This window comes from Pelodiscus sinensis, chromosome 18 (genome assembly GCF_052426305.1).
Source record: "Pelodiscus sinensis isolate ZL-2025 chromosome 18, ASM5242630v1, whole genome shotgun sequence".
Lineage (NCBI taxonomy): Eukaryota > Metazoa > Chordata > Testudines > Trionychidae > Pelodiscus > Pelodiscus sinensis.
Genome location: NC_143069.1, coordinates 32,523,485 through 32,588,649, shown reverse-complemented (window position 1 = coordinate 32,588,649; position 65,165 = coordinate 32,523,485). Strand labels below are relative to the sequence as shown.

Here is a 65,165-nt window from a genome sequence, read left to right as displayed (position 1 = left end):
CCCATGCCCATCCCCTCCCCCCAGTCCTCCCAGGTCAGTGTGTGTCCCCCAGACCCCCCCTTACCGTGAACACAGAGGCGTCGCCCCCAATCACCATGACCAGCACAGGGATCTCGATGCTGCCTGTTCCTGTGGGACGGGGGAGGGGGGGTGATGGGTGTGTCCCCGGCAAGACTCAAAGACGATTGTGTGGGCAGAGGCTAATGGGTGGAGCCCCAAGGGACCAAGATGCCTGGGGTCTCCCCCCCCCACCTGGGCCAGAACACCTGGGGTCTCCCCCCTCACTCCTGGGCCAGAACACCTGGGGTCTCCCCCCCACCTGGGCCAGAACACCTGGGGTCTCCCCCCCCACACCTGGGCCGGAACGTCTGGGGTCTCCCCCCCACACCTGGGCCAGAACACCTGGGGTCTCCCCCCTCACTCCTGGGCCAGAACACCTGGGGTCTCCCCCCCACCTGGGCCAGAACACCTGGGGTCTCCCCCCCCACACCTGGGCCAGAACGCCTGGGTTCTCCCCCCCCCCACACACGCCTGGGCCAGAACGCCTGGGGTCTCCCCCCTGACCGGGGTCAGGACACCTGGGTTCTCTCTGGATGGAGAGACCATGACCAGCTCTGGGGAGCTCTGCTGGGGAGGGAAGGGGCAGCCTGTGTGTGTGTGGGGGGGGGCAGACGTATTTAAGTGGGGAGGAAGGGTGACTAAACCTGGTGTGTGTTTGTGTCTGTGTGTCTGTCTGTCCATGGTAACCTGGCAACGGGGAGGGGGACAACTGTGTTGTGATGATCAGGCTAGGAGAAACCGTGGTAACCTGTGTGTGTGTGTGTGTGTGTGTGTGTGTGTGTGTGTGTGTGTGTGACTGTGATAACCGGGTTGGGGGGCTTACCATGTAACTGGGCCGGGGGTAACCATGGTAACCAGGCGGGGGATGTGTGACTGTGGTAATTGGGCTGGAGGATAACTGGTGTATCCAGGCTGGGGGTGGGTGACCGTGGTAACCTGGCTGTGGGTAACCGGGGCCGGGAGAGGGTAACCTGGGTAACCGGGGGTAACCGAGGTATCCAGGCTGGGGCTGTACAACCGGGGTAGCCTGGCTGGGAGTGTATGACTGGCCCAGGGGGTAACCAGACCAGAGGGTCGCCTGGGTAACCGGGCCAGGCAGTAACCGGGGTAACTTGGCTGGCGGGTGTATGACCAGGGTGACAGGGCCAGGGGGTAACCAAGGTAACCAGGCTGGGGCTGTATGACTGGGGTAGCCTGGCTGGGGGTGTATGGCCAGGATGACAGGGCCAGGGGGTAACCAAGGTAACCAGGCTGGGGCTGTACGACTGGGGTAGCCTGGCTGGGGGTGTATGGCCAGGGTGACAGGGCCAGGTGGTAACCAAGGTAACCAGGCTGGGGCTGTATGACTGGGGTAGCCTGGCTGGGGGTGTATGGCCAGGATGACAGGGCCAGGGGGTAACCAAGGTAACCAGGCTGGGGCTGTACGACTGGGGTAGCCTGGCTGGGGGTGTATGACCAGGGTGACAGGGCCAGGTGGTAACCAAGGTAACCAGGCTGGGGCTGTATGACTGGGGTAGCCTGGCTGGGGGTGTATGGCCAGGGTGACAGGGCCAGGGGGTAACCAAGGTAACCAGGCTGGGGCTGTATGATTGGGGTAGCCTGGCTGGGGGTGTATGGCCAGGGTGACAGGGCCAGGGGGTAACCAAGGTAACCAGGCTGGGGCTGTATGGCTGGGGTAGCCTGGCTGGGCGTGTATGGCCAGGGTGACAGGGCCAGGGGGTAACCAAGGTAACCAGGCTGGGGCTGTATGATTGGGGTAGCCTGGCTGGGGGTGTATGGCCAGGGTGACAGGGCCAGGGGGTAACCAAGGTAACCAGGCTGGGGCTGTATGGCTGGGGTAGCCTGGCTGGGGGTGTATGGCTGGGGCTGTATGGCTGGGGGTGTATGGCTGGGGTACTCACCGCCAGCACCCACCCTCTGCTGGGCGATGTGCTTCTCCAGGTGGGCGCGGAAGCGGCTTTCGCCCCCCAGCTGCCCCCGGGAGCCGTCGTCCACCAGGAAGAAGAGCGAGTGGTTACTGTCCAGGGGGCGGGTGGTGCCCACCGGGGGCACCCGCACGTAGCGAGCCGGGAACGAGCCCTGGGGGGCGGAACAGGTGGGAGGGGCTGGTGACCCCAGAGATGCGCCAGCACCCGGCCCAACCCCCCAGAGACTGCCCGGTACCCAGCCCAATCCTCCCCATAAACAGCCCCCACCTCCCAGCCTGCCCCACAGAGACACCCCAGACTGATGCTCCAATAAGGCCCCCAGGGGAGACCTCCGGCTGTCAGGACCCCCCTCCTGGCGGTACCTTGGGGTTGACGAGGGCCTCGCGGTTGGCCACGACGCCCCAGGGCGCGATGCCCATGGCCACCACAGGGGCGCAGGGGCTGGTGCTGGCCGTAGCGTGGTCCCGGACGGCCTCCCCCACGTAGCGCCCAATCCCGGCCTGCAGCCCCCCCGTCATGATCCACGCGCCTGGGGGAGACAGGCTGAGAGGGTAACAACCGTCCCGGTCCCCCCACAAACCCCCTCTTCCCACCCCAGCGTCACACCCAGAGCCTGCTGGGAGACAGATACTCAATGGGGCTCGCCCGCAGGCTTCACCCCTCCCTCCGGTCTGTGGCAGGCCCTTGGGGTGCGCCAAGCGTGGCTCTGTGCATGGGGGTCAGCACAAAGCGGCATCTGTGCGCAGCAGGGTCTTGTGGGACGTGCAGAGGGCAGCGGGCTATGCGCCCGGGGCAGGGTGTGGCCTTTTGCACATCCATGTGCGAGAGAGGGTGCACGGTGGCGTTCGCACGGAGCGTGCTGCCCTTTGCACAGGACAGCCTGCGGCTGACACGGCGCGCACCAGCGGGAGCACGCGGGAGTGCATTGCACGTCCAGCTTTCCACTGTGGGACAGGGGCTCACCTGTGCTTTGTGCTGCTTTCACCAGGCCCTTCCGCAGCACGTCCCGGAGCCAGGCCCGCACTGGGGCCTCCCCATCGCCCCCAACCACCGACACCACCAGGTTCGGCGGGGGGATTTTCCAGTGATCAGTCACCAGGCTGTAGGCGAGCGCAGGGTCCGAGGAGTCCGACAGGCGGATGAACTGGCCAGGGAAGGGGAAAAGTTTAAGCGGTGCCCCTCACTCCCAACCCACAGCCCCCCCCAGCCCTGGCAGTGCCCCTCGCTCCCGACCCACAGCGCCCCCCCAGCCCTGGTGGTGCCCCTCGCTCCCGACCCACAGCCCCCCACAGCCCTGGCGGTGCCCCTCGCTCCCAACCCACAGCCCCCCCCAGCCCTGGTGGTGCCCCTCGCTCCCGACCCACAGCCCCCCCCCAGCCCTGGTGGTGCCCCTCGCTCCCGACCCACAGCCCCCCCCAGCCCTGGTGGTGCCCCTCGCTCCCGACCCACAGCCCCCCCCAGCCCTGGCGGTGCCCCTCGCTCCCGACCCACAGCCCCCCCCAGCCCTGGCGGTGCCCCTCACTCCTGACCCACAGCCCCCTCCAGCCCTGGCGGTGCCCCTCGCTCCCGACCCACAGCCCCCCCCAGCCCTGGCGGTGCCCCTCGCTCCCGACCCACAGCCTCCCCCAGCCCTGGTGGTGCCCCTCACTCTTGACCCACAGCCCCCCCCCCACAGCCCTGGTGGTGCCCTTCACTCCTGACCCACAGCTCCCCACAGCCCTGGCGGTGCCCCTCACTCCCGACCCACAGCTCCCCCCAGCCCTGGTGGTGCCCCTCACTCCCAACCCACAGCCCTGATGGTGCCCCTCGCTCCTGACCCACAGCACCCCCCAGCCCTGACGGTGCTCCTCACTCCCGACCCACAGCTCCCCACAGCCCTGGCGGTGCCCCTCACTCCTGACCCACAGCTCCCCCCAGCCCTGGTGGTGCCCCTCACTCCCGACCCACAGCCTTGATGGTGCCCCTCGCTCCCGACCCACAGCTCCCCACAGCCCTGGCGGTGCCCCTCACTCCCGACCCACAGCTCCCCCCAGCCCTGGTGGTGCCCCTCACTCCCGACCCACAGCCCTGATGGGGCCCCTCGCTCCCGACCCACAGCCCCCCCCAGCCCTGACGGTGACCCTCATTCTTGACCCATGCCCCTCCCCCCAGCCCTGACGGTGCCCCTCACTCCCAACCCTGCCCCCCCCACAGACCTGGCAGTGCCCCTCACTCCCAACCCCCAGCCTCCCCCCAGCCCTGGGAGTGCCCCTCGCTCCCGACCCCCAGCCTCCCCCCAGCCCAGTTGCTGCCCCTCACTCCCGATCCGCAGCCCTTCACCTTGCTGGGTTTGCCACTGGCCCCCACAAAATCCAGCTCCCCGAAGGCGTCCGTGGGCCCCTCCGTGGTGTGCTGGGCCGAGTCCCATTTGCTGACAATAGCAGTTCCAAAGGCATCTTCCACCGCCACGGAGACGTGGTCGGCCCGGGGGCTTCCGCACTGGCACTGAGGGGGGACGCTGGGGAGCAGACAGGGGTCACGGGGGGATTCGGGGGCACTGGAGAGGGAAGAACCGGGGATGCTGGAAGGGGCAGGGACAGGGTGACTGGATACTGGGGAGGACGAGGGGTCACTGTGGGGAAGAGGGGGTCTCAGGGGCTGCACCGGAGGGGACGCTGCAGCATGTAATGAGACACACTCCGCTCTGCACAGGGCAAAAGATACTTGGGGTGCAGGGGGAAGGGCCTGGGCGCTCCCTGGACTCTGGGGAGCAATCTTAAGGCATCCCCGATGCAGGGGAGGGGGAGCTGGACCCCGTTTACCCCGCGTCCCGTGGATCCTCGATGTAGGTTGTGCATGTTTTCTTCCTGAAGCGTTTGGGGATCCAGGCCTGGAGTGAGGGAGGGGGATGGAGAAGCCAGATCAGGGGCTGAGAAAAGGAAATCCCCAGAGCCACCCCCACCCCCACCCCCAGCGAGAGGGGGCTCTCAGAGCCCCCCCATCCCTAAGAATGGCCCAATCCCCCCAACCCCTCACTTCTGGAGAGGGGACCCTCAGCGGCCCCCCTGCCCACTCAGGGCCCTCCTCAGATAGGGGCTACTCAGAGCCCAGCCCCCCAACACCCAGAGCACCCCTCAAGCTTCAGCCCCACCAGTCTGGCGAGGGGGGACATTCAGAGCTCCCCGATCCCCTTATTCTGTCTCTGTCCTCCGGTGGCTCCTTCCAGAGCTTGTTGTCCGGAGGCCCCAGCTTGACCCCGCCCCACAGCGGGTGCCTATCCCAGCCCTGGGGCAGAGGCCCCGTTACCTGATCTTGCTGTTTGGCGCTGGCCATGATGCCCGGCTGAGGCTGTCGGACTCCCAGAGCCCTGTAAACCCGGCGTCTCACCTGGAAAAGGTGAGTCCCACCCTCTTCCTAGCGCCAAGAGGCCCCACCCAACCAGAAACCAGCCTGACTGGATCTGACACACCCACATGCGTGTGTGTGTGTGTGTGTATGTACACGTGTTTGGGTGGGGGGTGGGGGCCCTGTTGCCAGGCCACCCCCGTTGAGTCGGAGTCACCTCGCCTACAGTGGGGTCCGGGACAGCTGTGCGTTCAGCTCCACCGAGGTCAATCCGGAGTCACGCCTGTTTGCACCCAGGCTCCATCTGGCGTCACTCCCGTGTGCGAGGGGGTCAGAGATGGATTCTGCTCTCAGCGCCTGGGGTCAATCCGGAGCCACTGCGATGGGGGCCAGGGCCTGATTCTGAGCTCAGCTCCCTGGTGAGGGGGTGTCAGTCTGGTGCCCCCCCATCTGCACCGGAGCAGGGCTACTCAGGCGTGTTGGGTCATAGGGGAGCAGGGCCCCGCCCTGGGGCAGAGTTCATAGCCCCCACGCCCTGAGCAAACAGCTGGTAGATTGGTGCTGCGCCCTGTAGCCAGTCTGGAAGGAGCGGGGAAGGAAGGAGGGGGCGGGGGGATGTGCCAGGATACAGGGGTCCCAAGTGCTGAACCCCCTGCCCCCCCATGTGAGGGGGTTGCATTCGTGAGTCCCCTTCAAGTCAGGACCAGCGGTGGGGGGGGGGAGGGAAGGGGGGTTTCCACCCCCCACTGCCGTGCACGGGGCATTCAGGGCCCTGCTGGCCCCGGCCCCTGGACGGATGCCGGGGCTGGGAATGTGACACCCGCCTTGGCTGCTGTGAGGCCGGGCAGTGGGCAGCCGGTATTTATAGTGCAGCCCCTGCGGTCGCTGTCCTCTTGCCCCATCAGCACATTCCTGCCCCCAATGCCGCTGCCCCCAGGACAGGGGTCTAGCTAAACCCCAGTATTCAGGTCCTTTCCCCCCCCCCCCCACGCTCACAGAGCCGAGAGAGAACCCAGGCGTCCTGGATCCCAGCTCCCCCCCACCCTGCTCTAACCACTAGACCCCCCCACCCCGAGCCAGCAACAAAACCCAGGTATCCTGGCTCCCAGCCTCCCCCCCCGCTCTAACCACTAGACACCTCCCCCCCCCCACCATGAGTCTGCAGCAGAACCCAGGCGTCCTGGCTCCTAGCTCCCCCCCCACCCTGCTCTAACCACTAGACCCCCCCATCCCAAGCCAGCAACAAAACCCAGGTATCCTGGCTCCCAGCCCCCCCCCCCCCCGCTCTAACCACTAGACACCTCCCCTCCCCCCCCGCCATGAGTCTGCAGCAGAACCCAGGTGTCCTGGCTCCCAGCCCTGCCCCCACTGCAGGACCCATACCCCAAGCTGGGTGAGCCAGCTGCCATTTATAGCCTGCCCTGGCATTTGGGGGGGAGCATTTCGTATAAGGGCAGCGAGGGCCCCACGGGGCTGGGCCAGGCCGCCATTGGCTGGGGAAGCTGGGCAGCTGGGTCTGTCGCTCAGAGGAGCCCAGGGCAGCCGCGGCTCCACCACTGCTCCGCTCAGTCCTGCGCCCTATGGCCCCCCCCACAGCCTGGCTGCTGCTGGGCCTGCTCTGTGCCCTGCATCCCCCTGGGGCTCACGGCGACCATCACCAGGGCGACGTGGAACCTTCCCAGCAGGGGCAGCTGCATCACCACGGCGACCCTCACCACGGCGATGTGGAGCCGCCACATCACCCTGGGGACCACCCTGGCGAGGCTGAGCAGCACCATCATCGCCACGGCGACACAGCGCTCCCCCAGCAGGCCGAGGGGCAGCCATATCCTCACGAGGCCCCTAGGCCTGGCCACCACCATCGCCATGGTGACGTAGAACCGGGGCAGCCACATCACCCTGCAGACCACGATCACCATGGCAATGAGAAGCACCCTGAGGAGGAAGATGCCCATGGGCACCATCGCCATGACGACGAGGAGGAAGAGCCCCAATGGCACCATGACAATGGGGAAGATGCCCACGGGCACCATCGCCATGGCGATGAGGAGGAAGATGCCCTTGGGTCCCATAAAGCTCACGGCCACAGGCAACCCCAGCCCGAGGAGGAGGAGGAAGCTGCGGAGGGCCATCCTGGGCAGAGTGACGAGTCAGACGAGTCCGAGGAGGGGGAAGAGGAGTCCGAGGAGAAGGGCCTGAGGAAGCCCGGCAGGGAGGAGAAAGAGGGCCGGGCCAGGGAGAGGCATGTGGAGGAAGGCCAGATGGCCAAGCAGCGACACGCGAGGGAGGAAGACGAAGGTGAGAATGGGAGGGGGGGGACCAGCCATGAACTGGGGCCCGGCAGGGGGTGGGGTGGTGGGGATTATCCAGGAGGCCCTGGCAGGAGAAGGGGGCACTTGGGGGGCCCAGGCAGTTCATCACCCATTGGCCTGCCTGGGGGGCTTTGCCCGGAGTGAGGGTCAGACGGAGGTCAGGCTGGGCCGTGTGTGCCAGCCCCATGGCCGGCCAGGAGCAGAGTGTGGGGCCCTTTTCTGAGCTGCTGTGCTGTGGGGAGAAAGGTGGCGGGGGGCAGAGAGAGAATCCAGGAGTCCTGGCTCCCAGCCCACCCCCCCACCCCCGACTGGGCTGGGCCACAGGCGTCTGGGTGGCAGCACTGTCTGTCCTTGCAGAAGGGGAGGAGGAGGAAGAGGAGGAAGACGCAGAGGACGGCTACCAGCCGGGCTCCGTGTGCCAATACTGCGCCTTCTGCAAGGTAACCCCAACCCCCCTCGGGTCTGCGTGGCAGGAGGCCCTGGGAACCGGGACACCGGGGTCGCTTCATGGCTTGGGGAGGGGGGAGGCTGGTCTGTGGTTCCTGCCCTACTAACGCCCCCTACGGTTCATTGCAGCACTGCGGGGAGTGTGAGAAGTGCCCCTGCCAGGACAGTGACAGGAGCCAGCACTGCCGCGCCTGCCAGGTAGGGGCTGCGAGCTTCCCCGGCAGTGCCCTGGTCCCATGAGCTTCCCTGCCACAGTGCCCCTGGCTGGGGATGCCAGTGCTGTGAGCTTCCCCCCCACAGTGCCCCTGGCTAGGGATCTCAGTGCTGTGAGCTTCCCCCCCACAGTGCCCCTGGCTGGGGATCTCAGTGCTGTGAGCTTCCCCGCCACAGTGCCCCTGGCTGGGGATCTCAGTGCTGTGAGCTTCCCCGCCACAGTGCCCCTGGCTAGGGATCTCAGTGCTGTGAGCTTCCCCCTCACAGTGCCCCTGGCCAGGGATCTCAGTGCTGTGAGCTTCCCCCCCACAGTGCCCCTGACCAGGGATCTCAGTGCTGTGAGCTTCCCCCCCACAGTGCCCCTGGCCGGGGATCTCAGTGCTGTGAGCTTCCCCCCCACAGTGCCCCTGGCTGGGGATGCCAGTGCTGTGAGCTTCCCCACCATAGTGCCCCTGGCTAGGTATCTCAGTGCTGTGAGCTTCCCCGCCATAGTGCCCCTGGCTAGGGATCTCAGTGCTGTGAGCTTCCCCGCCATAGTGCCCCTGGCTAGGGATCCCAGTGCTGTGAGCTTCCCCTCCACAGTGCCCCTGGCTAGGGATCCCAGTGCTGTGAGCTTCCCCGCCACAGTGCCCCTGGCCAGGGATCTCAGTGCGGTGAGCTTCCCCCCCACAGTGCCCCTGGCTAGGGATCTCAGAGCTGTGAGCTTCCCCTCCACAGTGCCCCTGACTAGGGATCTCAGAGCTGTGAGCTTCCCCCCCACAGTGCCCCTGACTAGGGATCTCAGAGCTGTGAGCTTCCCCGCCATAGTGCCCCTGACTAGGGATCTCAGAGCTGTGAGCTTCCCCCCCACAGTGCCCCTGGCCAGGGATCTCAGTGCTGTGAGCTTCCCCCCCACAGTGCCCCTGGCCAGGGATCTCAGTGCTGTTAGCTTCCCCGCCACAGTGCCCCTGGCCAGGGATCCCAGTGCTGTGAGCTTCCCCCCCACAGTGCCCCTGGCCAGGGATCTCAGTGCTGTTAGCTTCCCCGCCACAGTGCCCCTGGCCAGGGATCTCAGTGCTGTGAGCTTCCCCCCCACAGTGCCCCTGACTAAGGCTCCAGGTGTTGCAAGCTTCCCTGCTGCATTGCCCCTGGCTGGGGATCCTGGTGCTGTGAGCTCCCCACAGTAGTGCCCCCAACACTGAGTTTCCCCGTGGCAGTGCCCTGTGTGCTGTGAGCTTCCTGTGGCAGTGTCCCTGGCTGGGGATCCTGGCTCTGCAATCTTCCTGCAGCAGTGCCCTGGCGCTGCGAGCTTCCCCACAGCAGTGCCCCTGCCATGGGGATCCTCCCTGCAGCAGCAGATCCCCGGCCTGCGAGCTTCCCTGTGGCAGTGCCTCCTGCGCCATGAGCTTCCTCCCAGCAGTGCCCCAGGTGGAGATCCCAGTGCTGCGAGCTTCCCCACAGCAGTGCCCGGATGGTAAATTAACTTCTCTTCCCTCTCCCCTCCCCCCCAGTATTGCCAGTTCTGCTACATGTGCCCCATCCTCTGTGAGACAGCCTGCCAGCCAGGTAAGTGCCCCCCCAAACCCAGCCTGGCGGGACAGGGCCCTGCTGAGGGTGTCGGGGTGCCTGCCTGACCCCCCCCCCCCGCTTCTGTTTTGCAGGGAGCATCATGGATCAGCTCTCGGGGGCCTTGGTCCAGTAAGTGACACCCCCTCATGCCAGTTTGATTTGGGAAAAGGCCTGGGGGGGAGCAGGGCTTGACCCCCCCCTTTTGGTGAGGAAGCACCAGTTTAATCCTTTTAGGGGGGCAGGGATCCCAGTCCCAAGGGAGGGGCTATGTGTGTGTGTGTGGGGGGGGGGGGTCACCAGTTTAACCCTTTCCTCTCCCCCCATCCCCAGGTCAGTCTCATCGATCTTTGATCACGAGGAGCAGTGACCGGCTCCCAGGAAGAACTCGGGGAGACCCTGGCTGACCTCTGCCTCTCATGGGTTAAAAGATGCCAAGCAGCAGGGAATCCGGCCCCTCTCACCAGGCTACTGGGCTCCCTGGTGCCCAGCGGGGATGGCGGGGTAGCTCTTCTCACAAATCAATGTGGGGGGGGGGGGGGAGGAGCCACTGACAATGCAGTCGTCCCCCCAGCCACGCTAGGCCCGGTGTGGAGTCTTTCCCGTTTAGCTCCGCTGTTCAGCTTGCCCCAGGGGTTGGGAGACCCCCCCCCCAGCCGTCCCCTGCCCCCAGTTGTATGTTTTATGTTTCCTGGGAATAAAATTTGCCCCCTTCCCTCCTGAGTTTATTGGGGGGAAGTCAAGGCACGCCCGGGTAGCTGAGCATTGTGGGCATGGGGGGGGGGGGGTTATGTCAGGCGTGGGCTCCCCCCTCAGCACCAGCTGCCTCTGGGGTGGGGCACGGAGCTGGGGCTGAGGCGGGACAGGGGTTAGGACGGGGGAGTGAGAATGCAGCTGCTTTCTCCCCTCTTCCCCCCGCCCTCGGTCAGCCTCCAGCCCCGGACAGACAAAGACGTATTTTTTCATAAACATTTTTCTTTTTTCTTTTTTTTTTAAACGTTTCCAGCCTCCCCCCTCCCTCCCCCAGCCCCCTGGGGAAGTGGGAGGGGCTGGCGCTCACGACCCATCCCAGGCAGCTTTTTTTTTTTTTTTTTTTTTTACATTTTTTTGTAAAGTTTTTCCTCCATTTTTCCCCCTCATGCAAAATCCCCCTTGCCCCCCCCCGAAATAAAAACAGGGCCCCAAAAATAAACTTAAATTAACCTGGTGGGGGGGGGGCCTTAAACGAACGCTCGTTAGACGGCAGCAAAAGTCATTTCCACCAGCAGCCACACCACACGTATGCACAGAAAATACAACTCGTATGGTACAGCACCCGGGCCAGCGCCTCCCGGGCCGGCAGCCCCCCCCATCCTGGGGCTAGTCCAGAGCCCCGGGGCCAGGACCTCCTCTGGGCTAGCCCAGAGCCACTCAGCACCAGGAACCCCCCCGGCCTGCCCTCCCCTGGCTAGCACCTGCAGTGTCCCCCCCCTCCAGCCCCATTCCCTCCGTGGCTGGGGGGGGGGAGAAATGCAAGGGAATCCCCCCCACAGAACAGCCTTTGTCTCAGGCTACTGTCCCACATGGGGTGATGCTACCCCAACCTCCACCCTGGGGAAAGGGGGGGGTGGCCAGGAGGCAGCCCATGGGGCCATGGGGGTGTGTGTGGGGGGTCAAATGGCCCCCTCTTTTAGCAGCAGACAGTTAACCCTTTGAGGGCGAGGGGGGAGGTACAGGATGCCAGGGCAGAGACACCAGGCTTGCGGGGGGGGGCTACAAATTCGGGGGGGGGTGAAGAGATAAAAAGGGGGAGGGAAACAAGGCTGGGGGGAGCCTTTAACCCCATTCACATTCTTGGAGCCCCCCACCCCATGACAGAACAACAACAAAGAAACTCCAAACACACTGGTGGGGGTCATGCCCCGGATCCCCCTTCTCGGGGGAGGGCTCTGTCCCCTGGCCCCTCCTCAGTGTCCACGGGGTGGGGGTGTCACCCCCCCCCACAGCAGCAGCAACGCCCCCTGCAGGCCGGGGCAGGAGTAGTTTTTGGGGGGAGGGGACAGATGCAAGTCCCTTCCCTTGTTGGGGGGGGGGGCAGGCTCCCCCGTCAGCAGCAGCAGTGTCCTCCTTCGGCCTCTGGCACCTGGCAGAGAAGCAGAGAATGAGACTGGATCCCCCCCGAGGCTCCCAGCCCCACCCCCCTCAGGACAGGGCAGCTCCCTCCGCCCCCAGACTTCCAGCAGCCCCCCCCCCCGCACCCCAAAAAAGGGCAGGCCCAAATGGGACAGAACAGCTCCCCCTCCCCCGCACTCACCGGGGCTAGCAGGAATAGGTTCGCACAGAGACCCCATCGCCCCGCTGGCTGGGCAGGGAGTTTCCTGGGGAGGGGGGAAATAAGGGGTCAGAGGTCACACATCCCCACCCCAGAGCTAAATCAGAAATCCTAGGGCAGAACTAAGCCAGTGCTGCAAGCTTCCTCACGACAGTGTCCTCAGCCAGGACACGCCCCGCCCCCCCTCCACCCCATGTGCTGTGAGCTTCCCCACAGCAGTGCCCTCGGTCAGTATACAGCCCTTCCGCCCAACCCTGACAAGCTTGCCCCTGGATGCTGCGAGCTCCCCTGGGGCAGTGCCGCAGCCATACCTTCAGGCTGCACCTTGCGGAGCTGCACGGTGGGAGGGGCGATGGCACCGGAGCGAAAGTTGGGGGGCAGCATCTCAGCCGAGTCGGGGCTCACCCCCCGCAGGTCCTTCTCCCGGAACATCTTCCGCCATGATGGGGAGCGGCTGAAGGTCTTGGTGCTGTCCTGGGGGCCGGGGGTCAGAGGTCACAGAGCTGGGGGAGCCTGGGCGTACCCCACCCCTCTATATGGGCTGGGGGGGTGTCATGGATTATGTGGGGGCTGTTCTGTGGGGTCGGATGTCGGGGGGGGGGAGCTGGGTTGCACCTGGACAGGCTGGGAGGGGACCCAGGAGACAATGCCCAAGGGTTGGGGGGCACATTCGGGGGGCGGGTCTTACCTCATCCAGCCGCCGGTCCGTTCCCATGGCAATAAGATTCGCAAATTCCTTCTCCAGGAGTTGCCGCGCCTGGAGGCCAGAGAGAACCAGCATGTGGGCGGGGGGGACAGGAGTCTCCCCAGTACCCACTGGGTCCCGATTGAACCCAGCTCTTCCCTTCCACACTGGCACCCCCAGCCTCTCTCCCAGAGCCCCCCCCCCCCCCGGTCCTTCCCCTCCCCCACTCCCTGCCCCCGCCTGCGCTGACCTGGGTGTTCTGCGTGGGGATCTGCAGCAGCAGGGCCAGGTCGCTGCAGTCGAAGGTGTCGTCCAGGGCCAGCAGCGCCCCGTGCACCCCGCTCTCCACCAGGTTGTTGGCGAATTCCTTCAGCCCGATCAGCTGCACCCAGCACATCACCCGCTCGTTGGACCAGACCATCACATCTGGGGGGCGGGAGAGGGTGGGGGGGACAGGGTCACATGGGGCCCCTCACTCCTGACCTCCCCGCCAGCCCTGCCGGTGCCCCTCACTCCTGACCCAAACCCCTGCCAGCCCAGCCTTGCCAGTGCCCCTCCCTCCCACCCCACAGCCCCTGCCAGCCCAACCCTGCCCCTCCAGCCCTGCCAGTGCCCCTCACTCCTGCCCCACAGCCCCTGCCAGGCCAGCCCTGCCGGGTCCCCTCCCTCCCAACCCGCAGCCCCTGCTGTGCGGTGGGGGGTGCGATGGGGGGCCGGGCTCGGTACCTTTGACCTGGTTCTGACTTTCCTCCCGTCGCAGCTCCAGCTCCTTGCGGTCGTAGTTCAGGCGTTTCAGGCACATGATCCCGTAGTGGAGACTCACCCTGGGGGAAGGGGCAGCAACGGGCCCTTCAATGTTCGATGTGGGGACCCCCCCTTCCCTGCCATTGCATGGGGCCAAGGTATGCACCAGAGCCCCTCCCCCAGCCCTCTCCTAGAAGTCCCCACCCCATTGCTCAGTAAAGCAGTGGGGGCTCAAGTCAGAGGGGTCCCTCAGATTCGGAAGTGTGGGGGGGCCACCTGAGCAAGTGGATGTGGGGGGGGGGCGTGCCTGGCCGGGGATGGGGGGGAGGATCAGAAGACAGGATCAGAGAGAGGGGGCCGGCATTCAGGGGAGCCCGTCCCTCACTGGGGGGAGCCGGGTGTGGGAGGGCCGGGGGGTAGCAGCCCCCCCATCTCTCACCGGTGGAAGCTGTCGACCATCTTGAGCTGACCCCGCAGCTCCTTCTTGTTGAGGTGGTCGAGCATGCGGGCGTCCACCAGCGACTCCATGAAGTAGCTGCGGTACTGGGGCAGCCCCAGGCTGGGCAGCCAACCGTTCCCCACCCACTCGTGGTTCATGTCGCCGTAGGCCAGGATCTGGGGGGAGGGGGGGGGGGCACGTGAGCGCCCTGGCACGGCCTCCGCCCCCAGACCCCCAGCTGCGGACCACGACCTCCCTGCCTCCATCCCTCCCAGATCCACCCTGCAACCTCCCTGACCGCCAACCCCGCCGCCCTTTGACACCTGCCCTGCCCATCCAGCCTCCCTACCCTACACCCACACTTCGCCCTGCCCTATGACCCTTGACCTCCCACCCCTGAACCGTGAACTTGGCCCCAACCCCCAAATTCTCACCCTGCATCCCCCATGGCCTCCTGGCCTCTTCCCCTTTTGACCCCTGACCTCTCCCGGCTACGGCCTCCCTGACCTGGGACCTTCTGCTCCCTCCAAATCGCTAAACATCCCTGACCTCTGACCCCAGTCTGCTGCCAGAATAGCCCAATACCCACAATGCACTGCAAAGCCCATGGACTACAATCCACATTGCAGGTCAATAGAGTACTGCAGACACCCCCCCCCCAAACACAGTGGAACAGTCCATCCCCCCCCCAAAAAAACTCCAGGCACAATGGAATGGTCCAGCCCTTCTTTCCCCTCCCCTCAGGGACAGTGCATCATTCCTGCCTTCTCTCCCCACCCTCCCCAGGACAGTGGAACAGTCCACCTCTCCTCTCTCTCCCCCCCATGACACAGGAACAGTGGGAGGGCCCGCGCCCAGACAGCTGTGATTGGCTGCATGACGGGGCCAGCGCTAGAAACATGAATGGCATAAAATGTGTGTGAGAGCATGTAGCCACACCCTCACCCAGCAAGCCACGCCCACAACCAGTCTAGGCCCCGCCCCCAGTCTGGGCTGGGCTGGGAATTTGTCAGCTGCCAGAAAAACCACCAAGTCTGGGGTGTTGGTGCCACCTGGCTGTGAAGCTTTGCGCCCTCACCACAACGCCCGACGCGGCGGCCACAGCTCACCCGCTCCCCGACCACGAGGGGTGCAAAATGCAACAGCTGGCTGCCCCCTGCACACACGTGTGAGAGGGGTGACGTCGCACGAGAGCCAAGACACGTGCGAGGCGTATATAAAAGAATGGGTCAGGGTGACGGGGCGCGCGATCACACGACAGCCCCCGAAATGGTCACATCAGAACCAGCCCCTGGAATGACAGCTGGCTACAGGGAACCCAGGGGTGACCCGCCACAGGCCACGCCCACCCGCCACAGGCCACACCCACCTGGTCCATACTCCCACCCACCCTACCTGCTCCCAGCTGATCTCCTTGCTCTCCTGGGTGGGCGCAGCAGGAAGGAAGGCGGAGAGAGCTGTTAGTGCCCCAGCTGCGCCCCGCCCAGCTCCACGAGCCCCCCTCCCCCACGCCTCACACTGCCCCCACTCACCAGCTTGGTCGTGACCGTGAGCGACTCCATCTCCTCGTGCGTCATCCACACATTGCTGGTGGACTGGGGGGGCGGTCCACAAGGGTGCAGGACATATGGGGGGGGACACAGAGATTTCACCCGTAAGTTGCTTTAGGAGGGGACCAGTCCCAGTTTCTCCCATGCTGTGGGGAGCAGGGAAAGAGCCCTGGGTGCAAGCATTGTTGGGGGGCAGGGGTGTGGGGGCACCTATAGGCCTGCACCATGCAGGAGCTGGGGGGGGGACAATGGGAAGATCCAAGGGGGGGGTAGGGTGCCGCAGGACTTAACCATATGGGAGGGGAGACAGGTGGGAGCCAGGGCGCTGTGGGGGGGATGCCCAGGGGATTGGGGCATCATGGGGAGCCCTACCGTAAGGGAGCAGAGAGAGGAGGGAGCTGAGGGTTGGGGTGCCGTGGGGGGGACGCCCAGGAGAGTGGGGTGCTGTGGGGGGGGGGGGGAGGATGCCCGGGGGAGTGGGGCGCCGCCGGGGAGGACACCGGGGGGAGTGGGGCGCCGCCGGGGAGGACACCGGGGGGAGTGGGGCGCCGTGGGGGGGCCCTACCGTGCGGGAGCTGGCGGGGGCCGAGGGGCTGGTGAGCGACACCATCTCCTGGATGGCCAGGCGCAGCTTGAGGCGGTGCAGGGGGTTGCTGATGCCGATTTCCCGCTGGATCTCCGTGTCCGACAGGTTGGCCATGATGGCCCCGCTCTTCACATTGGCACGGCAGGCGGCCACGTACCAGGCCGGCATCCCCACCCACAGCTGCCGGGGCAGGGGCGTTAGGGGCGGGGCTGCCCCGGGCGCCTGGGATCCAACCCCTCTGCCCCCGCCCCCCTGGGTTCTGTCCCAGCCCCCACCCAGCCCAGTTCCACCCCCGTCCTGGGCCCCAGACACACCCCCTGTGCTACAGAGCGAGGGGGGGGAGAAGCATGGGCCCAACCCCCCCCCCCACTGGACTCCTGGGTTGCATGCCTCAGGCCCACCCCCTCTTCCCCCCCCCCCCGCAACGCCATCACCTCCAGCCAGGACACCACGGTGGGTCCGTCCCAGGCGGCGAAGGGCAGGCCCTGGCGGCAGGCCTCCTCCAGCAGCTCGTGCCTGGGGGGGCAGAGATGGGGGAGGTGAGACAGTGAGGGGACTCCCTCCCAGAAACCCTGCCCCATGCCCCCTCCCCCAGTCTCCTACCCCAGCCCCCCACCCCCCACTCACTTCTTCTTGTTCCGTCGGTCCTTGTCCACCGGCCCAGCCAGCTTGGAGAGACCCAGGGGGTCCGCGGGAGACATCTCGTCCGAGGGGGTCCCGGCTGGGGGGGGAGAGAACAGGTGAGCGCCCCCCCACACGGCCAAACATTCCACCGCGCCCGGCCGCCTGGGTCCCATGAGGGGGGCACCTACGCAGAGAGGCCGAGTCGCGGCCCGGGGGGCCCAGCCGCCCCTTCTCCTTCTTCCCGAAGAGGCGCCCGATGGACGACTTGATGCTTTTCTTCTTCGTGGCTTTGTGCAGCGAGTCCTGGCTGCTCGTGCCCTCGGGACCCAGCCTGCAGGGGGCACACGGGCTGGATGGCACCCCCAGATTCACCACCCTGCCCCCCGGCCCCCAGCCTGCCGCCCTCACCCCCGCCCCCCCTCTTCCTCCAGCCCCGCCCCCAGCCTGCCACCCTCACCCCCGCCCCCCCTCCCTCCAGCCCCGCCCCCCCTGCCCCTCACCCCCGCCCCCCCTCTTCCTCCAGCCCCGCCCCCAGCCTGCCGCCCTCACCCCCGCCCCCCCTCTCCTCCAGCCCCGCCCCCAGCCTGCCACCCTCACCCCCGCCCCCCCTCTTCCTCCAGCCCCGCCCCCAGCCTGCCCCCACCCCCGCCCCCCCCCTCCAGCCCCGCCCCCCCCTGCCACCCTCCCCCCGCCCCCCCTCTTCCTCCAGCCCCGCCCCCAGCCTGCCACCCTCACCCCCGCCCCTCCTCTTCCTCCAGCCCCGCCCCCAGCCTGCCGCCCTCACCCCCGCCCCCCCTCTTCCTCCAGCCCCGCCCCCAGCCTGCCGCCCTCACCCCCGCCCCTCCTCTTCCTCCAGCCCCGCCCCCAGCCTGCCGCCCTCACCCCCGCCCCCCTCTTCCTCCAGCCCCGCCCCCAGCCTGCCGCCCTCACCCCCGCCCCTCCTCTTCCTCCAGCCCCGCCCCCCAGCCTGCCGCCCCCACCCGCTGCCCCGACTCCCCCTCCTCTTCCTCCAGCCCCGCCCCCCAGCCTGCCGCCCCCACCCGCTGCCCCGACTCCCCCTCCTCTTCCTCCAGCCCCGCCCCCCAGCCTGCCGCCCCCACCCGCTGCCCCGACTCTTCCTCCAGCCCCGCCCCCCAGCCTGCCGCCCCCACCCGCTGCCCCGACTCCCCCTCCTCTTCCTCCAGCCCCGCCCCCAGGCCTGCCGCCCCCACCCGCTGCCCCGACTCCCCCTCCTCTTCCTCCAGCCCCGCCCCCAGCCTGCCGCCCCCACCCCCTCCCCCTCCTCTTCCTCCAGCCCCGCCCCCAGCCTGCCGCCCTCACCCCCGCCCCTCCTCTTCCTCCAGCCCCGCCCCCCAGCCTGCCGCCCCCACCCGCTGCCCCGACTCCCCCTCCTCTTCCTCCAGCCCCGCCCCCAGGCCTGCCGCCCCCACCCGCTGCCCCGACTCCCCCTCCTCTTCCTCCAGCCCCGCCCCCCAGCCTGCTGCGCCCACCCCCGCCCCTCCTCTTCCTCCAGCCCCGCCCCCCAGCCTGCCACCCTCACCCCCGCCCCTCCTCTTCCTCCAGCCCCGCCCCCCAGCCTGCCGCCCCCACCCGCTGCCCCGACTCCCCCTCCTCTTCCTCCAGCCCCGCCCCCAGGCCTGCCGCCCCCACCCGCTGCCCCGACTCCCCCTCCTCTTCCTCCAGCCCCGCCCCCCAGCCTGCCGCCCCCACCCCCGCCCCTCCTCTTCCTCCAGCCCCGCCCCCAGCCTGCCACCCTCACCCCCGCCCCTCCTCTTCCTCCAGCCCCGCCCCCCAGCCTGCCGCCCCCACCCGCTGCCCCGACTCCCCCTCCTCTTCCTCCAGCCCCGCCCCCAGGCCTGCCGCCCCCACCCGCTGCCCCGACTCCCCCTCCTCTTCCTCCAGCCCCGCCCCCCAGCCTGCCGCCCCCACCCCCGCCCCTCCTCTTCCTCCAGCCCCGCCCCCCAGCCTGCCACCCTCACCCCCGCCCCTCCTCTTCCTCCAGCCCCGCCCTCCAGCCTGCCGCCCCCACCCGCTGCCCCGACTCCCCCTCCTCTTCCTCCAGCCCCGCCCCCAGGCCTGCCGCCCCCACCCGCTGCCCCGACTCCCCCTCCTCTTCCTCCAGCTCCACCCCCCAGGCCTGCCCCCAGCCTGCTGCCCCCCAATCCCTCCCCACAGGTCGCTGCCCCCGAGCACCTTCCCCTGCTCCCAGCTCACCCAGCCCTCAGGTCCCGGGCGTCCTCCAGGGCTCCAGCCTGCAGCGCCAGGGCTTGGCTCACCCGCTCCAGCCGGGCAGTGCGGGGGGTGGCGGGGGGCGGCGTCTCACAGGGCACCAGGGCCTTGTCCTCTGCCCCACGCCCCTCCTCCTTGGGCACATGGTTCTGGGGGGGGCGGGAGAGCACAGGGCACCGCCTTAAGGAAGCTCGCAGCACTGGGACCTTGTCCGTGGTGGGGACATCATGGGGGGAGGTGGAGTTCACAGCACATGGGTGGGGGACACGGTGCCGGGGACCCCACTGAGAGGGGAGCCTGTAGCCACTGGGGGGGCGCGGATGGAGACACTGAGGGGGGAGCCGGTGGTGCTGGAAGAGGGGGAAATGGATGGACGGACAACCCACTGAGGGGGGAGCCTGTAGCCAACCGAGGGGGGCAGATGGACACAGACTGAGGGGGGAGCCGGTGGCGCAGGGGGAGGGACGGACGGGCATGGGGGGGGCACGCTCCCCAGAGGAAGGACTGGGCGCGCTCGGGGCCCACACTCACCATGCGGTCGCCCTCGCGGGCGGGGCTGTGGGGCACCAGGCGGGGCGTCGAGTGCCCGCTGCTGGGGGGCGAGGGGCTGGCCAGGGTGGAGCTGGTGACAGACGGGGGGATGGAGGCACTGGCCCGGTACCGGCCCAGCGACCCGTCCAGCGCGGAGCCGCTCACCCGGCTCTCGATCTCCTCGGCCCGCAGCTCCGTGCACTCCTTCTCCTCCTGGATGAGCCTGGGGGCACAGCCGTGGGGATGCCTCAGCTGAAGGGGGAGTTGTGGGGCAGGGAGAGGGAGCTGAGGGATCCCCACCAGTGTTCCCCATAACTCGGGTGGCCTCCCAGCTGGCGAGCAGAGGGCCCACCGCTCGGTTTGTGTTGCTCCTGGTGGTGCACCTCTGCATAGACCTCGGCGCATGGAACAAAATTTATTCCACACGTGGGTGGCAAAGAACCGTGGAAACAGTGCTCCCCAGGGGTGAGGTGAGGATTCCAGGGGTACTCAGAGGGGTTCCAGGGCAGGAGGTGCACCCCAGCAGCTAGGAGCGTGGAGGGGGGGCCTCGAGGTCCCCGGGGGGGGGCTCACTTGATCTCCTTGTTGATGGCTTCCAGCTGCTCCTGCAGCATGATAGCCAGCGTGTGCACATCCGTCTGGCCGCTGGGCGAGAGCAGGTCGGCCGAGCCGAAGAGGGGGTCGCGCTCCTCCTCGTCCGACCCGTCCAGGCCCCCCGCCTGCTGCGCCCGCTCCCACTCCTGGGGCCCTGCGGGGGGAGGGGGAGACATGAGGGAGACCCAAACCCCCCCTTTCCTCTGCAGCACAGTGCCCCCCACAATTCCTGCCCCCCAGCATCCCTCAAGCCAGGCTCTCCCATTCATGTACCCCAGGCACCCTACAGCTCCACCCCTCAGTTCCTGCCCCTTCCAGCCTCCTCATTCCTACCCCCCAGCATCCCTCCAGCCAGGCTCCCCCATTCCTGTCCCCAGCCTTCCTACTGCTCCACCCCCCAATTCCTGCCCCTTCCAGCCCCCCCATTCCTGCATTCCAGCCCCCCCCCCCCCCAATTGCAGGAGGTGGCTGAGTACTCACCAGGGGGGAAAATCCAGGCCGGGGAGGAGATAAAAGACACAGTTAGTCACTGCCAGGCACTTACCCCCCACCAACCCCACCCCTATAGCCTGCCCCCCCCAGCCACCACCAATCTGTCCCACCCCCCCCCATCACCTTAGTGGCCTCATCCTTCACGGACCAGCGCCCCTTCTTGTGCCTCCGGGGGACGTAGGGGTCCACTGTCAAGGCGGGGGCCTGGGAGTAGCGTAGCTCCAGGGCGCTGCCCGGCAGGGACCTGCGGGAATGGCACCGCGCTCGTGACACTCGTGCCTGCCTCAGTTTCCCCACATACCATGTAAGCCGCCCAGCCAGGGCTTCATCCACCCACATGGGGGGGAGGGGTTGCTGCAAGGGGGTAAGATCAGGGGCAATTTTTTAGGCTCCACCCTCCCCACTTTTTCTCTGCAGCTTTTCACAGTGGCGCACAATTGGGGGGGAGTTGAGACTTTTCTCTCGCCCCCCCCCCCCCCCCCCTCCCATTTGGATCGATGCCAATTTTCATGGCTGTGGGAAGACTTTTCGGTGGCACACTGGGGCGGATCAGGAGCAGCAGACGGAAGCGGACAGCAGCCGTGTCCCACCCCCCACGCCGGGAAAGACCTTCCAGGGCAGGCCACGCGTCGCCCGCCCACCTCTCCTGAAAAGTCTCGCCTTGGCGCCCCCACGTTCAACCAGCCCCCCCTCTCAACCAAGACGCTTCCTCTTCGAGGGCCACAGAAAAATCCCTGGGTTTCCCCAGCGCTAATATTCTAGGCAAGGAGGCTTGGGGGCCTGTCTGTCAGGAAAAGCCGGTTCCACCTGGTGGCTGCCGTTCCGTGTACAATAACGCCAGCCTACGGGTAACCGGCAGACACGCTACAGCCAGACCGATGTGCGAGGCGTTAGCCACTTTTTTATGGCTCTCTTCTCTCCCACAGGCACCCTGCCGCCTGCCCCTGGGCACGGGACTTCTTGATTTGGACCCTTCCCCCCGCCCCCCGTTTATGCGACACACACAAATAAATCCCCAGAAACTTTTAAACCAAACCAGGAGGCCTCAGCTGTATCTAGCCAGGTGTGTTAAGCCAGCGGTCCGAGATCCCTCAGGGGTACGCGAGAGACGTCTGGGGGGCGGAACACAACTGACATTTGGAGAAAACCGACTGTTTGTTTTCAGTTTTTCAGCGCTTGATGATTTTTGTCCTTTTTACACCCAAAAATGTGATCATCCGCCCGGCTGCGGTTCAGTTGTTCAAAGAAAGGTGTTGCGATGGTAGAAAAAATGGTGTGTCTGAAAACTGTAGGTCCTGGGGGTAATTCACATTTTTTTTTAAAAGAGGTGCTTTATAAAAAAAAAGGGTTGAGAAACACTGGGTCACGCCATTCCCCCGAACTGGTCCAGATTCGCAATTAGTTCGCCTCGCCCGCCCTTTGCAAACGCCGCACGCGGCTGCTGCTTCCTTCTTGACTTGTTTTGGAAACTTGTGCGTTGTGTCAAGCGAGATGTGAAATGAAAATGCATTAAAAGTGCCCCAGACCAGCTCTCGAGTTTTCCCAAATTTAGCAACAGCAAAACCGCCTCCTTCCCGCGCCCGGCCCGGGAAGAATCCCTGGGTTTCCCCAAAGTTTGCTGGGAAACTAGCTGAAAGGAACACTGAGTCGTTAGCCAGCGGTGGTGACTGAATGGGTGTTAACGAGCCCCGGGCCGGTCCCATGTTGGAAGCGAGCGATTCCGCGTCCCGTGCCGGGTTTTCAGGAGCGACCAGAAGAGGAAAACCAGCGTCTTGCTCGGTTTCCTACCCTCGCCTGAGCAGGGTGCTGCAGGGACCCAGCTGGATCAACAGGGCCCAGGGGAATTTTAACCTCTCCCTAGCGGAATTTCCTGCACTTGGGTTTTAATTCTTTTCCATGGTTCTAGCCGGCAGCGGTTTTTTAAAATAAACCTGGGTTGGGGGATTTTTGTGTGAAATCATCCACTTTTGTTCACCATGCCCTCCCGTCCCCAGGAAACCAACCCCCCGCCCTCCGAGAAACGACCCCATCGGCCCCTCCTTTTAACCCCCCCCCAACATCTCCCCACAGGGATGGGGGCAGGGGTGAAAGTAACTTCTGTGTCTTACAGGGAGGGTTGTGTTGCACCGTGAGGCTCCGGGGGCCGGCGTGGGGCTGGGGAAGACCTGGTCACAGACCTGCCCTGCGCTACTCCTGTTCCCAGCCAAAGGGGGGTTGTGGTTGTGGGGGGCAGTGGGAAAAGCCCCTCCCCCTCCAGCCGCATGTGGCTGCTGCATCCCGCCCACGTGGGGCCCGGCTGGGAGCACACGCCCCCCACCACAATACCCCCCCAGCCACTCTCTTACTGCTGTTGGGGGGGCAGGGACACCCCCAGACTGTCAGCCCCTTGCCTGGAGTAGGAGGAGACAGGTCGGCCCCGGAGCTGGTCGATTTCCATCTGCATCCGGTCCATCTCGGCCAGCAGCTGCTCCTAGGGGGGAAAGAAGGTGGGGGGGTGTCAGTGAAGAACCGTTGACCCCCCCCCCGCCGAGATCCCCAGCCTGGGTCCCTGCTCTCCCCGAACAACAAGCATCGCCCAGCCCCCGTAGCAGAGCCAGCTGTGCCCAGCCCCCGACAGCACCCCCCCAACCCCTGTCTGGGCCCCCCCCACCTTATACCTTATTCAGCAGCAGCTCATCCTGCAGCTTCTTCATGTCAGCGATCTCCTCGCTCAGCGTGTTCTGAGGGGGGCAGACGGGGTGAAACTACAGACCCCCATGCAGCCCCCCATGCCTGACCCACAGCCCCCACTCCCTCCCCACAGCCCCCGTCCCCCAGCCCTGCCGGTGCCCCCCACTCCCGACCCACTGCCCCCCGCCAGACCTGACGGTGCCCCCCACTTCTGACCTGCAGCCCCTGCTCCCCTCAGCCCTGCCTGCCCCCCAGCCCTGCCAGTGCCCCCCACTCCAGACCCACTGCCCCCCGCCAGACCTACCGGTGCCCCCCACTCCCGACCCGCAGCCCCAGCCAGCCCAGCCCCGGCTCCCGGCCCTGCTGGTGCCCCCCCACTCCCTCCCCACAGCCCCCACCCCCCAGCCCCCCGACCTGCAGCCCCACCTTCTCCTCCAGCGCCCCCATCCGCTCCTTGAGGTGCAGCTGCAGCCGCTCGTTGGACTCGGAGAGCAGCTTGTCGACCGTCTCCGAGAGCCGCTTGTTGTGTTCGTCGTTCATCTTCTCCCGCTGCCGCGCCTGGGAGGGGCGGGGGGGGGTCATGGGGCTGCCCCTCCCACAGGCCCCAGAGCCCCCGCCCAGAGCTGGGGACAGTCCCTGCCCCCCATTGTCACACAGCCCCTCCCCCGCAGGGTCCGTCTCTCCCCTACTGGGGGGCCAACCCCCAACTCTCACTGCCCCTCCCCCCAAGCCTCTCAGGGAGGGGAAGCCCCCACCCCTCCCCCAGTCCAGCCCCCGCCAAACTCCCAGGGATGGGAGGGGGCCCAGCAGAGGCGGGCGTGGGACCCAGGAGTCCTGCAACCTGCCCCCCCCGGGCCCCCGCTCACCCGCTGCAGCTCCTGGTTCTTCTCCTCCAGCTGCGCCTCCAGCTGGCGCAGACGCTCCTCGAAGTTCCCGTGGCGCTCCTCAGCCTGCGCGGGGGGGGGGGTCAGCTCATGCCTCTCCCCCGCCAAGGGCCCCTCCCTCCTGCCACGGCTCCTCCCCCGACTCTCCATGCTGCCTGCCCCCTCCCTCGCCACAGCCCTGAATGCTGCCACGACCCCCCCCGGTGCCACCTGCCCAATCCCCACCACGCCGCCCATGCAGCCACGGCCCCCCTACCACGCCACCCATGCAGCCACGGCCCCCCTACCACGCCGCCCATGCAGCCACGGCCCCCCTACCACGCCGCCCATGCAGCCACGGCCCCCCTACCACGCCGCCCATGCAGCCACGGCCCCCCTACCACGCCGCCCATGCAGCCACGGCCCCCCTACCACGCCGCCCATGCAGCCACGGCCCCCCTACCACGCCGCCCATGCAGCCACGGCCCCCCTACCACGCCGCCCATGCAGCCACGGCCCCCCTACCACGCCGCCCATGCAGCCACGGCCCCCCTACCACGCCGCCCATGCAGCCACGGCCCCCCTACCACGCCGCCCATGCAGCCACGGCCCCCCTACCACGCCGCCCATGCAGCCACGGCCCCCCTACCACGCCGCCCATGCAGCCACGGCCCCCCTACCACGCCACCCATGCAGCCACGGCCCCCCCACCACGCCGCCCATGCAGCCACGGCCCCCCTACCACGCCACCCATGCAGCCACGGCCCCCCTACCACGCCACCCATGCAGCCACGGCCCCCCTACCATGCCGCCCATGCAGCCACGGCCCCCCCACCACGGCCCCTGAATGCTGCCATGGCTCCCCCCGTACTTCCCCAGTCCTTAATGCTGCCATGACCCCCCTGGTGCACTTGCCCATTCCCCACCATGTTGCCCTGCCGCCTATGCTGCCACGGCCCCCCTACCACGCCACCCATGCAGCCACGGCCCCCCCGCCACGGCCCCTGAACGCTGCCACGATCCCCCCCACCACGCCGCCCACGCTGCCACAGCCCCCTCCCCTGCATGTCCCCCCCACCTTGCTGAGGGCAGCCACGCGCTGGGCCAGTTGTGCCTCGATCTCGGGCAGAGTCTCGGCCCTTTGCAGCGTTTGCTGGAGCTTCGCCTTGGCGTCCTCGAGCCATTCCTGCAGCTGGCGCCCCTTCTCCTCGCTCTGCGGGCACCGAGTGTCAGGGACCCCCCACAGACCCCCCCGCGCCCCTTCTCCTCGCTCTGCGGGCACCGAGTGTCAGGGACCCCCCACAGACCCCCCCCGCGCCCCTTCTCCTCGCTCTGCGGGCACAGAGTGTCAGGGACCCCCCACAGACCCCCCCACGCCCCTTCTCCTCGCTCTGCGGGCACCGAGTGTCAGGGACCCCCCACAGACCCCCCCGCGCCCCTTCTCCTCGCTCTGCGGGCACCGAGTGTCAGGGACCCCCCACAGACCCCCCCGCGCCCCTTCTCCTCGCTCTGCGGGCACCGAGTGTCAGGGACCCCCCACAGACCCCCCCGCGCCCCTTCTCCTCGCTCTGCGGGCACCGAGTGTCAGGGACCCCCCACAGACCCCGCCTCGCCCCTTCTCCTCGCTCTGCGGGCACAGAGTGTCAGGGACCCCCCACAGACCCCCCCACGCCCCTTCTCCTCGCTCTGCGGGCACCGAGTGTCAGGGACCCCCCACAGACCCCCCCGCGCCCCTTCTCCTTGCTCTGCGGGCACCGAGTGTCAGGGACCCCCCACAGACCCCCCTCGCCCCTTCTCCTCGCTCTGCGGGCACAGAGTGTCAGGGACCCCCCACAGACCCCCCCACGCCCCTTCTCCTCGCTCTGCGGGCACCGAGTGTCAGGGACCCCCCACAGACCCCCCCGCGCCCCTTCTCCTCGCTCTGCGGGCACAGAGTGTCAGGGACCCCCCCACAGACCCCCCCGCGCCCCATCTCCTCGCTCTGCGGGCACCGAGTGTCAGGGACCCCCCACAGACCCCCCCGCGCCCCTTCTCCTCGCTCTGCGGGCACAGAGTGTCAGGGACCCCCCACAGACCCCCCCGCGCCCCATCTCCTCGCTCTGCGGGCACAGAGTGTCAGGGACCCCCCACAGACCCCCCCGCGCCCCTTCTCCTTGCTCTGCGGGCACCGAGTGTCAGGGACCCCCCACAGACCCCCCCGCGCCCCTTCTCCTCGCTCTGCGGGCACAGAGTGTCAGGGACCCCCCACAGACCCCCCCGCGCCCCTTCTCCTCGCTCTGCGGGCACCGAGTGTCAGGGACCCCCCACAGACCCCCCCGCGCCCCTTCTCCTCGCTCTGCAGGCACCGAGTGTCAGGGACCCCCCACAGACCCCCCCCGCGCCCCTTCTCCTCGCTCTGCGGGCACAGAGTGTCAGGGACCCCCCACAGACCCCCCCGCGCCCCTTCTCCTCGCTCTGCGGGCACAGAGTGTCAGGGACCCCCCACAGACCCCCCCGCGCCCCTTCTCCTCGCTCTGCAGGCACCGAGTGTCAGGGACCCCCCACAGCCCCCCCCCGCGCCCCTTCTCGCTCTGGGGGGGCAGTGTGAAGTGCAGGGGTCCCAGGAAGGTTTGGGTCCAGGGGCAGTTTGGGGGCAGGGGTCCCAGACGCAGGCTCTGATCTGGAGGTACAGCTGGGGGCTCCATGGAGGTTTGTGGGAGTCCATGGGGGGGGCTCTGACCTGGCGGTACAATGGGGGACTCCCAGGGGAGTTGGGGGGGTTCCGGGGGGGCTCTGACCTGGCGGTACAATGGGGGACTCCCAGGGGAGTTGGGGGGGTTCCGGGGGGGCTCTGACCTGGCGGTACAATGGGGGACTCCCAGGAGGGTTGGGGGGCCCCGGGGGGGCTCTGACCTGGCGGTACAATGGGGGACTCCCAGGGGAGTTGGGGGGATTCCGGGGGGGCTCTGACCTGGCGGTACAATGGGGGACTCCCAGGAGGGTTGGGGGGGCCCAAGGGGGGGCTCTGACCTGGCGGTACAATGGGGGACTCCCAGGGGAGTTGGGGGGGTTCCGGGGGGGGGGGCTCTGACCTGGCGGTACAATGGGGGACTCCCAGGAGGGTTGGGGGGGTTCCGGGGGGGCTCTGACCTGGCGGTACAATGGGGGACTCCCAGGGGAGTTGGGGGGGTTCCGGGGGGGGGGGGGGGCTCTGACCTGGCGGTACAATGGGGGACTCCCAGGGGAGTTGGGGGGGTTCCGGGGGGGGGGCTCTGACCTGGCGGTACAATGGGGGACTCCCAGGAGGGTTGGGGGGGTTCCGGGGGGGCTCTGACCTGGCGGTACAATGGGGGACTCCCAGGGGAGTTGGGGGGGTTCCGGGGGGGGGGGCTCTGACCTGGCGATACAATGGGGGACTCCCAGGAGGGTTGGGGGGGGCTCTGACCTGGCGGTACAGCGACTCCTTGCAGGCCAGCTCGCTCTCCAGCTTGTCGTTGGCGTCGTGCAGGGACGTGGCCTCGCGCTGGGCGCTCAGGTACCGTTTCTCCAGCGTGGTGATTCGCTCCTCCATGTCCTCCCGCTGCGCCAGCGCCTGGGGGTGGGGGGGAAGCAGCCAGTGGGGGGGGGGGGCTGACGGAGTCCCCCCACCTCGCGGAGTTCGGCCCCAGCACCCCTCCCGAGCCAGGCCCAGCCCCAAGCCCATGGGGTGCCGGGCTGAGGGGAGCGGGACAAGGGGGCGGCATAGGGCGGATTGGGGAGGGCACGACAAGCCCTGGTGGGGGGGGGGGGCACAGGGAAGGGGCCTGGCTGGCAGGGGCAGTAGGGGGCTGTGGCATGGGGCACAGATGGCTCTGGGGGGTCCCCCTGCCCGTGGGGGGAGGGGACGCCCAGGGGAGGTACCTCCTTGAGGTCGCGCTGCAGTTTGGCGTTGCCCTCCTGGGCCTTGGCCAGGTCGCGCCGGGCAGCCCCCAGCTCCTCCTCCAGCTCCGCCAGCTGCCGGCACAGGACCCGGAGCCGCTCCCGCAGCTGGGCCAGTTCCCCCCGCTGGCTCTCCAGCGTCTCCTCCGGCTCCGGCGCCCGCCCGGCCCGCGCCTCCGGGGGCCCCGCCCCGTTGGCCACCGCCTGAGGGGGGGAGACGTCAGGGACACGGGGCCCCCAAAGAGCCCCAGTGCCCCCCAGATATCTCAGCACCCTCGGACCACTCAGCACCCCTCACCCAGCCCCAGCACCCCCAATACCCCCCGTCGGCTCCAGCACCCCCAGCCCCAGAGCCCCCCCATACATCCCCAGCCCCCCAGAGCCTCTCAGCCCCCCACCCCCCAAGTGCCTTCCCCAGAACCTCCCCCCACTACCCCAGCCGCTCTCACACAGGTCGGGGTGTCCCCGTCCTTCGGCACGTCGTGGAGGCCGGACCGGCGCCGGGCCAGCTGCTCCCGCAACGACAGGGACTGAGGTAGGGGAGGGAAGGAACCAGAGCTGTGAGCTTCCCCGCAGCAGTGCCGCACCCCTCCCCCCTCAGCCAGGGTGCTCCCGGGCGCTGTGAGCTTCCCCGCAGCAGTGCCGCACCCCTCCCCCCTCAGCCAGGGTGCTCCCGGGCGCTGCGAGCTTCCCCGCAGCAGTGCCGCACCCCTCCCCCCGCTCAGCCAGGGTGCTCCCGGGCGCTGCGAGCTTCCCTGCAGAAGTGCCGCACCCCTCCCCCCCTCAGCCAGGGTGCTCCCGGGCGCTACGAGCTTCCCCGCAGCAGTGCTGCACCCCTCCCCCCCCCTCAGCCAGGGTGCTCCCGGGCGCTGCGAGCTTCCCTGCAGCAGTGCCGCACCCCTCTCCCCCCCCTCAGCCAGGGTGCTCCCGGGCGCTGCGAGCGTCCCTGCAGCAGTGCCGCACCCCCCCCCCCCAGCCAGGGTGCTCCCGGGCGCTGCGAGCTTCCCTGCAGCAGTGCTGCACCCCTCCCCCCCTCAGCCAGGGTGCTCCCGGGCGCTGCGAGCTTCCCTGCAGCAGTGCCGCACCCCTCCCCCCTCAGCCAGGGTGCTCCCGGGCGCTGCGAGCTTCCCTGCAGCAGTGCCGCACCCCTCCCCCCCCCTCAGCCAGGGTGCTCCCGGGCGCTGCGAGCTTCCCACAGCAGTGCCCTGGACTGGCAGTGCCCCCCCCCCCACCCTCCCGACTGGCTCCTCATACCTCTTGGTTGGACATTTCCAGCTCCTCCTCCAGCACCGCAACCCGCTCCAGCGCCACCCGCAGCCGCTCCCGGACCTGCAAGGTGTGTGTGTGGGGGGGGGAGATACTGTGAATGGACCAGCCCGGAGACCAACTCCCCCACAACCCCAGAGTGCCCCCCAGAGCCCCCCCCCACCAGCCCCTCCTCCAGGCCCCTCTTGGCCCCCCACCTTCTCGTCCAGCGCCTTGTGGTGCTCGAAGAGGGACTTGAGAGCTTTCAGCACCTCGACCTCGCTGGAGACGCCGGCCGGGGACTGGGCCTGGCGCTTCACCACCGTCATGCGCAGCGACCGCTCGTGCCGCGACACCAGGCACTCCAGGTGCTCCAGCAGCAGCTGTGGGGGGGGGGGCAGGGTGAGGGACCAGTCCAGCCCAGCTCGGGCAGACACAAACCTCCCAATCCCCCCTGCCACACGCCCAGAAAGAGACAAGGGGACAGACGGACGGACGGACCGGGGGGGGGGGGCTCACCCGCGTGTTGTTGCGCTCGGCTTTCAGCTCCGAAATCTCCTCCTCCCGTTCCAGCAGCTGCTCCCGGCAGGCGTTCAGCTCCTTGGTCAGCGCCGCGAACTCCTGGGGGGCCGGGGAGGGGGGGTGAAAAACAGGCTTTACCCTGGGGAATCATGGCCCCTCCTGCCCCTGCTCCCCCGCCCCGTCGGCTGGGAATCCCGCCCTCGCCTCCACCCCCATCAGCGGGGAATCCCCCCAGCCCTGCCTCTGCTCTCCCCGCCCCTCCGCCCCCAGCCCAGAAGTCCAACTAGCCCCCTAGCTACAGGGAACGGCCAGAGGATGGAGACCAGGCCCTGCCGGTTTGAAGGGGGGATCAGAACCGAAGGGGGGTGGGCACAGTGCGCCCACCCCCAGGATCTGCACCGGGCTGGACATGGCCACTGACCCACGATTTCAGCATGGGTGGCAGGAGTCCACGGGCCTCAAACCCGGCTCTTAGACCCGACCCCGCAGACCAGGTTGCTAACCACTAGGCCTGGCCACGCCAGGTCCCGGCAGCCTGCGCAAGGGGGGTCCCTGCCCAGCCACCCCTTGGGAGCAGCCGCGGCGCCAGAAACACTTCAAATCCTCGCGCTGCGTCCGCTCGCCCCACACGAAGACCCCAGGAACCCACCTGCCGGGGCGGCGAAACACAGGCCTGCCTCCCCGGGGCGGGCCGCCGCCCCCCACCCTGCCGATCCGGGGGCAGGCGGCTCTAGCAGAGCCCCCGCCCTGCACCCGCGGCATAACAGGGACCGTGACCAGCCCAGCTCGTCCTGCTGAGACGCCGGCTCCGGAGCCAAATCCTGGAGACAACAGGCCGGTGTCCCTGAACGCGCCGTCACCTCGTGCACGGCGGAGCCAGTGGGAGATCAAAGGCGCGACGGACCCGGGGTAAGCCACCGGAGCCCTGGGACCGAGCGTCACTTGCCAGGTGCCGGGGCTGGGGGGCACAGATCTGGCCATCCCAGAGACACGCCCACAGCTCCGGCAACCCACACCGGGCACCCGAGGGACCACACGGGTCCCCCTCGGGCGAATCGACACCAGAGCCCCAACGAGATTCTGTCCAAGCAAATGGAGCGGAGTCATAAAATCCTAGAACGGGAAGGGACCTCGCGAGTCAGAGTCCAGTCCCCGGCCCCCACGGCAGGACCCAGCGCCACAGCCCACCCCTGACAGGCGTCGGTCCAACCTGCTCTCCAATATCCCCAGCAACGGAGCCGCCACGACCTCCCTCGGCAACTCATCCCCCGGACATTGGGGAAGTTTTGCCTGATGTCCAACCTCAACCGCCCTGGCTGCAGTGTAAGCCCCCCCCAAAGTGGCCAGCCCCACACTCCCAAAGCAGGCGCGTCCGAGGGGGCGTGTGACGGCACGTCGGGGACCCCCGACCCCGCAGCAAGATGGGACTCCGCCGGCCAGCGGACTAGAGAGGGATTCTTGCTTCTCAGAGACGCAGCCCAGCAAATGCTCCATGTAGGCAGAGCAGGAAACGCCGCCAACCCTAGTCCCCTGGGGGGGGGGGGGGGGGGGGGGGTCACAGGCCCCTGAACCCCCAATACTGGTTGTAGTCGGCTTCCTCCACGCTCAGCCTGCCCCTTCTCCAAACCACCGAACACTCGTCCCCAGGTAGCCACACCCCTTGGTTTAAACCCCTTCTCCAGGGCAGGGGTGAAGTCGCTAGTCCTGATCTATGCGCACTGGTAGGGCGCCCCCTTCCCGCTGGGCAGTGCTTACAGACCCAGGCCAGTAGGGGTCACCCACAGCACGACCCAGCCACCAGTGAATGCCAACCAAGAGCATACAGCCCCCCCCCCCCCGCGCCCTACGTCACAGGGTGAGGGACGGAGGACGGTGCTGAGGATTGTCACACGGTGCCCATGGGCCTAGCTGACGCCCCGGCCCCTTTCCAAGAGACCTCAGCGAAGCGCCCGCCGGCACGGCTCAGCCCAGCGCGGGTCTCTCAGCCCAGCCAGCGCGGCCGTTCCCACGTGTGCCCAGCCCGCGAGAGACCGACGAAAACTCACCTCCGATGGAGCCAGGGAGAACACCTGGGCTTTCTCCTGAAGGGCCAGACACCGCCCCACCACCTGCCTCCTCTGCTGCCAACCATCCAAGCTGGCCTTCGCCGTGGCCAGTGCACCCGCTAATCATTCCCAGCCGCGTGCGGAATAATTTTTCCATGCACTGAGGCCTGTGTAAATGGGCACCACCAGTAGAAACACAAAATGCAGCCGTGCGCACTCTGTTAATCAGCGAGGCGGCCTCTGAATCTCTCCTGCAAGCGAACACCGGCCACGGCTCCATGTGAATTAGCCACAAAAACAGCCCTCGAAGGGACCCGGCTCCAGCCCCGGTTCTTCCTGAAGCCGAAGATTTTGAGAACTGGCCCAAGGCCGGAACATAGAGCCAGCCGCCGCTTTGGTGAGCCACGTTCGTCCCTGTGGCCACGCCACTGTCCCAGGGTGTGACGTGGCCAAGCCGGCACCTCCTCCCAAACGGGGCCCATCCAACGGGTCTGAGCCAGGAATCCCTTCGTGGACTGAAGCCCTAGAGTTTCCGGAGAGCCGGTTTCTTCTCCTCCTGCTTCAGGGGCATCGGATGAGGGAGACGCGGAGAGCAGGGAGGCTGGAGCTGGGTGTGGCTGGGAAGAAGGACTCCCGGGGGGGGGGGGAATCACAGCAGTACGAGTGGCCCTTTGCCACCTCTCGAGCACCCTTCCGCACCCCACGCGGTGGCAACGTACGGAGGGAAACTGAGTCACGCCGCGGCGTCACGCAGACATTACCGGAAACGTTGTCACTTTGGCCCAGCGGCCGGCCGGGGGGGAGTAGCGCCCACAATGCTCTGCCAGTTCCCAGCCTCACACCATGACACAGGCACCGATGCTGCCCGCATCCTTCACCAACTCAGCAGCGCGGGACCGGGGCCCACCTGCCCTGCAGACCCAGGGCTGTCACAGCCAAAGCGAGGGGATAAAAAGCCAGGCAAGACCCGCTCGCCAGCCAGGCCCCTGCAGGGACGGACCTGTCAGCCAAACCAGCCACCGGCTCCGGAGCGAATCTAAGGACAGATCAACCCCTTCCTGCCACCACCACCCGCCCCTGGGGTCCGGCCCTCGTGGGCCCGCGTCCCAGATGCCGCAGCCACGGCGTGAAACCCTCCAGCCAAGATTGCAACGGGAAGGGGCAGGCCCAGAGCTCACAGCGTCCCACAGACCCACCCCGAGCGGCACAAGACGGGTCCTGGTCCCTGCTCCCGCGGCGCGGAGACAACAAACCCCAGACCCCCTCCCACACTCTGGTGCAGTCGGATCCCTTGTCCGGCCTGGGGGAGGCGGGTCCAGCGCTGGGGAGACAACGGCAGGGCTCAGGGGGGCAATTATAGCTCAAGCTCAGCCCATGTCGGCCCCAGTGCAGACAGGGCTACGCCAGCACCGGACCTGCCCGGCATGGGGGGGAGGAAGGGCTGGTCTACGCCGCGCTGGGAACCGCCAGCCGGATCCCCAGAAATCACAGCCGGTGCCAGCGATGCCTCGCAGCCGGAGACGGCAATCGCAGCTGTACCAGCACCCCAGGGGCTGAGCTGGTATAGAGGGCAGTGCGGCCCCCCACTCCCGCCCGCAGCCCCCGCCAGCCAGGCCCTGCCGGTGCCCCCCACTCCCGCCCGCAGCCCCCGCCAGCCAGGCCCTGCCGGTGCCCCCCGATCCCGCCCGCAGCCCCCGCCAGCCAGGCCCTGCCGGTGCCCCCCACTCCCGCCCCGCAGCCCCCGCCAGCCAGGCCCTGCCGGTGCCCCCCACTCCCGCCCGCAGCCCCCGCCAGCCAGGCCCTGCCGGTGCCCCCCATCCCGCCCGCAGCCCCCGCCAGCCCGGCCCTGCCGGTGCCCCCCACTCCCGCCCGCAGCCCCCGCCAGCCAGGCCCTGCCGGTGCCCCCCGATCCCGCCCGCAGCCCCCGCCAGCCAGGCCCTGCCGGTGCCCCCCGATCCCGCCCGCAGCCCCCGCCAGCCAGGCCCTGCCGGTGCCCCCCGATCCCGCCCGCAGCCCCCGCCAGCCAGGCCCTGCCGGTGCCCCCCGATCCCGCCCGCAGCCCCCGCCAGCCCGGCCCTGCCGGTGCCCCCCGATCCCGCCCGCAGCCCCCGCCAGCCAGGCCCTGCCGGTGCCCCCCGATCCCCCCCCACCCCGCAGCCCCCGCCAGCCCGGCCCTGCCGGTGCCCCCCACTCCCGCCCGCAGCCCCCGCCAGCCCGGCCCTGCCGGTGCCCGCCGATCCCACCCCGCAGCCCCCGCCCCAGCCCCCGCCCGGCCCTGCCGGTGCCCGCCGATCCCACCCCGCAGCCCCCGCCAGCCAGGCCCTGCCGGTGCCCCCCATCCCGCCCGCAGCCCCCGCCAGCCAGGCCCTGCCGGTGCCCCCCGATCCCGCCCGCAGCCCCCGCCAGCCAGGCCCTGCCGGTGCCCCCCACTTCCACCCCGCAGCCCCCGCCAGCCCGGCACTGCCGGTGCCCCCCACTCCGGCCCCGCAGCCCCCGCCAGCCCAGCCCGGCTGGTGCCCCCCATCCCGCCCGCAGCCCCCGGGGGCGCTGACCTGGGGCAGGGCGATGTTGAGCTGTCTCTGCAGCGACTCTTTCTCGTGGGCCAGCTCCCGGAGGCGGAGCTGGGCCGTGCCCAGGCTGTCCTGCGTGTCCCGCAGCGTCTCCAGCAGCCGCTCCCGCTCCGTCAGCATGTTCACCATCAGCTGCTCGAAGTTGGCGTCCTCGGCCCCGTAGGCCGAGCCCCGGCGGCTGTCCTCGCTGATGGTGGGCATCACTTCGCACATCATGGTGCTGGGGGGGGCGGGGCGGGCCCCAGGGGGCGCCGCGGGGGGGGGAGGTGGGCGGGGGGCTCAGAGCCCCGACCTATGGGCGGAGGGGGGGGAGAAAGATTGAGACAGAACTCAGAGGCCTGGGTTCTGCCCCAGTTCTGTGAAGGAGTGGGGTCTAGTGGTTAGAGCAGGGGGGGTTGGCACCCAGACACTTGGGTTCTGCCCCAGTTCTGTGAGGGGAGTGGGGGCTAGTGGTTAGAGCGGGGGAGGGAATGGGTGCCAGGACACCTGGGTTCTCTCTCCAGGACGGGGCAGAGGGTGGGTGGGGGGGGGGGTCAGTGACTGAAAACCACATTAATGTCAAACAACCTCAGAAATCCCTATCGATGCGCCCCCCCCCCCCCATCCCTGGCTGGCTCAAGGAGGGGTGGGGTGGGGTGGGGCGTTAAGCTGTAATTAACACCTTGTGTGGGGGGAGGTTTCTTACATGGCATAAAAGCTAAAAGTGGGGCCACTCCCCAAGAGCTGATGAACCCTCCCATTACAGGTCAGGTCATGTGGGGGGGGGAGAGGGAGGGGTAAAAACCCTTTCCTGCCCCAGCTCTACAGGGTAGGAGCTAGTCCAGAGGTGGGGGGGGGAATGTCTTGGCAGGGTGCTGGGGGGGGGAATGAAACAGGTGATCTGCCCCCCCGAGCGGTTCCCCCCCCCCCGCCCATCCTGCCCAGCTCCCCTGATACCATGCCCCCACGCATGCACAGCCGGGACATGCACACACGGAGCCGGCAGCAAAGCCAGACAGACACTTCTGCCAGGAGCAGGACTCAGCCCCCCCACGCAACACACACGGCGCCACACGCTCCCGACACAACGCAACACGGAGCGTCACGCACCCCCACCATGCAGCACTGCAACACAGCGCTCGCAGCGTCACGGGATACAGACACAACGCACCACAGTGCCCCAGTGCAACCCCGCCACACACACAACATACCATCCCAGTGCAACCCTGCAACACACACACACACAAAACGCAACACAGCGCCCCAGTGCAACCCCGCCACACACACACACACACAACACACCACAGCGCCCCAGTGCAACCCCGCCACACACACACACACAACGCAACACAGCGCCCCAATGCAACCCCGCCACACACACACACACAACACACCACACCATCCCAGTGCAACCCCGCCACACACACAACACACCATCCCAGTGCAACCCCGCCACACACACACACAACGCACCACAGCGCCCCAGTGCAACCCCGCCACACACACACACACACACAACACACCACAGCGCCCCAGTGCAACCCCGCCACACACACACACACAACGCAACACAGCGCCCCAATGCAACCCCGCCACACACACACACACAACACACCACACCATCCCAGTGCAACCCCGCCACACACACAACACACCATCCCAGTGCAACCCCGCCACACACACACACAACGCACCACAGCGCCCCAGTGCAACCCCGCCACACACACACACACACACACAACGCACCACACCATCCCAGTGCAACCCCGCCACACACACACACACACACACAACCACACACAACACACCATCCCAGTACAACCCCGCCACACACACAACGCAACACAGCGCCCCAGTGCAACCGGGCAACACACGTTACAACATAAACACCACATTCTACAGGGACAATGTAACAGCCACCCACAGTGCAACCCCGCAACACACACAACAAACACAACACACCACAGCGCCTCAGTGCAACTCTGCGACACACACAACACACCATCCCAGTGCAACCGTGCGACACACGTGCCACAACATACACATAATGCAACATGCTACAGACAATGCAACACCTGCACATAAAGCACTAGTGTGAGAATGCAACACACACAGCAATACATGCTACTAATACAATGCAATACACAAAATGTATGCCACAGCATGCCATCTACCCATAATGCAACAGTGAGACAACACCACACACATATGCACAGCAACATACACTACCAACACAATGCTACATACAGCCATGATGCAACAACCCACACCTGCAATACAATAACACAACACACACACGCTACAGTTTACAGCACACTGCACTAGCAATACCCGTTGCAACACCCACCCATAATGCAACACGCCCAGTGCTACACACAACACAATGCTGCCGACAACGCAACACCTACCCACAATGCAACAAGTGCAAGGTGCAAAGACCCTGCAACACCCAGGCAAAGAGCAATACCCCAACACACACACACACACACACACACACACACACACACACACACACACACACACACACAGCCCCCTCCTCTTCGCAGGGCCTGCGCCTGCAGACACCTCCCTCGTCTGGGTTATTTATAGACAGCGACGAGACTGGTGCCCCTCACCCCCATGCCCAGACACACTCAGATGGTACCTGTGCACAGACACACGCCAACACACGCCCCAACACGCTGACCCCCTACTCTCCCTTCCCCCATGGCCCCCACCTGGGGACACAGAGCCGGATGCCCCCGGGGGTTCAGCCACACTCCCAGCCCCAGTGGAGGGTGCCCCGGCACACGCGTGTACGGTTACATGCCTGTCCCACGCCTGCCTGGCTCACACGGGGCAGCCAGGGCAAGGGGGCACCGGCGACATCCGTGCATGGCAGGGCCGAAGGGGGCTGCATGGGCAGCGTTACATGCGTGTCTCCATGCCCCCCCCCCCAGGCTGGACCTTGCAGCCCTGTTTGGCATCCGCTGGGAAGGGATCAGGAGGTTTGTGCCCCCACAAACTTTGGGGTCACCCCCCCCCCACATACTCCTGCGGAGCTGAGGCCCTCCCTGAGGGTGGATCCGTGGAGGGGGGCAGCTCTGACCCAGAGGAGTGAAGAATCCAAGTGGGGGGGGCCTCTCCCCACCCCACCCCACCCCCAAGGAACACAATGCAGTTGGGGGAAGGGTGGAGGAGCTGTCCAGCCCCCTTGAAGCATCCCCCCCCCCCGCAGAATCAGCTGGGAATCAGCTGGGATCGTCCCCCCCACACACAAGGTCCAGCTGCCTTGCCCCCTCCCTGTAGATTTCTCCTGCAATGGGACAGAGGGTCCCCCAGAGAGCCAGCCCCCCATCCATGGAGGGAGACACAGGGCCCCCGGGGGCAGTATGGGGGGCAGACAGAGGCTGGAGGGGGTCAGAGAAGGCAGCGGGAGGGGGGTGCACACAGGAGGATGGCTGCGTTGGGGGGCAGGGCGCTAGGGAGCGGGGCTGGGGAAAGTGGGGGGGCCGGGCAAGGGGGGAGGGCAGGGGCCGGGCAGGGGCTGGGGGCGGGGGCGGGGGACGGCCCGGCTCCTACCTGCAGCGCCGCGAGTCTGATGCTGCGGAGGCCAGTGGGGGAGGGGGGCAGGGAGCTGTCCCGGCTCCTACCGGCAGCAGCCGAGGGGTGCATGGGGGGGGGGGGAAGCAGGTGCACGTCGGGGGATGGGGGCCGATGTGCGCTGGGGGAGGGGACAGGCCATGGGGGGCGCAGGGCTGAGCTCCGGAGGACGCAGCGGGATGGGGTGCATCTGCAGGCTGGGGGGGGGGCAGGCATGGGAGATGAGGGGAGCGGTGGAGATGCATGGCCAGGGTGGTTCAAGGGGGGGGGTGCGTGGCTGGGAGAGGGGAGAAGGGCCGGGGGTGCAGATCGAGGGGTGTATACAGGGGGGAGAGGCTTGACTTGCACCGTGGGGGGTGCCCGACTGGGGGGATGGGAGGAGATGAAGTGGGGCGGTGGAGGGAGATGGCTGGGCTTGGGGGGTTCATGCGGGGGAGGGGTGCAGATGCAGGCAGGGGATGGAGGGGGGGTGCAGGGCTGAGGGTGCATTGGGGAGGGGTGCAGATGCAGGCAGGGGATGGGGGGGTGCAGGGCTGAGGGTGCATTGGGGAGGGGTGCAGATGCAGGCAGGGGATGGGGGGGTGCAGGGCTGGGGGTGCATTGGGGAGGGGTGCAGATGCAGGCAGGGGATGGAGGGGGGGTGCAGGGCTGAGGGTGCATTGGGGAGGGGTGCAGATGCAGGCAGGGGATGGGGGGGTGCAGGGCTGAGGGTGCATTGGGGAGGGGTGCAGATGCAGGCAGGGGATGGGGGGTGCAGGGCTGGGGGTGCATTGGGGAGGGGTGCAGATGCAGGCAGGGGATGGGGGGTGCAGGGCTGAGGGTGCATTGGGGAGGGGTGCAGATGCAGGCAGGGGATGGAGGAGGAGGGGTGCAGGACTGGGGGGTGCATTGGGGGAGGAGGTGGAGGTGCAGGGCTGGGATGGAGGGGGGGAGGGCAGGGACGTACCTGCGGCGGCCGGTGCCGATGCTGCGGAGCCGGCGGACGCCCGGGGGTCGCGCCCCTCCCCCGCCCCGCGCTGCCGGAGCCCGGCCGGACGCGGCTCCCGGCCCCTCCGCGCCGCCCCCCGCCCCGCCTCTCCGGCGCCGGCCCCTTTAAGGGAACCCTGAAGGACGGGCCGCCTCGCCAATGGGCGGCCGCCAGAGCCCGGGGCGGCCGCAAAGTCCCGCCCAGGCGCGGGGGTGGGAGGGGGCGGCTCCGAGCGCCGGGGTCCGGCGGCCAATGGCTGAGGGGCTGCCGGGCGGGGGAGCCAATGAGGGAGTCCGGGAGGCGGGGCTCACTTTTAGGATGATGTCATCCGGTGTGCGGCGGGCGGGAGGGGGGCATAGGGGCAAATCACACGCCGGGGAATTGCCCCAACCCCGCCCCCTGGGAAAATGCATCCCCCCGGGAATTATCCCAGCCCCCCCCTCCAGGAAATGCATCCCCCCGGGAATTATCCCAGCCCCCCCCTCCAGGAAATGCATCCCCCCCCCCCCCGAATTGCTCCAGTCCCCTGCTCTGGGAAACCTCCCCCCCCAGGGAATTGTCCCAGCAAACTTGGGGCAGGGTGCCTGGGGGGTGCAAAGATTGGGGAATGATTCTAGGGTGGAGGCAGGTAGCACCAGCCTGTCCAACCCACCCGGGGGGGGGAGTGGGGGGGGCTTGCCCCACATTGCACTTCCTGCCCCCGAGCCAGCATCCCTGGAAACACCGCTGTGTGGGTACCAGTCTGTCCCCGCAGGGTCAGGTCCCCGGGGGGTTGGGTTTCTCTCCGCCCCACGGTGGGGGACCAGGGAGGGAGGGCCCCCCAGCTCCATGCCCTCTCCTTGCTAACTCCATGAACCCCAGAAACCTCCCCCTGCCTAGGACCACCTGGCTGTGGCCCTCACCCCCCCAGCCCTGAGTTGGCTCCTGTGTGGCCCAGGGCAGGGGTGTCAGCCCACCGGAGGCAGCTCCCCCAGGGTCCAGGGAGCAGGCTAGGGAACAACCTCCCCGTCTGGGAAAAACGGCCACCTCATTGGCTACCTGAATCTACACTGGGGCCGAGGATGGCGTTAGCCCTGCCACAGGCAGACGGACAGAGCCTGGAGCAAACATCCCTTCCCCACACAGCGGGAGCGGCTGCCCCACAGCCAGAGCCAGAAGTGAAATCACCTCTCCACTTGCCCCAGCGAGTCCCCCTTTGCCCCCTGGGGGTCACGCTCCGTGAGCAGGGACTGCGGCCACCCCGGGATCGAGGCACAAAGGACACAGACGGGCACACCCCAGACTCAGTCGCATCGTTTTATTCACAGTCAGGCAGCCCCCCCTTCTTCCAGCAGAGGCGGGAGCCGCGGCAAAGGGCACAAACGTTTGTGACTGGAAGAGGGACAGACAGCAGGGACTGAGAGCGGGAGTCACCCGTTGGCTCCCCTTCCCTCCCAGAGCCAAGAGAGAACCCAGGAGTCCTGGCTCTCAGCACCCCCCTGCTCTAACCACTAGCCTCCACTCCCCTCCCAGAGCCAAGAGAGAACCCAGGAGTCCTGGCTCCCAGCCGCACCCTCTGACTCCCTCCCTGGGAATCTCACCCTTGTAGTTCCCTGGCAGACTCAGCAGCCAAACCAGAAAAACAGACTTGAGGGGGGTGACTCACTGAGGGAGGGGCGCAGCCCTGATTCCCAAGCTCCATTTCCCACCCCCAGCTCACCTGGGGAGCAGGCAGGGAGCTCAGCCCCACCTGCCCTGGAAGGGGCAGGAGAAGGGAGCTATGGGGGATGTCAGGGACCAGAAATGATGCTGCAGGTTGGGAGTGAGGAGCACCAGCAGGGCTGGGGGGCCAGAGCTTGGGGGGGGCAGGGGCTTCTGGCAGGAATGAGGGGCACCAGCAGAGCTGGGGGCAGGAGCTAGGGGCACCGGCAGGGGTGGGGGGTCGGGGCCGAGCTGCTGGCCGGAGAGAGGGGCACTAACACCCTACACAGGACATACCCCAGTGCTCCCCCACCCCCCCAGCAGCGAGTTCGCCACCTGGTGGCCACTCACTGAACTGCACCATAAACACATACTGGATCAGGGCCCTTCTGGGGTGGGGTGCAGGGACAGGGCAGACGCCGACCCCTCGCCCGGCACCGGGACACGGCCCCTCTGGGCCTGGGCTGGGCGCACGGGGACCCCTCGCCTGGCACTGGGATGGGTCGAGGGGCAAAGACACACAAGAATTTGGGACAGGAAGTGAAGGCGAATCCCGTACAGTGGGTGGTTTGGGGGCAGTGCATTTCTCCGGGATTCTCCCCCCCTTTCCCTGCCCTAAGCAGAGCCCCCCCCCCCGACCACCAGAGTCTCGGGTGCTGGATTCCCACCGGCTCACGCACAAGGGGCAGTTTTAAATAGGGGAATAAATAAATACGGTTCACGGCAGGGCCGGTGTGGGCCCGATAAATAGACCCAGCTCCACAGAAAAACTGGGGGGAGATGTGGGAGGCCGGGCGGGGGCCCAGCCTCCCCAGCACGGGACCTGACAGGGGTTATCCCCGCGACTCCAGAGACCTGGGGAGAGAACAGAGGGAGACATGAGTCGCAGCAGAAACCGGGGGGAGCAGCGAGATTTTTGGGGTGCTGGTACCGGGAGATTTGGGAGGCCCTTAGGTGTAGCAGGGTGCTGGCGCCAGTGGTGGGGAATGTGGGGGGGGCTCTTACGAGTAGCTGTGGTGCTGCTGGCGCCAGTGGGGGGGTTGGGGAGGATGTGAGGAGGAATCGGGGCGGTTGGGGAGCTTGGGGGGGAGCTTCCCTCACAAATAGCTGCGGTGCCACTGGTGATGTAGGGGGATTTGGAGGGTTTGGGGGGCTCTTATGAGTAGCTGTGGGTACTGCTGGCCCCTGCAGGGGGTGAGGGGGGGCTCGGGGGGCCCTTACGAGTAGCTATGGTGCTGCTGGCGCCGGCGGGCCGTGCGCATCTTCTCGAAGCGGGCCTCCATCTCCTCCAGCACCTTGGGCGTGTAGCGCACGACCAGCTTCACGGTGCCCTGCGCCGCCTTCAGCAGCTCCACCGCCTTCTCGTGCTGCTCCCCCTCCACGCTCTGCACCGCCGGACAGACGGACACGTGGCAGGGTCAGAGGGGACGGACGCTCCCGCCGCGGATGCCCTCCCCCGCTCGCTGCCTCAGTTTCCCTGCGCCCTCAGTCCAGCCGCCCCCGAGCTCCCCCGCTCACCACGCCGTTGACAGACAGCAGCTGGTCGCCCCGCTTGAGGCCTCCGTGCCGGTCGGCCACGCCGCCAGGGATGACGCGGGAGATGTAGATGGGTGAGTTCTGTTCCTTGCCGCCCATGATGTTGAACCCGAGCCCCTCGTCCGTCTTGGGCAGCTCCACTACCCGGGGGTGGGCGTGGCCCTCGCTCGCCGCGAACGCCGCCACCGTGGCCTGCGGGCAGAGACCCAGGGTGCTGGGGGAGGGGGGGAAGGCGGAGGGACCCTACGCCCCGCACCTCTGCCCCAGTCCCTAAGGTTAGGCCCAGGCCTCAGGGGCAGCTCGGATCCCTGGGGGGCAGGACCTAGGCCCAGATCCCAGGGGCCAGAGGGTCTCTGGTGGGGAGGGAGTCGGGATTCCCAGGGGGTTACTTAGGTTCCCATTTCACAGGGTCCCAAAACCCAGGAGGCAGGATTCCTGGGGGGAGGGGGTTACCTCGGCCCGCATCTTGGGGGTGTCCAGGGACAATACCTTGGGCCAGATATCGGGGGCAGAGGGTCCCCAGGGCATACCTAGGCCCAGATCTCAGGGGGCAGAAGTACCTTGGCCGTGGCATGGGCCCGGATCTCGGCGCTGCCCGCGATCTCCAGCGTGTCATAGAGCTGCTCATAAACCTGGTGGTGGAGACGAGGAGGAGGGGCTGTCAGGGCGAGGGCTGGGGATCCCAGAAGTCCGGACAGTGACCATCGAATGCCAGGGGAAGGGAGATGGGGGGGGGGGGGCTGGGCCAGGGCACGGGGGCTGCAGGGGACTCAGTGTGGAGACGGGGTTCCCCTAGGGGGCCAAGCAGGAGACGAAGCCCCTGGGGGTGCAAAATGGGGTGTGGTGAGGGGATTCCCGGGGTACAGGGAGAGGGGGCCGGGCAGGAGCCTCTGCAGGGACACGGTGCTGGGGACAGAGTAGGGGTTCAGGCAGCTGCAGCGACTGTGCCGGGGGGGGGGGGGGAGACGCAGCATGGGGTTGGGGTGCAGGGGGGCTGAGGCAGGTGCAGGGAATGCACAATGCACAGGTGGGATGCACAGGGGAATGGGGGGGGCTGCACAGGGCAATGGGGGGGGCTGCACAGGGCAATGGGGGGGGGCTGCACAGGGCAATGGGGGGGTCTCACCTCGCGGATGGCCAAGCAGAACTTGCTCTGCAGAACTCGCTGCAGGGTCTGCAGCTTGTGGGGGGGCAGCTCCCCGCTTCGCTGCAACCGCTCCAGCAGCTCCACCGCACGCGCCACGTCTGCACGGTTTGGGGGGGGCGTCACAGGGGGGCAGAGACCCCCCCCAAAACTAACTGCCTGCCCCCCCGCGTCTCCCTGAGCCCCCCCAGCCACTGCTGCCCCAGCACCCCCCGCACCTGCCCCAGGCATCTCCGAGCCCCCGCCTGCCCTAGCGCCCTCCCCCCCGCGCACGGGCCCTGCGCCCCCCCGCCCCGGCATCCCCGCCCCGTGCACCTGCCCGCGGCCCCTTACCCCGCTCCAGCCCCAGCGGCTCGCTGCTCAGCGCTGCCATCTTCACGCACCGGCCCCGCCCCACGTTGCACCGGCGAGGGGGGGGGGGGAGAGTCTCGGACTCACACCCGGCGGGGGGGGGTTGCTCTGCGCGCACGTGGGCGCGGGGCGCGCGCATGTTCGGCCGCACACGCGGGCTCCGTGTCGGGGGGGGGGTGAAGACGCACAAGGGGCCGGGCTTAGGGAGGGGGGGCGGTTTGCAGCCCGATAGCCTCTGCCCCCAACCTTCCACCCCCCTCCCAGCTCCGGGGTCAACCCTACCCCCAGCCCAGCAGCAGACCCCTGCCCCCCCTTCTCCCCCTCAGGGCCCAGGCTGTGCCATCCACCCCCCCCCACTCAGCTTGCTCCCCCATGGGGGACCCCCACCGTGCCTCTGTCCAGAGAGCAGCCAAGGGAGTGTGGGGTGGATAGGAGAGATGGGGCAGAGCCCACCCCACTCAGCAGCTGGGGGGTGGGAAAGGCCAGGCAGGAGCCTGGCACATCTTGCCTCCCTCCAGCCCCGCGGCTGTGGCCAGACCTTCCAGCCCCCTGGGATGGGTGTGCAGGGCTGGGCCTCTCTTCTCCCCTTTGGCCTCAGAGCGAATGGGGAACGTGGGGCCTGGGGGGAAGCTGCAACGCTCCACCCTGGGGGCTGGGGACCAGCACGGCCCCCTCCAAGGCCCTGCACTCGCTCCTAGCGCTCACTGGGCACGGGCTGCAGAGAGGGCCTAGGAACGCTGCAGGGATCAGGTCGGGGACAGGCAAGGGGCACCCCAGAGCCAGCAGCGTAACACCTAGAGGGCAGAGCACACGGGCTGGGAAACACGCCTGGGAGGTAGGGACCCTGGATGGGGGGGGCAAATCAGCTGAGCTGCCTGCACCAGAGTCTGGGGGTGACAACAGAGGGATCCGGCCCAGAGGGTCCTTGGGCTGATGACACACGGCTGGATCGTCCACCTCGTGTCCACAATTCAAGGCTGCTCCTTGAGGGCAGAGCTCCAGCCCGCCTGCCCGCAGGGCTGCCCATGGCCCTGCTCTGCCTAGCCACAGCCCCCCGCACGCGACCCCAGCACAGCACAGAAACATCAAAACCCCTTTATTGTGGTTAAAGAAAAGCAGGTGCAGCCGCCCAGGGCTCTATACAGACGTCGGGGTGGGGGAGTCACGCTACAGAAACGGGGGGACAAACTTACCCACCTAAAATAAAAAGGGGAGGGAGAGGCCAGGCCGGCCGGGGGGCTGCCCCGTCACTCCAGGGGGGGCTCCATCAGGTACCCGTTCTCTGTGGACATGTAGCCATCTCCGGACTGCATGGACTCCTGGTCCAGGAACATGTCCTGGCTGGTCTCCTCCAGCGGCTCAGCCATGCCGTTGTCCTGGCCAGGCCGCTCATCCCGCTTCTCGGCGCCGCGCTCGCCCCGCTCCCCCCGCTCCCGCTTGTGCTCCCGGTCCCGGTCGCGGTCCCGCCGGCGCTCCCGGTCGCGGTCCCGCTCCCTGTCGCGGTCCCGGTGGCTGCGCCGGCGGTCCCGCTCCCGCTCCCTGTCCCGCTCCCTGCCCTTCTCCTCGCCCTCCAGCTTCAGCTCCAGCCTGTCCATGCCCAGCTCGCCCAGCGGCACCTCCTCCGCCTGGGCATCCCCCCCCTCGGGCAGCTCCTCCTTCTTCTCCCGCTCCCGCTCCCTGTCCCGCTTGCGATCCCGGCTGCGGCTGCGCCGCTTGCGCTCCCGCTCCTTGTCCTTGTCCTTGCTGCGCTCCTGGCTCCGCTTCCGCTCCTCCTTCTCCCGGCTGCGGGTACGGCGCCGGCGCTCCCTGGACCGGCTGCGCCGACGCTCCCGCTCCTTGTCCCGTTCCCGGCTCCGGTCCCGCCTGTCGCGCTCCCGTTCCCGCTCCCTGCAAGGAGAGGGGCCCGTGGGCGTTAACAGCGGGCCCAGCCTGCGCGCCCCATCAGCTCTGCAGCCCCTCCCGCTCCCAGACAGGCCCACAATACTCCCCACTCCCACAATGCACCTAGAAAGCCCCACCCCTCCGGCCAGCAGGGGCACTGCAGACACTCCTGCAGCCCTCCGCACCCAATGGGGGCTGCCCCCCACTCACCGTTCATCGTATCTGGAGGTGTCGTCGCGGCCAGAATGCCTGATGTTGACGTCGGCACCACCCCTCCGGGTGCCCCCCAAGCCACCGCCTACGAAGAAAGCGGAGTTATCGAACGCCGTGGCCCGGGAGGGGCCCGCAGGGCTCCCCACTCTGTGAACGGGACCAAATCAACACCTGCCCTGGCCTTGCCCGTGGGGGCGCTGAGGGGGGCAGGGCAGTGGCAGCAGGCGCCATGGGGCAGACTCCTTAGAGCAGTGGTCTCCAACCTTTTTACACCCAAGACCACTTTTTACATTTCAGAACAGGGAAGATCTACCGCCCCGCCCCTTCCTGGAAGCCCCGCCCTCTCTATTCTCCTCCTGTCCATCACTTGCTATCCCCAGCCCTTACTTACACACTCTGATAAAGTTTATTTTTAAATTATGCGATACATACAATTAAAATAACGTGTTTATAGTTATGAAATAAATGGTCTGTTTTTATTCATGCTATTTAAATCTAAAATGAAGCATTTATAATTATACATTTTTGGGGACAGTACTGCGGCTGGGGGCAGGGGAGAGGGAACAGGGTGCTGGGAGGGGAGAGGACAGTGTCCTGCAGCAGGGGAGAGGGCGCCAGTGGGCACAGAGTTCAGGAAGTGGGGACGGGAATAGGGACAGAGTTCTGTAGCTGGGGACAGGAGAGTGGGGACCGAGTTCTGTGGCTGAGGCCAGGGGAGTGGGGACCGAGTTCTGTGGCTCCGGAGTGGGGGCTGGAGAGTGGGGTCCAATGGAGGCAGAGAGTCCCCTACATCTCCCCCCTCCCAGCATTTCCCCCCTCCCCCCGCCAGGGAAATCAGCGCGTGCCTGCCCCGGGGCCAGCACCCCCCCCCCCCGTGCAGGAAAGCCCCGCACGCACATGACCCTCCCCTCCCCCCGCGCAGGGAAGCCCCGCAAGCACTTGTCCCCGTGCCGGGAAGGCGCACGCAAACGCCTGCTCCGGGGCCAACCCCGCGCGCACGCCGGGAAACCCCCTGCGCGCCTCCCGCGGGGCTGACTCACCCCCCTGTGCGGTGCAGGAGGCCGGCAGAGCAGCTAGCGCACTTCTGGAATTGCCGGAAGTGGCGCTAAGCTGCAGGACTTCTGAAGCCAACACTACCTCTTGAGGTAAGTAGTGGGGCTTCTGGGGGGTAGGAGGGAAATGGGGGCGGGGCGGACAGGACACCTCGCGAGCGACCAGTAGCTCGCGATCGACCTGTTGGTGACCATGGCCTTAGAGGCTACGCACAGAGCCGCAGACCTGATCCGTGGCGCGCCCCCCCCCCCCCCCCCCCCCCCCCCCCAGGTTCTGGCAGGTACTCACCCAGCCTGCGGGGGCGCCAACCCTTGACTGTCCGGCCTCTCTCCACGTCCACCAGCACTCTCCTGCCATCAATTTTCTTGCCGTCTGCATGTTTGTATGCCGCTGTAACACAGTGGGGTGTCCACAAGGGTGGAGGGGGCGCCACTGTTAGCACCAACCTCTCACTCAAGCCCGCCCGCCCCCTCCTGGACACACACAGCTCCCCCCCCCCCTCCCGCCCACCTGCCCCATGGCTCCCCAGAGCCGGCTGAGGGGCTGCCCCGCCCTGCTGTAGAGTGGCTTGCCTTGAGGCCCCCCTCCCACAGCTTGCTGCCTAGTCTTTGGCAGCCCAGGACGCCCCAACTCCATCGAGGCTGGAGACCCGCAAGCCACAGCTGCAGGGTGAAGGGGGCAGCCCCTCGCCCCCCAGAGCTGCAAGGAAAGGAAGGTTACTGACACATCAGATACCTGCATTTGCCCCGCTCTTCCCCACGCCACGCTCACTGCGTGGGACCCCTGCGAGAGGGGGCACAGAAAGCCCACGGCTGCTGCCCCCCACCCCAGCCAGCCAGCTAACCCCCAATCCGCCATGCAGCCCCCCCAAAGCAGGGGGTATTACACCTACAGGAAGGAGGGGGAGGAATCTGTGTACAACCGAGGGGTGGCACCGCGCAAAGGTTTTCCAGTCTGACACCTGGCTGGCATTGCCCCCGCTGCTCCCCGCCTGTCGTCACCAGAGGAACAGACTACAGATCGCTACGTGGCGGCTACAGGTGGCGCCGAGGCAACGGGGGGAGGAGGGGGCGCTAGGTGGGCACCGCTCACGAGAAGGAAATAAAAGCGTTTACCTGGAGAAACTACTTACAAAACATTTCAACTTAGCGCCTCAACTCAACGCGTCAGGCTGCTAGCGTGGGCGTGAGAGGCCGGGCTCCGCCCCGTGCCCCCGGCCGAGGCACTGGCATTTGGGGGCAGTGGCGTGGCTGCCCAGCGACACCTCGCTGCCTTACCTGTCCTGGCAGCGGCGTAGGTGCACCCCCAAAGGAGGCACAGTCCCCCGCCCCCCTCCTGCACCCCACAGGAGCTGGGGTGCGACAGCACTTAGGGGACACTTACCAGCCCCACATTGCCTCAGCGTGCAGCCCCCTCCCAGCCTGCCCGGGGGGCCGTGGCAGGATTCCTTCCCTGCCCTGGCCCCTCGTTGCCAGCTGGCTGGCTGGCTGGCAAGGGGGGACAGCTGTTCGCTCAGCCTAGCAGAGCGCCCTAGCCACAGGGACAGGCCCCACCCCCGACCACCTCCGTCCAAGGCACTTGTGGGGAAACTCGGCCCCCGGGGAGTCCCCGATGCCAACACAGCACACCCCCAGGGGAGAGGGAGAACCTGTGCTGCCCTGGCTACGGGCTCCTCGCTGGCCCGGTGCTCCCGAGCAGGCAGGGGTCCCGTCCCGGGACTGTTCGTCTGTGGTGCTGGTCCCGGCCAGGAGAGGCCGTGGCTTACCTGAGACCAACCTTACATTCACCTTTCTACCAAGACACCCTGACAGACCCTCTCCTCCTCGCCACTGAGCCTCGGCCGGCTGCTCCACTCCCCTGCGCTCACATCGCTCCGGGCTGGGCTCAAAGGGACGCTGGATCCCTGAGATCCCTTGGCAGCACCCGCCACAGATCCCTGGCTTCCTCCCACAGGCCAGCTGGGAGCAAAGTTCAGCCTAGCCCTGCACCCTCCCCCGGTCCAGAGGTTGGCAGCACAGCTGCTGGGGCCAGGACGTGAGAGCTCACGCGGGAACCACAGCCCCATCCCCCTGCACAGTCTGATCCGGAGAGCCAAAGCGGCTGGAGCTCTTCGGGATGCCCCTCAAGGCTGCTCCCCCCTCCTCCCCATGCTCTCACCCCTCCAGGAGGGGCCGCCAGAGAACTCAGCAGCCAGCGCCCAGGGCGGGCGGGTCCTCAAAGCCCAGCCCCCAGCCCCCACGGGCAGCATTACAGGGTGGGCAGGGCCCTGGCTAGGGAGTGTGATGTGACTACCATTAAATGTACCGCCTGCCTGCATGCCAACCCTTCCAGTCCATGGCAGGGGCCTGTCTCTGTGAGCTGCGGGGCACCAGTCCGAGGCTCAGCAGAGACTGAGGCCCCAACCGGGCCCCACGTGAGGGCGCTGCAACGGCTGCCTGTGCCGGGGCAGTCGGAGGAGCTATTCGACCTCATCTCGCGGCTCACGGCAGGACTCGAATATTCCCCTCCCCGCTCGAATGTGACAAAGCTCACAGCACTTCAGGGGCTGCCTCAGACCCGCAGGGCCTGGGCAGTGAGACCCCCAAGGGAGATGGGGGAGCTGGGAGTTTCCAGCAGAGCGTGCCTCCAGCTGGAGGCTGGGACGGGGATTAGCACACTGCCTGGGCTCTGGTGGCATTGGGGGATTCAGAGTGAGAACGACGCAGCCAATGCTGTGAGCTCCCCCTCAGCAGCGCTGACGAGGGGACAGGACTGAAACCCAGCCCTGGGACGTATTCGAGTCCTGCTTCATCAGCCACATGGAAGCAAAGGACACAGCCCTGCCCTGGCTGCCTTCACTACTTCTGGTGGGAATTCGGAGCCTGCACCCCACCCTCCGGTCTCCACCCGGCAAGAGAGCGGAAACCGGACGAGAGTGCAAGCATCTCCGGTCCCCTGCCCCGGCAGGAGCTGCTCTGAGCACGCAAGTGCCTACCGCTGCTGGGCCCTGGCTGGTGTGTAGGTGTAGGGGTGCTGTGAATTCTTACCAACATACAAACCCTTATACCAACCATACACTGAGGTGTTGTATGGGGGAGCATTACATCAGCTGCAAGCCAGCAGTGGCAATAGCCATCAGAAAGGTGGCTGCAGTGACAACAAGAACACAGAATTAATACACCCCTCCTCCCGACGCAGCGCTCACAACACAGTCGCTAGAGTCAAGACACAACCGTCACCGCAGCGCGGCCGCCTGCTTCCGCAACAGCTCGCGAGGGCCTGCCCTGGCCCCCCCCTTGAGCCAAGCCCCCCCCCCCAGCTGTGCCTCTCTTGGGCTCAGCCTTGGGGTGGGGGCAGGTTTGTGAAGGCCAGTTGTTGGGGGGGGGGGGCCTGAGCATAACCACTGCCCACCGGAGCACACGCACTCTCTCACACACACACCACGACCAGCAGCACCCCTGATTACATGAATCTGCAGTTATGGGAGGCAGGGGGACCCCGCAGGAGCATTAACCCACGGATGGCCGACACTGCGAGCCCCTGACCCTGCTGCTGCCATTGATCTCAAGCTCCGTGGGGGCAGGAGGCGCCCTGATGGCTGCTCTCGCCCGCCCCCCAGGGAGCAGGTAGTGGAAGCTGGGTATGCGCCGGCCCCATGCCGGCCCTGTGCTCCATTACTTACCTCCGGGAGCTTGAGGGCCGGGAACGGGATTGCATGGAGACGGAAAACATGCGCTTTAGGGAGAAGCAAAGAGGCCCAGGCAGGGGCGGTACTTACAGTGCATGTCTCGCTCGTGTTCGTACTCTATGAAGGCGTAGCCGCGTGGCTTCCCAGAACGCTTGCTGTACACCATGTAGATCTGGGGAGGGCAGGAAGCAAGTTACTGACCCAGAAACGGCTCCCCCGCGCCAACACACACTGCTTAGCCTCAGCTTCAGTTTGACACAAGCCACTGCCCCATAGCACCTTCTGTCATCTTAGTTAACACCTGGCACGCCAGCGGGAGGAGCTCAAGCACCAACTGGGGTGCAGGGCACACCAACTTCATTACAGCCTTTGGGGAGGAGTGGTCTAGAATGGGGGAGCCAGGAACACCCCCAAGGGCCCTGCCAACCAGACCGGGGAAGGATGGAGGGGACTTCCCATCCCCAAGCAAGCAAACAAGCCCCACAGCAAGGGCTTTGGGGTTCACCCCTGAGCAGGGACCTGTCCGGCGTCCCATCTCCAGGTGCAGCTGATCCCCACCGTAGCCCTGCAGGTACCTGGCCAAACCCCACGCACGAGAGTGCGTTACAGCCACTGTCTCAGCACTGAGCTGCCAGAGTCCAGGAGTCCACAGAGGCTACGACCCAAGGGATCTGCAGACTCCCAAGTCAAGGGGACCACCCACCCCACCCTAGCATTCATCTGTCCTGAAGACCCTGTCACTTCCCCAGGGCCAATCTGCCGCACTGGGAACAAGGGGGCTTTGTAAGTGGACTCTGTCTGCCAGGGTTTTCCCACCAGGGCCTGGCACGTCTCCCTGGGCACGACTTGGCCTGTGACCGACGGGCTACTTGAGGCTCATTGTAGGCAAGGCCTGTGGGCAGCAGCTTCTTACCCGCTTGATGGGGCCATAGACCTCGAATTCTCTTCTCAGCTTGGATTCTGTTGTGTCGTAGTTCTGTGGGGCAGAGCACAGGCTGAGATGGCTGCTACCAGGGTTGGGGAGAAGCAGGTGCCCGTGGATGGGGCGGTGGGCAGTTAGAAGGAACTTACCACTCTGGCTACGAAGAGGGTTTTGAAGGCATCTCCCTGGGCGTTGGGGTCATTGTGCGGGTCCCCTGGGGAGGGAGAGATCAGGAATAGGCACATGGAACGGATAGCAGGGAAACAAACTGCTGCCACCCTGAGCCCACGTTCACCCTCCCAGCTGCTGACTTGCCCCTGAGGTGGGAGTCAGAGCAACCCCCCCCCCCCCCCCGGACAGGACCCTCCACTCACACATCTTCAACTCGTTCTCCACCTCCTGCTGCCTCCGTTCAATCTTCTCTCGTCTCTGCAGGAAGGAAAAGGAAGGAGTGACAGGCCTGGACTCCACACAATGATGCTCCAGAGAGGGACCTCAGGATGGGACTCAAGGGGGGCTCTGAAGCCTTAGCCATGAGCACCCTTGAGACTCTCAAAGTGCTGCCGAATTCACTGCTTCCTCCTCGCTACTCGCCGCAGTGTTTTTCTCCCAATTCACAGGCTGGGACACCAGGCACTCCTCCCAAAGTCCTCTCACGGAGTTAACAACAGAATGGCCAGGGAGAGGACCCAGAAGTCCTGGCTCCCAGCCCCAAGGTTCAATCACCAGACTATATAGGAGAAGGGATACCCAAGGGTGGCCAGAAGAGAACCTGGCAGCTCTGCCCTTCACCACACAGAGTGAAGCAGGTTATTTGTGGGGCGACCCAGATAACTCTCCCATGCCTTGGGAAGAGTGGGCTGACCCCTATGCTAGCAGGTGGCCATACCTTCCGCTCCATGCGCTCCTCACGGGTCTCGGCACGGGTGGGCGGAGGGGCATCGCGTGGGTCCTGGATGGGGGAGAATTATGTTAGCAGGGCATTGAGTGGGTGAGTGGCAGAGTTGGGCAGAAATGGAGGAGCCAGGAAGCTCTACAGTAGAGAAAGGGGGTTTGGAGGCAGCTAGCTCCTCCCCGCCCCATCAGCGCTGCCCTACTGGGGGGTGAGCTCACCTCAAACTCCCGGATGTACGGTGCGATGCCACAGTAGGGCTGGTTGTGGTGTTTCTCATGAGGCAGCTTCTCCAGTGGGGGCAGGTAGGGGATGGGGTCCCGGGGGGCAAAAAGCGCCAGTAGGTTGGGGGGCAGGAACTGCGTCATCTTGGGAGATCTGCTGGAGGAAAGAGAGGCCGGATCATTAGATCCCACAACAAACACACTCCCTCCAGCCACGTGTGTCCTCCCCTGCCATAACCCAGCGGGCTTAGGGGCCAGCTAAACTCCTCATTTCCTGGGGTTTTGCTTCCCAGCTGCACCCCCCTCCCATCTCCTTCAGGAGAGCCAACGCCTCGGCAGCCCTGTCCGTCCTCTGCCCCCTCCCACTGCCCCCCGCCCCCCTCCCCCCCCCCCCCTGCCCCCCGCCCCCCGCTGCCCCTCCCCCCCCACTGCCCCCCACCCCCTGCTCCCCCACTGCCCCCCCCCCTCCCACTGCCCCCCCCACGCCCCCCTGCCCCCCCCCCCCCTCCCCCCTCCCACTGCCCCCCGCCCCCTGCCCCCCACTGCCCCCTCCCACTGCCCCCCGCCCCCTGCTCCCCCCTGCCCCCTCCCACTGCCCCCCGCCCCCTGCTCCCCCCTGCCCCCGCCCCACTGCCCCCCCCCCCACTGCCCCTCCTCCCCCCCCCTCTGCCCCGCACCCCCCCCCCCCCACTGGCCCCCCCGCCCCCCTGGTCCCCCCGGCCCCGCCTCCCACCCCGTGCTCCCCCCGCCCTCACCGACCCCCCCCTCACCGGCCGCGCCGCGCTCAGCTCTTCCCGCTGCCGCCTGCTCGGGGCCTGCTCCCTGCCCGCTCTGCGCATGCGCGTCCCTGTCACCGCGTCCGAATCCCTGCGCGGCCGGGACTCGCTCGGGGCGGGGCAAGGAGGCGCGAGGCCGCGCGCTGACGGAAGGGGCGGGGATGGAACTTGATCCCTCCGCAGCCGCAGGGAAAGTAGCGCCCGAACCCGGGCCAGGCAGACCATAATACTCGCCGCCGGCGGCGCTCTTGACGCCGTGGTGTTGACCCCCGACCTGCGCCATAGCAACCAGGCCCTGACCCATGACGTATACCATGGCAACCGCACCCTGACTCCAACCCATGCCATAGCAACCGGGCCATGACCTTTGACCTGCACCTTAGCAACCAGATGCTGACACGTGACGTACACCGTGGCAACTGGATCATGACCCCTGACCTGCACCTTGGCAACCAGACTCTGACCCCTGACCTATGCCATAGCAACCAGGCCATGACCCCTGACCTGCACCTTGGCAACCAGACTCTGACCCCTGACCTATGCCATAGCAACCAGGCCATGACCCCTGACCTGCACCTTGGCAACCAGACTCTGACCCCTGACCTATGCCATAGCAACCAGGCCATGACCCCTGACCTGCACCTTGGCAACCAGACTCTGACCCCTGACCTATGCCATAGCAACCAGGCCATGACCCCTGGCCTGCATCTTGGCAACCAGACTCTGACCTCTGACCTATGCCATAGCAATCAGGCCATGACCCTGACCTGCACCTTGGCAACCAGACTCTGACCCCTGACCTATGCCATAGCAACCAGGCCATGACCCCGACCTGTTATGGTACTGTATGTTTGACAACAGCCATTTGTACCATTGTTGTACCAAATTTTGTACAAAGTACCTGGCGTGGAGGTCAATGGAAAAGTTGCAATCTGTCGGGTGTACTAATCCCGGTTAAATCCACGGCTCATGGCTGTAGCTGCCGATCTAACGATTGGCTACGTAATTGTAGCTAAACCTGTGCGTTGTTCCCAGATGCATTAACACCTGCGCCATAACAACGGGGCCACGACCCCTGACCTCCACCATAGCAACCGGGCCATGACCCCTGACCTCCACCATAGCAACCGGGCCACGACCCCCAATCTGTGCCATAGCAACCAGGACATGTCCCATAACCTATGCCATAGAAGCTGAGCCATGATCCCTGACCTGTACCATGGAAATGGGCCATAACCCCTGACCTGAATAGAAACCAGGCCATGACCCCTGACAGGACATGACATTCGACCTCCACCACAGCAACTGGTCCATGACCCCCAACATTCACCATGGCAACCAAGCTCAGGACCCCTGACCTACACCATAGCAGCCAGGGCATGACCCCCATCCAGCACCATAGCAACCGGGCCATGACCCCCAATTTACACCACATAAGGAGGCCATAACTGTGCCAGAACTTCACCCTAAGTTCCTCTGAACTTCACCTTCACTACCAGGCCATAATCCTCTGTGATGAAGTAGGGACTGTGGGGATTTTATACCCCTCATTATGTTGCATGTGATTCCTATTGGCTTGTAATAACCACCGTGTGCCTCAGTTTCCCTGGGCACCGCACCAATCCCTAGACAGGGATGGGAATTTCAGTGTGACAGCCTCCCCCACCTATACAATGGCTGATGCTTTGTGTTACCTGAGCTTGGGAAGGGGGGGGGGGGAACAGGTGACAGGAAGCAGGACAAAAGCCATTGGCGGGGCTGGCTACAGGACAGAGTCCATCTACTGGGTGTGTGGGTCAGTCTCAGCTGGCTTGGGGTGCAGGGTTGGGGGTCAGGGCCCTTGGCTCAGGGGCGCCCCTCCCCAAACTGGACTGTGCTGACTGCTCCCGGTCCCTGTGCTGACAAGTCTGTGCTATGCTGTGTCCCTATCACCCCCTTCTGTTCTCCCTGCTGGCTGAGTCACATCTGGCTGCAGAGCCCGGTGACTCCCCCCCACACACCTTGGTGACATCCCTCATCTGATCACAACTGGGGTACGGAGCTTGATCCCAGCTGGGTTTGGGGTACAGCCCTTCAGGCCAGAGCCCGGTACGCCCCAGGCTTGGCACTGCAAGGTTACGGGGGGGAGCCACATGCCCCGGGTCTAGAATCGCACATGGCTCTGCAGCAGAGATGCCCACAGCAGAGCAGCAGATGGCGCTGGTACCAGCCAGCCTTGGATAGAAACCTGCCAGCCAGGATGCCTGGGTTCACAGGGAGGGCAGTGGAGTCTAGCGGTTAGAGCATGGTGTATTGCTTACACCCAGGGAAGCTGGCACAGTGCCTATTGTGCAGGTAAAGTGCAAAAGCCACCCAACTGATGAATTAACCCCGTTTCTCACTCCCCCGCTAGTCTGGGCAGGTTAATGCCAGCCATTGGTAGGCGACTTGTGTCATACCCATTAACAGATTATTTTATTATTACAACAATTATCTCTTGATCCCTGATGCTTTGTTACTTCACAGCACCTGGGTGTGATTACCCTCTCTGCTTGTTAGGCTAGATTAATTAACCCCATCGTGGTTAATGAGAGTCTGTTAGAATAGAGAGAGACACACACACGCCCCGAAGGGAGGCATTTATCCCTTTGGCATTCACAGATCAGTTTTATGCTTGTTAATTAATCTCTGCATTTTATAGATGGTGGGAACAGAACCTGGCTGCCAGAACTCCCCCGCTCTAACCATTGCACCCCACCCTCTTCCAAAGCTGGGGAGAGACCCAAGCGTCCTAGCTCCCAGGCCCTCCTCTGACACCATCCCTAGAAGCTGTCTGCTCCCCTGTTATTTTTAGTGCCCTCGGAGCCGAAGGGGCAGCGGTGTGGAGGCGGGTGCTGGGGCTTGGCACAAGGGTGCTGGAAGTCAGAGCTGTCCTGAGAACACGACACCTCCCAGGCTGGGAACGTGTTTACAGCCAGTGATCCTGGCCCTTGGTATCAGGGGCGGACGGACGGATCAGCTGGAGGGGGGACAGGAGCAAAAGGGGCTCAGAGGGGTCCACAGAAGAGGGGCGCAGGGGAAATCTCAGAGCAGAAGAGAGGAGCAGAAAAGTGGTGAGAGGGAAAGGGTGTGTATGGGGGGCAGAGGTGTGGCGTGAATGGGGCAGCGACTCGGGGCCGGAGAAGGAGAGGGTACGCGCGGGGCGTGGGAAGGAAAGGGGGGAGCAAATCGAGGCCGAAGGAAGGGACACGGGCTGCATTCAAGAAGGGGGCAGCAAATCGGAGTGGGTACGGGCTGCATTTGGGAAGGGGAGGAGGCAATCGTGGCTGGAAGAGAAGGGAGAGCAGGCTGAGCGTGGAAAGAGAGAGCAAAGAAGAAGGCAGGGGCTGCATTTGGGAAGGGAAGGAGGCACCCAGGGCCAGAGGAGGGGGTACGAGCTGTGGTCAGGAAGGGGAGGAGGGACTCGGCCTGGCGGAGTAGAGGCCACAGGGAGAGCGGATCGGGGCCGGAGGAGGTGGGAGCGCAGTGCAAAGGAGGGAACGAATCAGCAGAGGGCGGTGAGCGAGGCGGGGCACCCACGGTGGGGAGCACCCCTGTCGCGGCCCATGGCGTCTGCTGCCAGGCCCTGACCTCCCGGGCCATGGAGAAGCTGGCGTTGGCAGCTGGGGCGGCCGCCCCCTTCGCCCCGTGCCTGCGGCGGGACTGCTGCGAGCGGGTGGTGATCAACGTGGCGGGGCTGCGGTTCGAGACCCAGGCCAGGACCTTGCTCCGGTTCCCCAACACCCTGCTGGGCGACCCGCGGCGCCGAGTCCGCTACTTCGACCCGCTGCGGGGCGAGTTCTTCTTCGACCGCAACCGGCCCTGCTTCGACTCCATCCTCTACTACTACCAGTCGGGCGGGCGGCTCCGGCGCCCCGCCAACGTGCCCCTCGACGTCTTCCTGGAGGAGCTGAAGTTCTACCAGCTGGGCGAGGAGGCGCTCAGCAAGTTCCGGGAGGACGAGGGCTTTGCCCAGGAGGAGCAGCGCCCGCTGCCCAGGCAGGAGTTTCTCAAGCAGGTCTGGCTGCTCTTCGAGTACCCGGAGAGCTCGCAGGCCGCCCGCATCATCGCCATCATCTCTGTGCTGGTCATCCTCATCTCCATCGTCATCTTCTGCCTGGAGACGCTGCCCGAGTTCCGGGACGAGCGGGACATGTCACTGCCGGTGAGCGGGGGGTGCCCTCTGTCCTCGCCACGTAGCCCTGCGCCCCCACGGCCCATGCCTGCATCCCCGCCATCCTGTCCCTGTCCCCTTCCACCTGTGGTGAGCCCCCCTCTGCCCCCTGCTGTGTGCCCCCCAGCCCGTCCCTGCTTCCCTGCTGCTTTAAGATCCTACTTGAGTTCTGGGACAAGGTCTGGATGCTGGGGGGGAGGTTGGAGGGGGAGGGAAGAGGGATCCTCACACCACCACCACCAGTATCCCCTGTCCTGCAGCCCTGCCCCCCCAGACCTGGGCGAGAACCCAGGAGTCCTGGCTGCCTGCAGGGGGGCTGGTTCCTGGCGGGGTGGGCCGGGGATGGTGCTAACGCGCTGACTTGGCCTCGCTGAGAGGGTCCCGCCGAGGAGTCGCTGACAGATTAGCAGCCTTGTGCGGTGCCAGCCACCCAGCACCCTCCACCCCCCCCCCCCCCCCCCAGCTCCCAGGCTGATGGCGCCCAGCAGGGGCCGATAATTGATGTAAATTTACCAGCAGGCTTTGTAAGCCAGATACGCCGCTGGTGGGGGGTTCCGGGGGGGGGGGGGGAGGCTGACCTGTGCTGCATGCCACCTCCTCACTGCACCCTCACACCGCTACCCCCTCCACTTAGAGACCTGCTGCACTAGGGCCTGCCCCCCCCCCCCCCCCGGCACCATGGGCCACCCCTCTGCAGCGCCAGGGCCTTCCCCCCCGCGGTGCCACGGGCTGCCCCTCCATGGTTCCAAGGCCCGGCCTCCCTGATCCTCCCTCCGGCACGTGTCCCCCGCCAGGTCCCCCATCACCGTGGCAACAGCAGCCATCCGCACCCCCCCAAGAGCCAGATGGAGGACCCCTTCTTCATCGTGGAGACCATCTGCATCTGCTGGTTCTCCTTCGAGCTGGCAGTGCGGTTCCTGGCCAGCCCCAGCAAGCCGGCCTTCTTCAAGAACATCATGAACATGATCGACTTCGTGGCCATCATCCCGTACTTCGTGGCCCTGGGCACCGAGTTCGCCCGGCAGCGAGGGGTGGGCCAGCCGGCCATGTCTCTGGCTATTCTCCGCGTCATCCGGCTGGTCCGGGTCTTCCGCATCTTCAAGCTCTCGCGCCACTCCAAGGGGCTGCAGATCCTGGGCCAGACCCTCAAGGCCAGCATGAGGGAGCTGGGCCTGCTCATTTTCTTCCTCTTCATCGGCGTCATCCTCTTCTCCAGCGCCGTCTACTTCGCCGAGGCCGACCACGACGAGACCAACTTCACCAGCATCCCCGAGGCCTTCTGGTGGGCGGTGGTCACCATGACCACGGTGGGCTACGGGGACATGTCTCCCGTGACGGTGGGTGGGAAGATCGTGGGCTCGCTGTGCGCCATCGCCGGGGTACTCACCATCTCCCTCCCTGTGCCCGTCATCGTCTCCAACTTCTCCTACTTCTACCACCGGGAGACGGAGGGCGAAGAGCAGGGCCAGTACACCCACATCACCAGCTGCCCCTGCCGCCCGTCCTCCCCGCTGCCTCCTGCCCGCCGGGAGAAAGCCCACAGCAAGGAGGAGACAAACTGCGGGGACGGGGCCTTGGCACCGCCCGGCTGCCAGTTCCTGGACGGGATGGTGCCCTCGATCAGCGGCCAGCAAGTCCCTTTGGGGCCCCAGCAAACCAACCAGCGCTTGGTGACCCAAGTGTGACCCTGCTGGGGCCTTTCTCTGCCCAACTTCCAGCCTGCCACCCCCGCCCCTCCTCGGCACCTCCAACAGGAGGGTCAGCGCTTGTGCCGGACCACCACTTGGGCCTCGGGAGACAGGTTTGGAGGGGAATTTTGTCCTGGTTTTGGCCAGAGTGAGGCGGGAATGTGTGAGGGTTGTCTCCGCGCTCGTGGGGAGCCTGGCCCCCTCGCCACCGTCAGAAAACTCTGGATGTAGCCGGCCCGGTTCCAACGCATCCCCCCGCCCCGCAAGGCCCATCTCGGAGCCGTAACTGAGAGCAGCTGGCACCGGGGCATTTGCTGAGCTCACCTCAGCATGTTCTCAGGTTACATCTGCTGGAGGACGCATTGGAACATACCCCACGCAACCCGGCCCCAAATAGCAAGCGAGGGGATAAATGAGGGAAGGCGTCTTGCCAAGGTATCCGTGCGCACATGGCAGGGCAATACAATCCCGGCCGGTGGGGGGCCGGGGCCGGGGAAGCAGCCAGAGCGCTGGGGAGACCTTGACTAGCTTTCATGTGCCGAACTGGGGCTGCCTCCCATTAAAGAGGCTAGCCCAGCCCTGGCATCCCACCTCGGGAGCCGTCCTCCCTGTTGGCTCCACAGCTCAACAAGGGACATGCCGAGCCTCCCCGGACGCTCCCACGGTGGCACGTCCAAAACTGGTGCCGGGACGGTGGCTATAGCCGAGCACGTCTCCTTCCTTCCCTCAGGGACATCCCGGCTTCGCATCCTGGGCACGGGCAAGGACCCTCCATCCTCCTCCTCGTCCCCGCGGGGGGCAGGGCGGCTCTCCCCAGTGGATGCTTGCCTGCAAAGCTGGGATCAAAAGCAGCAGCAATTTGGCGAAACTGAAAAAGCAACAAAGACAAAACGAGGCTCTTGGTTTCCAACCCAACCCAACCCAGTCCAGTCCACCCAACCCCCAACTCTATGCAACTCAGTCCCACCCGGCCCATTCCCAACCCAACCCAGTCCAGTCCACCCAACCCCCAACTCTATGCAACTCAGTCCCACCCGGCCCATTCCCAACCCAGCCCAGTTCTCCCAACCTCCCCAGCCCTACACAATTCAAACCCCTCCCAACTCGAACGACCCTAGTCCCAACCCAACCCAATGTAATCCAGTCCCCCTTACCCTAACCCTACACAACTCAATCTCCTTCCGACTCAGTCCAGCCCGTTCCCAACCCAATGCCGTCCTGTCCACTCCCAATCCAACGTCATTCCATTCTGTTTAATCCCAAACCAGCTCCTCTCCATCCCACCCCACCTCAATCCCCTTCCAGGCCTTTCCCAACCCACTCCAAACCCCTTCCACTCACACATTTCCACCCAACCCCAAGGCCAACCCCTCTCTCAGCTCTTGGAGCGCGCAGCTGCACCCCGCCAGGAGGTTGGGGACCCTCCCAGGCATCTAGGAAGCCCTTAGCATCCCACCAGAATCACATCCCTCTGGCTTGTCCCACGCTAATGGGCAAGCTGAAACAGGGAAAGGGGAGCTCATGGGAGGCCCAAGTCTTAAACGTGGGTGTTTGCCACACACGGGGATGCCCAGCAAGCTGGAGGGCAGTGTCAAGTAGGAAAAGAGAGACATGGCATGGGGAGAGAGAAAACTCCATCCCCCCATCGCTATTGCCTTCCTGGCTACAGGCCACCTCCCTCATTCGTTGTCTTAATTTTTATGTGAATGGTCTTAAAAGCTGGTCGGGGAGGCCGGCAGCGCCAAGGACAGGCATGAGTGGGCGTGTAAACGTGAGGGGGAAAGTCTGTGGTGGGGGGCTGAGGGGTGCAAGGGGCGGTCGGGAGCACAAATCCAGGGCCTGTGAGTACGTTGTCCAGGTGAGCAGTGCCCTGCAGGAGCCACACCTCCTGGAGAGCAGCGTGGCCCATGCCGCCCAGACCCACAACACAGCCAGCGCAGCCACGGGTCTCTCGCGCGGGGAGACAGGACCACGGTGCCTCCCAGTGCAGAGCGGCTACTCCGGAGGGACCCCAGCCGGCGCTCCCGGCCCAGTCCCCAATATCCCGGGAACAACTGCATCTCCCGGAGCCACCAAGCTCTCATCCCGTTTGGCTCAGGACAGATACAGGAGCCCTCAGCCCGGAAGCTGCACCCTGGACTTCCCAGCCACTTTGCAAGGACCGGCTTCCGACGTTGCCCTTAATCTGCTTCTGGAAAGGGGCTCCAGACACAGGGGCCTGCACGCAAAGGGCCCCCCCAATGCCCAGTGCCTCCAGGAATTTGCACGGGGGCCACCACTCTGAAAAACTCACGGCCTGAGCGAACGGAGGGGAAGCCTCTTGTCCCTCACTTTACAGAAGGGAAACTGAGGCACGGAGCAGCGCAGTGAGGTTCCAACCCCACGGGGGCTCGGGCTGGGCCGAAGAGTTTCAGGAGAAGGGGGGAAGAAAGGCCAAATCCAGAGCTAACTGCATGTCGCAGTGCCGGATTCTCCCCAGGCCGCCAGCCGCCTCCAGACTTCCCGCTGCTCCACTCCACCCTCGCACGAGGCTTCCTTCCGCGTGTCCCCGGCCCCGAGGAGCCTGTATCTTGCGTGTAAAGCCCCCAGTCCAATAAACCTGCCCGCCCTGTTATTTATTGCAAAGGAAGATGGGAGCATCTGATATCTCAAAGCTCTGCCCCAGAGCCTGGGCCAGAGCTGCCCCCCTTCCCACCTCCGGCAGGGGCAAACCGGCCAAGCTGCACTTCCTGCCCTGCTGCGATCGGAGGCCTGGGGCACGGGCGGGGAGGGGAGCAGAGGGCATTCAGGGTGAGCCGATCCCTCCCCTGCCCTTTGTAGGGGGCGGGAGTAGGGGAATCCGTCCGTCTGTCCTGCTGAGGTGGCAGGGTTTAAATTTAGGCTGGCAAAATAGCCAGGATGCCGGAGACTGGAGGGAGGGGGGTATTTAAAGGCACAGCAGTGTGTCCTAGCATGGAGGGGGCAGGGTGGGGGTTGCCCCAGGGGGCAAAGGCAGGTTGGGCACCGGGGCCAGTTTGCAGGCAGGAGGGGGGTGGGAATTGAGCACGGGCAGGAGGAGCAGCGCAGGTGTAGGGGTGAGCGGGCAGAGGCAGGGACAGACAGGACAGGTGGATGGGGAGGGAGGCAGGCCAAGAGATGGGGTGATGGGCAGAGGGAGAGGAATCCTGCCAAGGGCCGTGGTAGCCCTGGGCCATGCCAGCCACCACCAGCTGGCTCCCATCCCAGCCCCAGGCCTAGGTGCATACATAGAGGGGTGGTGGGGATAGATAGATGGATAGTGGGGGCGTGAGGGGGGAGATCAATGCGGGGGGGGGGCAGAGATAGCGAGGTAAAGGCTGGAGTGGATCGAGGGAGGTAATTTACTGCCATGTCCATTTTGGTCCCTGTGGTGCCTTCTCCTGCCCCTCACCAGGAGCACTCTGAGAGGGGTGGGCAAGGTCCCCTGTGGGGCTGCCCCAGCTTGGGGGGGTCCCCACTCCCCTCCCTGGGCTGTGGGGAGAACCCAGGAGTCCTGGCTCCTGTCTCCCCTGCGGCTGCCCCCCCCCCCCCCGCCCCAGCCCCTATTCCCGCATCTGGAGCTTTTACTGCCCAGAATGTGATTTCCGGCCATAAAGACCCGACTTTCCTGGCCCCCCAACCCCTCCTCATGCCTGCCCGGCTGGGATGAAGTTCTCTATGGGGGGTGTATAAGCAGCTGACTTGGGGGGTGGGAGAAAACTGGGGCCAGAGCCATCTAAACCCAGAGCCACAGATTCCAGCAATGTCTAGTCACGAGCCCCAGCGCTGCGAGCTTCCCCACAGCAGTGCCCACGTTCCCTCCTCCGGCCCCAGCCTCCATTCTTCTCCCCAAACCTCTGGGGCCAGTCTCCCCACACTGATCAGGGGCGGCAGCAGCGAAAGTCCTGGCTCCCATCCCCCCTGCTCTGACCTACCAGACCCTTCCCCTTCCCTCCCACCCCCGCTTTGTGCCTAGGTTGGAGGGAACGTGGGGGGAGGGGAAGGACCGGCGCGGGAGGGGAGCGCCTGAGACAATGAGCAGGTTTGGGAGTCAGAGGTTTCTTGCAGCATCTGCAGAACATCTGGGAAGCCCCTGAGGTGAGCGGGAAGCACATCTGGCTGGGAGGTAGCATGGCAGGATTCCTCAGGCGGCTGGGATCAGAACTGTGTGTCTGAGACCCTCCACCCCTCTACCTGTGGGAGATTCTCTGCCTAAAGCTCCTGCTGGCCCCCACCCTGCTCCCTGCAGCCCAGCGCCCCCTGCAGCCCCCGCCCCCCCTGCCCCAGCCCCCGCCCCCTCCCTGTAGCCCAGCGCCCCCTGCTGGACCCCCATCCCACTCTCTGCAGCCCAGCGCCCCCTGCAGCCCCCGCCCCCTCCCTGCAGCCCAGCACTCCCTGCTGGACCCCCATCCCACTCCCTGCAGCCCAGCGCCCCCTGCTGGACCCCCATCCCACTCCCTGCAGCCCAGCACCCCCTGCAGCCCCCCTACCCAGTTCCCTGCAGCCCAGCGCCCCCTGCTGGACCCCCATCCCTCTCCTTGCAGCCCAGCGCCCCCTGCAGCCCCCCTACCCTGTTCCCTGCAGCCCAGCGCCCCCTGCTGGCCCCCTGCTGCCCAGCGCCCCCTGCAGCCCCCCTACCCTGTTCCCTGCAGCCCAGCGCCCCCTGCTGGACCCCCATCCCACTCCCTGCAGCCCAGCGCCCCCTGCAGCCTCCCTACCCAGTTCCCTGCAGCCCAGCGCCCCCTGCTGGACCCCCATCCCACTCCTTGCAGCCCAGCACCCCCTGCAGCCCCCCTACCCAGTTCCCTGCAGCCCAGCGCCCCCTGCTGGACCCCCATCCCTCTCCTTGCATCCCAGCGCCCCCTGCAGCCCCCCTACCCTGTTCCCTGCAGCCCAGCGCCCCCTGCTGGACCCCCATCCCACTCTCTGCAGCCCAGCGCCCCCTGCAGCCCCCGCCCCCTCCCTGCAGCCCAGCGCCCCCTGCTGGACCCCCATCCCACTCTCTGCAGCCCAGCGCCCCCTGCAGCCCCCGCCCCCTCCCTGCAGCCCAGCGTCCCCTGCTGGACCCCCATCCCACTCTCTGCAGCCCAGTGCCCCCTGCAGCCCCCGCCCCCTCCCTGCAGCCCAGCGCCCCCTGCTGGACCCTCATCCCACTCCCTGCAGCCCAGCACCCTCTGCTGGACCCCCATCCCACTCCCTGCAGCCCAGCGCCCCCTGCAGCCTCCCTACCCAGTTCCCTGCAGCCCAGCGCCCCCTGCTGGACCCCCATCCCACTCCTTGCAGCCCAGCACCCCCTGCAGCCCCCCTACCCAGTTCCCTGCAGCCCAGCGCCCCCTGCTGGACCCCCATCCCTCTCCTTGCAGCCCAGCGCCCCCTGCAGCCCCCCTACCCTGTTCCCTGCAGCCCAGCGCCTCCTGCTGGTGCAAAGGTCCCAGCCCTTCTTGCTGGGGGGAGAGGCGGCCTGTTGGGAATACTGCGGGGGGAAGCTATTAAATGGGGACCCTGGTGCCAGGATACAGCCCCTTTGGGAGAGGGGGAGTCCTGGGGGCTGCCAGGATCCCCCCCACCCCCGTTTACAGGGTGCTCTGGGTTTGGAAAGGGTCATAGGTCACAGTCTCCAGCTGCAGAGGCGAAACGCTCATCTCAGGGGCTGTTTCTGCCCTGGATGGGGAAAGAAATTGACCTCATTCATCATGGTAACTGGGGTGGGGGGGGCCTTCCATGGGGTGTCATGGAAACAGCCTCCCTGGATTTCCTAGGGTTAGGGTCCTTAGTCAGTGCCCCTCACTCCCACCCCCCAGCCCCTGCCAGCCCAGATCTGCCCCCCAGCCCTGCTGGTGCCCCCTACTCCCACCCCCCCAGCCCTGCTGGTGCCCCCCACTCCCACCCCCCAGCCCTGCCGGTGCCCCTCACTCCTGCCTCGCAGCCTCTGCCAGCCCAGCCCTGGGCTCCCCCACCCCACGCAAATCCCAGCTCTGGCCCGGGGGGGGGGGGA

At 66.5% G+C, this 65,165-nt stretch overlaps 6 protein-coding genes across 14 annotated transcripts in view; 2 read left to right on the top strand and 4 right to left on the bottom strand.

Annotated features, from left to right (window-relative positions):
• Positions 1–5,419, bottom strand: part of TRPM4 (transient receptor potential cation channel subfamily M member 4) — a 20,764-nt gene extending 15,345 nt beyond the window's left edge. For 2 of the 3 annotated variants that reach the window (XM_089770120.1, XM_089770121.1), the window contains exons 1-7: positions 5,274–5,418; positions 4,790–4,857; positions 4,308–4,485; positions 2,952–3,132; positions 2,351–2,517; positions 1,962–2,139; positions 65–129 (exon numbers count right to left, since the gene is read on the bottom strand). In XM_089770120.1, the coding sequence (XP_089626246.1) occupies positions 65–129; positions 1,962–2,139; positions 2,351–2,517; positions 2,952–3,132; positions 4,308–4,485; positions 4,790–4,857; positions 5,274–5,300 (864 nt within the window). In that variant the 5' untranslated portion in view covers positions 5,301–5,418. Of the gene's footprint in view, positions 1–64; positions 130–1,961; positions 2,140–2,350; positions 2,518–2,951; positions 3,133–4,307; positions 4,486–4,789; positions 4,858–5,273 lie in introns of all 3 variants that reach the window. The other variant, XM_089770122.1, reaches the window with a different exon arrangement.
• Positions 5,420–6,792: 1,373 nt separating this feature from the next.
• Positions 6,793–10,568, top strand: HRC (histidine rich calcium binding protein). The gene is made up of 6 exons (XM_075915848.2): positions 6,793–7,610; positions 7,982–8,064; positions 8,201–8,269; positions 9,775–9,829; positions 9,925–9,961; positions 10,163–10,568. Exons 1-6 carry the CDS (start codon positions 6,893–6,895, stop codon positions 10,197–10,199), a joined length of 999 nt encoding a protein of 332 aa, XP_075771963.2. The 5' UTR covers positions 6,793–6,892; the 3' UTR covers positions 10,200–10,568.
• Positions 10,569–10,798: 230 nt separating this feature from the next.
• Positions 10,799–39,071, bottom strand: PPFIA3 (PPFI scaffold protein A3). 4 transcript variants are annotated; one of them, XM_075915845.2, is made up of 30 exons: positions 38,934–39,071; positions 34,409–34,718; positions 29,809–29,910; positions 29,508–29,672; positions 29,299–29,373; positions 28,494–28,574; positions 28,027–28,248; positions 27,572–27,718; positions 25,226–25,360; positions 24,151–24,234; positions 23,711–23,842; positions 23,272–23,334; positions 22,960–23,084; positions 20,738–20,858; positions 20,102–20,268; positions 19,529–19,751; positions 18,983–19,146; positions 16,957–17,099; positions 16,772–16,865; positions 16,579–16,660; positions 16,124–16,324; positions 15,541–15,603; positions 15,404–15,430; positions 14,009–14,184; positions 13,552–13,649; positions 13,076–13,251; positions 12,829–12,897; positions 12,452–12,614; positions 12,123–12,186; positions 10,799–11,951 (listed from the first exon to the last, which is right to left on the bottom strand). In XM_075915845.2, the coding sequence occupies exons 2-29, from the start codon at positions 34,640–34,642 to the stop codon at positions 12,128–12,130; spliced, it is 3,591 nt and encodes a 1,196-aa protein (XP_075771960.1). In that variant the 5' UTR covers positions 34,643–34,718; positions 38,934–39,071; the 3' UTR covers positions 10,799–11,951; positions 12,123–12,127. The 4 variants fall into 4 exon arrangements, with proteins under 4 accessions (XP_075771960.1, XP_075771962.1, XP_075771961.1 ...); XM_075915847.2 differs by having other exon boundaries at positions 23,005–23,084; XM_075915846.2 differs by lacking the exon at positions 15,404–15,430 and having other exon boundaries at positions 38,934–39,070.
• A 1,165-nt stretch (positions 39,072–40,236) lies between these two features.
• LIN7B (lin-7 cell polarity scaffold B) lies at positions 40,237–43,800 on the bottom strand. Of its 2 annotated transcripts, XM_075915863.2 has the most exons (6): positions 43,648–43,800; positions 43,297–43,415; positions 42,731–42,802; positions 42,153–42,362; positions 41,856–42,019; positions 40,237–41,489 (listed from the first exon to the last, which is right to left on the bottom strand). In XM_075915863.2, exons 1-6 carry the CDS (start codon positions 43,685–43,687, stop codon positions 41,468–41,470), a joined length of 627 nt encoding a protein of 208 aa, XP_075771978.1. In that variant the 5' UTR covers positions 43,688–43,800; the 3' UTR covers positions 40,237–41,467. The 2 variants fall into 2 exon arrangements, with proteins under 2 accessions (XP_075771978.1, XP_075771977.1); XM_075915862.2 differs by lacking the exon at positions 43,648–43,800 and having other exon boundaries at positions 43,297–43,577.
• Positions 43,801–44,746: 946 nt separating this feature from the next.
• SNRNP70 (small nuclear ribonucleoprotein U1 subunit 70) lies at positions 44,747–53,441 on the bottom strand. 3 transcript variants are annotated; one of them, XM_075915856.2, is made up of 10 exons: positions 53,288–53,441; positions 52,515–52,674; positions 52,291–52,353; positions 51,776–51,830; positions 51,551–51,615; positions 51,393–51,455; positions 50,570–50,651; positions 47,101–47,202; positions 45,757–45,844; positions 44,747–45,552 (listed from the first exon to the last, which is right to left on the bottom strand). In XM_075915856.2, the coding sequence occupies exons 2-10, from the start codon at positions 52,659–52,661 to the stop codon at positions 44,913–44,915; spliced, it is 1,305 nt and encodes a 434-aa protein (XP_075771971.1). In that variant the 5' UTR covers positions 52,662–52,674; positions 53,288–53,441; the 3' UTR covers positions 44,747–44,912. The 3 variants fall into 3 exon arrangements, with proteins under 3 accessions (XP_075771971.1, XP_075771972.1, XP_075771973.1); XM_075915857.2 differs by having other exon boundaries at positions 52,515–52,671; positions 53,288–53,439; XM_075915858.2 differs by lacking the exons at positions 50,570–50,651; positions 51,393–51,455; positions 51,551–51,615; ... (2 more) ...; positions 52,515–52,674; positions 53,288–53,441 and adding an exon at positions 47,385–49,896.
• Positions 53,442–56,128: 2,687 nt separating this feature from the next.
• KCNA7 (potassium voltage-gated channel subfamily A member 7) lies at positions 56,129–60,186 on the top strand. Its single transcript, XM_075915850.2, has 2 exons — positions 56,129–57,476; positions 58,280–60,186. Exons 1-2 carry the CDS (start codon positions 56,913–56,915, stop codon positions 59,168–59,170), a joined length of 1,455 nt encoding a protein of 484 aa, XP_075771965.2. The 5' UTR covers positions 56,129–56,912; the 3' UTR covers positions 59,171–60,186.
• The last annotated feature ends 4,979 nt before the right edge of the window (positions 60,187–65,165 follow it).

Bases quoted from the DNA above. Each gene is read 5' to 3' on its own strand.
- HRC (XM_075915848.2), top strand. From the start codon at position 6,893: ATGGCCCCCCCCACAGCCTGGCTGCTGCTGGGCCTGCTCTGTGCCCTG. The intron at 7,611-7,981 runs GTGAGAATGGGA...CTGTCCTTGCAG, and splicing joins CGCGAGGGAGGAAGACGAAG to AAGGGGAGGAGGAGGAAGAG. The intron at 9,962-10,162 runs GTAAGTGACACC...CCCCATCCCCAG, and splicing joins CTCTCGGGGGCCTTGGTCCA to GTCAGTCTCATCGATCTTTG.
- PPFIA3 (XM_075915845.2), bottom strand. From the start codon at position 34,642: ATGATGTGCGAAGTGATGCCCACCATCAGCGAGGACAGCCGCCGGGGC. The intron at 19,147-19,528 runs GTGAGTGTGGGC...CGCCCCCCCCAG, and splicing joins CCCGCGAGGGCGACCGCATG to AACCATGTGCCCAAGGAGGA. The intron at 12,615-12,828 runs GTAAGACCCGCC...CCCGGCCCCCAG, and splicing joins CGGACCGGCGGCTGGATGAG to GACAGCACCAAGACCTTCAG.
- LIN7B (XM_075915862.2), bottom strand. From the start codon at position 43,545: ATGCCTGGGGCAGGTGCGGGGGGTGCTGGGGCAGCAGTGGCTGGGGGG. The intron at 42,803-43,296 runs GTGAGACCCCCC...CTCCACCACCAG, and splicing joins TCTGCTTGGCCATCCGCGAG to GTTTATGAGCAGCTCTATGA. The intron at 41,490-41,855 runs GTAAGGGCCCCC...TTCTCTCCCCAG, and splicing joins CAGCAGCACCATAGCTACTC to GTCTCTGGAGTCGCGGGGAT.
- SNRNP70 (XM_075915856.2), bottom strand. From the start codon at position 52,661: ATGACGCAGTTCCTGCCCCCCAACCTACTGGCGCTTTTTGCCCCCCGG. The intron at 50,652-51,392 runs GTAAGAAGCTGC...TGCCCTCCCCAG, and splicing joins TCTATGGCCCCATCAAGCGG to ATCTACATGGTGTACAGCAA. The intron at 45,845-47,100 runs GTGAGTACCTGC...CTTTCTTCGTAG, and splicing joins TTGGCGCCCCCGCAGGCTGG to GCGGTGGCTTGGGGGGCACC.
- KCNA7 (XM_075915850.2), top strand. From the start codon at position 56,913: ATGGAGAAGCTGGCGTTGGCAGCTGGGGCGGCCGCCCCCTTCGCCCCG. The intron at 57,477-58,279 runs GTGAGCGGGGGG...GTCCCCCGCCAG, and splicing joins AGCGGGACATGTCACTGCCG to GTCCCCCATCACCGTGGCAA.